This window comes from Trichogramma pretiosum, unplaced genomic scaffold, assembly GCF_000599845.2.
Source record: "Trichogramma pretiosum strain Unisexual culture from Peru unplaced genomic scaffold, Tpre_2.0 scaffold193, whole genome shotgun sequence".
NCBI classification, from domain to species: domain Eukaryota; kingdom Metazoa; phylum Arthropoda; class Insecta; order Hymenoptera; family Trichogrammatidae; genus Trichogramma; species Trichogramma pretiosum.
In genome coordinates, this window is record NW_019640874.1 from 1 (window position 1) to 70123 (window position 70123).

General features: G+C 37.6%; 8 protein-coding genes across 11 annotated transcripts; 6 read left to right on the forward strand and 2 right to left on the reverse strand.

Moving 5' to 3' along the window:
• Positions 1 to 4309: 4309 nt before the first annotated feature.
• LOC111693279 (tanabin-like) lies at positions 4310 to 5678 on the reverse strand. Its single transcript, XM_023457629.1, has 2 exons — positions 4637 to 5678; positions 4310 to 4455 (listed from the first exon to the last, which is right to left on the reverse strand). The coding sequence occupies exons 1-2, from the start codon at positions 5676 to 5678 to the stop codon at positions 4310 to 4312; spliced, it is 1188 nt and encodes a 395-aa protein (XP_023313397.1).
• A 1156-nt stretch (positions 5679 to 6834) lies between these two features.
• LOC111693280 (ankyrin-1-like) lies at positions 6835 to 8011 on the forward strand. The gene is made up of 4 exons (XM_023457630.1): positions 6835 to 6843; positions 6906 to 7334; positions 7405 to 7652; positions 7786 to 8011. The coding sequence occupies exons 1-4, from the start codon at positions 6835 to 6837 to the stop codon at positions 8009 to 8011; spliced, it is 912 nt and encodes a 303-aa protein (XP_023313398.1).
• A 2309-nt stretch (positions 8012 to 10320) lies between these two features.
• Positions 10321 to 11483, forward strand: LOC106655291 (UPF0389 protein CG9231). The gene is made up of 4 exons (XM_014375615.2): positions 10321 to 10511; positions 10710 to 10867; positions 10938 to 11028; positions 11105 to 11483. Exons 2-4 carry the CDS (start codon positions 10714 to 10716, stop codon positions 11316 to 11318), a joined length of 459 nt encoding a protein of 152 aa, XP_014231101.1. The 5' UTR covers positions 10321 to 10511; positions 10710 to 10713; the 3' UTR covers positions 11319 to 11483.
• On the reverse strand, positions 11438 to 12883 carry LOC106655290 (coiled-coil domain-containing protein 58). The gene is made up of 3 exons (XM_014375614.2): positions 12710 to 12883; positions 12419 to 12634; positions 11438 to 12129 (listed from the first exon to the last, which is right to left on the reverse strand). Exons 2-3 carry the CDS (start codon positions 12464 to 12466, stop codon positions 11746 to 11748), a joined length of 432 nt encoding a protein of 143 aa, XP_014231100.1. The 5' UTR covers positions 12467 to 12634; positions 12710 to 12883; the 3' UTR covers positions 11438 to 11745.
• Positions 12884 to 13544: 661 nt separating this feature from the next.
• On the forward strand, positions 13545 to 26780 carry LOC106655289 (ATP-binding cassette sub-family G member 4). Of its 4 annotated transcripts, XM_014375612.2 has the most exons (13): positions 13545 to 13880; positions 16709 to 16815; positions 19810 to 19940; positions 20893 to 21010; positions 22164 to 22353; positions 22764 to 22909; positions 23661 to 23899; positions 23967 to 24263; positions 24342 to 24502; positions 24578 to 24746; positions 24819 to 24919; positions 24990 to 25331; positions 25413 to 26780. In XM_014375612.2, exons 2-13 carry the CDS (start codon positions 16766 to 16768, stop codon positions 25569 to 25571), a joined length of 2103 nt encoding a protein of 700 aa, XP_014231098.1. In that variant the 5' UTR covers positions 13545 to 13880; positions 16709 to 16765; the 3' UTR covers positions 25572 to 26780. The 4 variants fall into 4 exon arrangements, with proteins under 4 accessions (XP_014231098.1, XP_023313399.1, XP_014231097.1 ...); XM_023457631.1 differs by lacking the exon at positions 13545 to 13880 and having other exon boundaries at positions 16797 to 16815; positions 19630 to 19940; XM_014375611.2 differs by lacking the exons at positions 13545 to 13880; positions 16709 to 16815 and adding an exon at positions 18620 to 19201 and having other exon boundaries at positions 19630 to 19940.
• A 4931-nt stretch (positions 26781 to 31711) lies between these two features.
• LOC106655295 (ATP-binding cassette sub-family G member 1-like) lies at positions 31712 to 48995 on the forward strand. The gene is made up of 12 exons (XM_014375621.2): positions 31712 to 32080; positions 33963 to 34301; positions 37412 to 37529; positions 43953 to 44142; positions 46210 to 46355; positions 46426 to 46664; positions 46743 to 46948; positions 47028 to 47196; positions 47280 to 47380; positions 47730 to 47885; positions 47967 to 48207; positions 48293 to 48995. The coding sequence occupies exons 2-12, from the start codon at positions 34124 to 34126 to the stop codon at positions 48460 to 48462; spliced, it is 1914 nt and encodes a 637-aa protein (XP_014231107.1). The 5' UTR covers positions 31712 to 32080; positions 33963 to 34123; the 3' UTR covers positions 48463 to 48995.
• A 1703-nt stretch (positions 48996 to 50698) lies between these two features.
• On the forward strand, positions 50699 to 53017 carry LOC106655275. Its single transcript, XM_014375592.2, has 10 exons — positions 50699 to 50703; positions 50793 to 50814; positions 50884 to 50941; positions 51014 to 51121; positions 51769 to 51872; positions 52019 to 52229; positions 52317 to 52370; positions 52447 to 52589; positions 52684 to 52835; positions 52895 to 53017. The coding sequence occupies exons 1-10, from the start codon at positions 50699 to 50701 to the stop codon at positions 52950 to 52952; spliced, it is 915 nt and encodes a 304-aa protein (XP_014231078.1). The 3' UTR covers positions 52953 to 53017.
• A 1250-nt stretch (positions 53018 to 54267) lies between these two features.
• LOC106655281 (bone morphogenetic protein 2-like) lies at positions 54268 to 62207 on the forward strand. Its single transcript, XM_014375601.2, has 8 exons — positions 54268 to 54383; positions 54972 to 55571; positions 55645 to 55813; positions 55874 to 56010; positions 56086 to 56190; positions 60632 to 61076; positions 61210 to 61631; positions 61696 to 62207. The coding sequence occupies exons 2-8, from the start codon at positions 55431 to 55433 to the stop codon at positions 61861 to 61863; spliced, it is 1587 nt and encodes a 528-aa protein (XP_014231087.1). The 5' UTR covers positions 54268 to 54383; positions 54972 to 55430; the 3' UTR covers positions 61864 to 62207.
• The last annotated feature ends 7916 nt before the right edge of the window (positions 62208 to 70123 follow it).

The window sequence follows — 70123 nt, forward strand, 5'->3', positions numbered from 1 at the left end:
CTCTGCATTCATCAAACTTTCTTCATTCAGAGTTATTTCTTCCTCTGCATCGACTAATCTTTCTCCATCTTCGGTTTCGCCGACGGGTAGAGTTGTCTGTACCTCTGCATTCATCAAACTTTCTTCATTCAGAGTTATTTCTTCCTCTATATCGATTAAACTTTCTTCATCGTCGGTTTCACCGATGGGCAGAGTTTTCTGTTCCTCTGCATTCATCAAATTTTCTTCATTCAGAGTTATTTTTTCCTCTGTATCGATTAAACCTCCTTCATCGGCGGTTTCACCAATGGGCAGAGATACGTCTTCCTCTGTATCGATGGACAGATTTGTTTCTTCTTCTGTATAGATTAAAATTTCTTCATCGTCAATTGCATCGATGGAGTGAGCTCTCTCTTCTTCCGTATCTATAAAACTTTCTCCATTGCTAATTTCATCGATAGACAGAGTTGTCTTTTCTTCCGTATCAATTAAACTTTCTCCATTGCTAATTTCATCGATGAACAGAGTTGTCTTTTCTTCCGTATCTATTAAACTTTCTTCATTGCTAATTTCATCGATGGACAGAGTTGTCTTTTCTTCTGTATCTATTAAACTTTCTTCGTCGAGGAGCATACGTATCTGTTCCTCTATCTTGTACATTCTCATTTCATCGATTTCATCGATGGACAGAGTTGTCTTTTCTTCTGTATCTATTAAACTTTCTTCATCAAGGAGCATACGTATCTGTTCCTCTATCTTGTATATTCTCATTTCATCGATTTCATCGATGATTTCATTGTCGAACTCTGATGCCAGTTCCTCGATATTGTCCAAACCTTTTTCATGGATGATTTCATTGTCGAACTCTGATGCCAGTTCCTCAATATTGTCCAAACTTATTTCATGGATGATTTCATTGTCGAACTCTGATGCTAGTTCCTCAATATTGTCCAAACTTATTTCATGTTGCCAGTTCCTCGATATTGTCCAAACTTATTTTATGGATGATTTCATTGTCGAACTCTGATGCCAGTTCCTCAATTTAAATTTTGATTTTAAGTATTTTTATTTGCTAGAAAATCGTGAAGAAACGCGCGTTTTTTTGTTGTTTTTACTTATTCGTTTGCAGAAAGTGCAAAGCGAAAAAATGAAAGATTATACCCACGTATAGATATATAATAAGCGCGAAGCGGCAGTATAACGTGTAGCACAGCAGAGCGTAAATAGCGAAGCGAGTCGTAGGTAGGAGTCGTAAGGCCGGGAACGGGGTAAGCGGAAGACGGAGGGTAAAGGGAAGGGGCGACGGAGTGAGCAGCCTGGGGTGGCGGTGGTACGGCACGCTGGGAGGGTATATATCGCGTGCGCGTCTCCCTCTATATCTACCCACGTAGTCGTGTACACTGACAGACCTTTCTAGCCCCGGTGCCGTGAAACGACACGGCGCGGATACCACACAAATTCACGAACGATCCCCCTCACTTTCACGTATTGGCTACGAGAATCGCTTAGGAACCGCTCCGTGAGTGACTCACGGAGTATATCCGTGAAAAATCATAGCTACGTTATGAGGTGCGTTCAGCGAGATTTTGTGTATAAAAGGCGAGCGGCCAATTAACAAAATTGTACGAGAAGAATAAATAACAGAATTTTTTGTAGGATTCTCATTACATAGTGCTACTGATAATGGAAATGTATCTTATTAGTTGTAAAAGTAATTGTTTAACCCTTTAACGTCTGAAATGACCATTTTTGGACAACATTTATAGCGATGAATTACACCAACTAAAAATTGTTTAAAAAACCTTTCAGATATAATAACTTACGTAAAATTTAATGTACTTTTCAAATCTGGGGTCAGAATTTTCAAAAATTTATTTAATAAAAAGTTATAAACAATTTTGTAAAAAAAAAAATATGAAATTTCGAGAAAAAAAATTTCGTTTAACTCAAATTTCAACACGAAAAGAAGGTTCGCTCGTGCGTCTCAAGCGTATAGATTTGGACAATGGCACGTATACTTTATTGTAAAATAGTTATAATTATGAGATTCAATATGGCGATCATAAATATAACTCCCGAAGACCTGTATGTCATGAAATGATTTCGACAATTTTTAACTCGATAACCATCAACTTTACGAGAAAAAGTTGTAGAATAAAAAGTGTTTAGAATTGATCAAAAAACATGCCTGATTTTTGTAATTCATCGCTAACTCGTAACAGGACATCTTAAACGAAAAATTGCAAAATGTACAAGTCTCAAAATTAGTCAAACAATACATTTGAATTTTTTCTGAATTTCTGAAACCTACTATCACTAATTTTCAAAGGTCTCTGTAATTCTTAAGAAAAAAGTAAAAACGCGTTAAATTTGAACCTTTGAAAATACACTGAAAGAAATTTGGGTGTGTTTAATTCCCACTCTAGTAGTATAGTGCCCCTGCCTTGTGTGGGGAGCATTAATCACTGTATTGGGACTAATATAGCTCAATTTTGGGTAGGATTTGCTCCCAAACATCTGGAGCGCAATAGACCCCAATTCAAATTAAACTGTGAATAGAAAAGATGTTATTAATGGGATAAAAATAATTATGAGTTTATACTTTTATTAAAAATAGTTACAAAAAGCTTATCATTATTATTATAAAACAAAGAAAAATTATTAATCTAAAAAAAGCATAAACATTGTCATCTATAATAATTTTTAGACCAAACGAACTTGATGCCATGTATTGACGAACGCCAAATATTGACGATTCTATCTTTTTCATAATTTCGATCGATTAAATATGCATGGTAATGATCGTCAAAGATTTCACGTTGAGTCTCGTAAAAAAACATGTAAAAACGCGACTTTTCAGCCCGCGCGGCTGCTGTTTCGGCGCGCAGTACCCCGCGCGGTGCCAAATCTCGCGTTTTTACTCGTTCGTCGCTGTATTTCACTGTGTAATAATCAATACCACTCTTTGAAAACTTGCATATCGATAGGAAACTTCCTCAGCTTTCGATAGAGACTAGTTTGAAATATCTTAAAAATGCCCTTTATGGCAGCTCCCACGTGCTTTTTAGCACGTGGGAGCGTTTAGCCTTCTTCAACTTTTTTTTGTCGATCTTTTCTTTTTTACCAACACTTCCATTCTCGATTAGTTTTTTATTTTTCTTTGGCACATCGAATTCGGCCCAATCACCACCGCTATTGCTCGCTGGGCAGTTAGGATCGTCCTTTTCCTTCAACAATTGTCTGGCAGTTTTCGTTTTGGTCGCCGCCGGCTCTTTGGATTTCTCCTTGACCTCCTCCAATTGGGCCTTCATCTCGTGCCATGGTGTAGCGTCTTCGGGCACGCGCTCGTTCGACGCTTTGGAACCTTTGGCTCGGGCGAAACGCATATTTTTTTTTCTTAAAACAAATAACAAAAGGATTTTTTAAAACTCGAATAACCTTCAAAACACGTTCACGTGCGGGCGGTCTAGCTACTGATTCAAGATACAACGAATGAAGTGACAGGCGAACTCATGCGCGGCGGACNTTATGTCTTGTTCTAACGAATCTTGTTGCAACAACAAATTTCAAAAGTTTCTTTCATTCCTGAACTTTTTAAGTATTAGTGGCTGAGTGGTTTACGCTAGGCAGTGTCGAGTGACTGCCAGCTCGCTTCTACACCTTTTTTACACCTTTTTCATAAAAAATACAGCGACCGAAATAAGTGTCAAAAAAACGTCCTCTTGGGACTTAATGGGTAAATGCATACGCACGTAATAAATTAACTAAATTTATCCTGTGTCAACAAAATGGGACTACCAGACATTTTTACGCTCCCCGTTTGAATCGGGTAACTCGAACTTGCTCGAATTTTTTCAAATTTTCTGGGTTAAGCAAAGATTTTCGATCGATTCAAAACATGAATTAGATTTCAGTTACATATTCAAGCCAGGAGGCCCAGATAACGTTTAGCTCGGTTTAAGGATTACAAGTGCGCGATACAATGCAAGAGTAACGAACGCTCCAAATGAAAAATTGCAACTATTTTTAGACTTTAGATATTCTTAATAATTAAACTTTTTATTTTCAAGTTTATTTATCCTTTTTTTTTTTTTTAATATAAATATAATCTTTTGAAAAGTGAGTTTTATAAATTTATATTAATCAGGAGAGGATATGCATTGATTAGATGGTAATATATGAAATGGATGGCTTGTTTATTTTAAAAATAGTTATATTTATTTATTATAAATTTCAATAATTTAATAGAAATTATTTTGAAAATTATACCACTTATCAAATATAGAATAATATACAATCAAAGGACAATATTTCAAAAAAACATAAAATATTATTCTTTCAACGACTCGTGGTCTTCTTCGTCGACGGGCAGAGTTGTCTGTTCTTCTGCATTCATCAAACTTTCTTCATTCAGAGTTATTTCTTCCTCTGTATCGATTAAACTTTCTCCATCTTCGGTTTCGCCGATGGGCAGAGTTGTCTGTTCCACGGCATTCATCAAACTTTCTTCATTCAGAGTTATTTCTTCCTCTGTATCGATTAAACTTTCTCNCTCATCAAATATACAATAATATACAATCAAAGGACAAAATTTCAAAAAAAAACATAAAATATCATTCTTTCAACGACTCATGGTCTTCGTCGTCGACGGGCAGAGTTGTCTGTTCCTCTGCATCCAGCAAACTTTCTTCATTCAGAGTTATTTCTTCCTCTGCATCGATTAAACTTTCTTCATCGTCGGTTTCACCGATGGGCAGAGTTGTCTGTTCCTCTGCATTCATCAAACTTTCTTCATTCAGAGTTATTTCTTCCTCTGCATCGATTAAACTTTCTTCATCGTCGGTTTCAACGATGGGCAGAGTTGTCTGTTCCTCTGCATTCATCAAACTTTTTTCATTCAGAGTTATTTCTTCCTCTGCATCGATTAAACTTTCTTCCTCGTCGGTTTCACCGCAGGGCAGAGTTTTCTGTTCCTCTGCATTCATCAAACTTTCTTCATTCAGAGTTATTTCTTCCTCTGTATCGGTGGACAGATTTGTTTCTTCTTCTGTATAGATTAAAATTTCTTTATCGTCAATTTCATCGATGTAGTGAGCTTTCTCTTCTTCCGTATCTATAAAACTTTCTCCATTGCTAATTTCATCGACGGACAGAGTTGTCTTTTCTTCCGTATCTATTAAACTTTCTTCATTGCTAATTTCATCGATGGACAGAGTTGTCTTTTCTTCTGTATCTTTTAAACTTTCTTCATCGAGGAGCATACGTAGCTGTTCCTCTATCTTGTATATTCTCATTTCATCGATTTCATCGATGGACAGAGTTGTCTTTTCTTCTGTATCTATTAAACTTTCTTCATCAAGGAGCATACGTATCTGTTCCTCTATCTTGTATATTCTCATTTCATCGATTTCATCGATGATTTCATTGTCGAACTCTGATGCCAGTTCCTCAATATAGTCCAAACTTTTTTCATTGATGATTTCATTGTCGAACTCTGATGCCAGTACCTCAATATTGTCCAAACTTTTTTCATTGATGATTTCATCGATGAACAGACGTGTCGATTCCTCCATCTTGATCAAACTTGGATGAGCACCGTTTTTAATCAGCATCCATATTAAGTACCTATTTCCCGAGTAGTAAGCTTGATGAAGAGCTTCAGTACAAGTTGTATAATGATCACTAGAGTAGTTATCCATCACTCTACGTAGTTGTATTTCGACACAGCTAACAGACACTGATAATTTCAGATAACTTTTATTAAAGATCGTAGGTGAGCGACGCAAGTTTATTCATTGGGTTTATCCTTCGATCCAACGATGGGGCCAGTATGTATTAGACGACCCTGCGGGCCCACCTCCAAATATCCATGACGTTTCTCGTTCCGAAGAAATCGAGTGTCAAAGATGATCCCAAAGTCGATGGTGATAGCAAGCCATCATCGCGTCGTACCACACCGGTGCATCATGTGGCCAAACAAAATCGTTACATAATGCCCGATATGATTCGTCTACTATTTGAGATCTACAATCGATACGACGTCAATTACACCGACGAATCTGGACTGTCGCATTTCCATGTGGCCTGTAGATATGGCTATGATGACGCCGTCGAAATATTCCTCGAGCTCGGTCAAGATCCTAATTGCCTCAGGCCAGAAACAAGAGATTCGCCACTACACTTGTATCTGATTGGTAATTCTTGCATGTGCTACACGGATNTTTTCTAAAAAGTATGAGTCTAACGTTGTCTATGCTTAGCCATCTGTACAGCATATTGTTAGACTTTCTAATCGTTTCCGAAAATTACTGCTACACTGCATAGCAACTATTTCAGTTCTTTGGAAAAATTATAGGTTATATACTAAGGTAGTAACGTATTTGCCCCTATTTTCAATCAGTTAGGCCCTAATTTCGATCAAATTTAAATCAATTTTTTATGTAGGATTGTAACTTGTTATCTGATTTTGAATAATGTATTTCTGTTAAAGATGTTCGATTCATTCAGCCAATTATGAAAAAGAATGTTCTTTCGTACAAATAAATTGTTAATATTAATTATTGATCGAATATAGAGACATGATTGAAAATAGGGGCATATACCTTATAGTCAGTACACTTTACTCATCAAGACGAAGTAGCATCAGTTGTAGGTAACTATTCTCTTTAAAAAAAAGTAATTTAAGTTATAAGTGATTGTGTTAGTGTTTGAGTTGAAACATGTTGAACCAGTCCAAAGAAATTTTTAATAATGGAAAACCATTAGAAATATTGAAGAGCTCGAAGAAAATATAAATTGGAAGATCGTAGGTGAGCGACGCAAGTTTATTCATTGGGTTTATCCTTCGATCCAACGATGGGGCCAGTATGTATTAGACGACCCTGCGGGCCCACCTCCAAATATCCATGACGTTTCTCGTTCCGAAGAAATCGTGTGTCAAAGATGATCCCAAAGTCGATGGTGATAGCAAGCCATCGTCGCGTCGCACCACACCGGTGCATCATGTGGCCAAACAAAATCGTTACATAATGCCCGATATGATTCGTCTACTATTTGAGATCTACAATCGATACGACGTCAATTACACCGACGAATCTGGACTGTCGCATTTCCATGTGGCCTGTAGATATGGCTATGATGACGCCGTCGAAATATTCCTCGAGCTCGGTCAAGATCCTAATTGCTTCAGGCCAGAAACAAGAGATTCGCCACTACACTTGTATATGATTGGTAATTCTTGCATGTGCTACTCGGATATAGGCGAACTGATGCTGAGGAAAAGTTCTGATCTTAATTTGGCCAACAAGGATGGATTGACATCTTTGCACTTGATAAGCAAGAAATACATTTCCGATGTGTCAAGGAATTCCTAACGTAGCGAAGTTGTTATTCGAGATCGCCGACGAAAAACAACAGACTCTGCAGGTTGATGCCCGTGACAAGTACGGTAACACACCATTGCACTTGGCTGTGCTTCACTGCAACAAGTACGTTACTGAATTGCTACTCAGAAGAGGCGCCGTACAGAACGCGGCCAACGACGAGGGATCCACACCTTTGCACGAATTTTACAAGAGAAACAATTTTGTTTATCATGAAAAGCGTACAATTGAGCTATTCTTCAAAATCTGCGACGAAGTGAATAAGTCGGTGCAGGTCGATACAAAGGACAAGTTGGGCCGGACACCCTTGCAGCTGGCTGTGTCGAATCTTTGGCCGGATTGCATTGATATTCTCTTTGAACATGGCGCAGATCTTCGCCGAGAGATATAAATCGCTTAAATTGGATATTTACTCCATTTACAGATTGAGACTAGCGTCCAGTTCTTTGGCCGTCGTCGAAAAAATTGAGAATAGAGGATATCAACTGAAGCGAAGTGACGCTTTGACGATCATGAAATTTTTCGCCGAGTACAAATTGTTCGAGAAGTCGTCAGATCTTGGAAAAAGTTGGTATGATGAAGAGAAGTTTATAAAAATAGGAAAAGAGATACGGATACGTCCGAGTCTGTCACTTGATGAAGTGGTTTGACTGCGACCTGAAGAGGTGGCAAAACTACTCACATATGAGGATTACTGGAAATTTGCTTGCTCGTTCCATGTGGATTGTCAGTTCTATAAGTATAAAAAACTAAGTCCGTTACATCTGAGCTGGGCCCTGGATCCTTTCTGGGAGCTGATACACAAACGACTGCCACTTGAACACAAACGCTTCCTAACTTTTGTTAAAAAATTGAAACGTCCTGATTTTGACAAAAAATACCAAAACTTCCTACTTTTTTTTTAAAATCCAAGTCTTCCTACCTTCTGTAAGACATTTGGATCTCCCTACTTTTTATAAGAGGCGTCGATATACAGTTAGATGACTTGATCGATTAATTGTAATTGATTCCATACGTATATCGATTCAATTTTAAAATTCTTGTGTACAAGAAATACATGCGATTGTAACGTCCCGGAAAGGGACTTTGATTTTTGTGAACAAAATGTTCACCTAGCCTTGGATATTTAGAGCTTTTCTCGAGCTCCGTCCATTGAGAGGACGAAGGCCGAGTGGTTGCGCTGAGACCGGCGACTCACGAATCGTTAAGTTGTGTAGGAACGAGGGTCACTTTCGTCCCGGCGAAACGATTGCTCGTTCACCGCCAGGGCAGCAGTGATGTCATTAGGAAAATGTATATTTATATTGCAATTATAATCAAGCAGTAGGTTTGAAGAGAAAAGAAGATCAGTTTTATACTTGAAGAGAGTCTTATTATTGACAAATCCGTTTACTTACATTGTTGAATATAAATCTGTACCGTGTCTGGGTGGAAACCTTGGCCAGGGCGGCTTGAAGAGAGGAAGAGAGAGCACTGGCACTAATCGGCAGCTGGAACACAAGTAGTTGGATGAGGCCTCGATGTCGCGATATTTATATCATTTTATTTATAGGCGCTTCAAGGCTTGTTAAAGGATCTGAGGTTTTTGAAATTTTCTTGCCTATATGAGGGCGACATTACACGATCCATTATAATGTTTATAGATCGAAAATTTAAATAAAATTAATACATAAAATAATAAAAATTCAAGTGAATTTATTTATTCAAATAATTAGATTTTAGTCTTCTAGTGTAATAAATCCGTTCATCATTCATGAACCAAATTACTGGTTAGTTTATCCGATTTACGAGTTTTTAATTGTTGTCCATTTTTATAATCATGCGTTGCTATAATAATCGCTTTTAAGTTTTCTAATAATATTTTTAATAATTTAAGTTTTTTCTCTGATGTACGACAAAATTAGAAAAATTTACAAGGTCTATCGTACGGGGAAAAAAGGCAGCTTTTTCTTTTTCAGTTTTTTTGTATTTTTTAGTATAAACAAGATAAATGGGAAACTTTCATGCTTATGGCAATAAAGGGTAACATTTCAGAGCAACTAGAAGTTGATAGTGTTATTTTTTGCAATGCAAAAAGTTAAGTCTTTCTCTTATAAAAATAACAACAAAAGATTTCGGTTCAACCTAAAATAACTTCTCATTATTATTATAATTGTTTGAAATTCTACATTTATAATTCTACATTCTTTAATTTGGTCTTTTTTACTTCGTTAATTCGAAAGTATAGCCTGTATTAAGTATTTCGAATTATTGAAGTTTTACTGTAAAGGTCAAGTTCAAAATTTTTTGAATAAACCTGTGGACGAGGTCCACGGATTTTCCTGAAATTTTGGTATGTTTAAGTGCATGGAAAAATAGTTCTGAAGACGGAATTTAGACTCTGGTATCGCTCGAAGTCTTCAGAATTCGCATGGATGTCTTTTTTCTATTTTTACCGATTCTCCAGATGTTTTTGACTAAAAAAATTTGAAAAAATTAACGAAGGTACATCTCATCAAAACAAACTAACTACTAATTTTTTCAGATTTTTCGAGGGCCTTCAGGGCCTCAAATGAAATAATTTTCAAAATTATTTACATTTTTTTTCTACATCTCTTTGTGAATTCAGACAGCTTCAAGTTTTTAATTTTAAGATGAAAGATGCCATAATCTATTATAATTTTACCAGAAAATGGCTGGGTAAAAACTGAGTGTTCATTCTTCTATAGGATATTCTGAGAGCTCGTTGGAAAATGAACTTTTTACCCAGCGAATCTTCATTTCAAATAAAAATTTACGTTTAATTTACAGCTGAATGAAAAAATTTAGGGCGTTATTCCCCTGCCAAGAGATGGATCCCCCAGATCTCGAATCGACGCGTTCGAAAAGTCTCTAGAGATTCAAGCGTGCTCTCGAATCTCCGCGCGTACTACACTCACGCACCATCTGTCAGACGAGGATCCGAACTAGTAGCTTTCTAGACTCGTATTATATTGCATCATGTGTTACATACAAATGTATAATGTCATGATGATGTGATGGTACTCACGTAGTCGGGGAGCGCAATTCAGTATTCGCCTAGCAGACGTCGGCAATGTGATTATCGCGCGTACGAATATTGTTTTAGAGTGAATCTTTGTACGCTACCTTGCAAGGTTGTGACATTGTCAAGTAAGTTATAACAATTCGTTTATCATTACCCAACTGTTACAATTAGAATTTTAATAATCCGTTCATATCCAACCCGAATGAAATAACTTTCATTTATGATTCTCTTCGTATATTAATTCTGCTTTATTACAAGCTCGATTTAATTATTAAGTATTAATAACGGTCGACACCTAATTTAACGTTGTGTTTCTCCATTAGCAAAATGTCATCGTCCCAAGTAATATCTCGAACTTTCGTGGCAGTCAGTCGTAGATTATTTCAATCATCTGCGCGATGCCTAGAGGCCAAAGCTCCCGAAACTGCTGCAAAAGCTACAGAACAAGCAGCAACACACAGACAGAATCCTTCGGTAGTTGGTAGGTGTATTAAATTAAACTTTTTTTCGTGCTGACGTTTCGCCACAACATCATATTTTATATTTTTCAGGACATCGCATGTATGCCCTATCGGATTTCGACAAATGGGTACTGGTTTGGATGAAGAAATTTCCAAAAGGAAAAGTTCCAGATAAAGTCCCGTAATGCATTTTTTTGACATTAAAACTAGGTCAAGAAATACTCTTTATTCATTTTATTTTTATTTTTACGATGCAGTGAACACGTGATTTACCAGACAAGAAGCAGAGCTCGCATAAAGGCAGCAAATTACTTGACTGGTATCTGTATCATAGGATGCTTTTTCGCTGTGTACACCGGAAGGAAGGCAGCAAAAAGTGGTGATTCCATTCAAAAGAGACGCGAGGAGTGGCACAAACAACTCAAAGAAGAACATGAGGCAGAAATGGCAGCAAAAAAAGCTAAACAATAATACTCATGTATCTATGTTGTTAAGTTTCAGTTGAACTCGATATTATTACAGTTTAAAGTAGTTTATATAATCAAGAGTAATAATGTAACTAATAATTGTGTAAATATTGTACCATGGACTTTCTTTTCAGTTATTTTTTAATAAATCAATTCTATTTACACACAATGATGCAATCAGCAGTTTTTTTTACATTCACTACAGTATTTGTTGTATTTACAATATATAATTCACTTATTAACCGTCAAGAAAAATAATAACAAGTACCATTAGGTGTCATGCACATAATTTCACGAAATAAGACTGACAATGCTAATCAAGCGATACCACTAATTCAATTGATGTCAATGATCTTGACTGAGTGAAATTTTGGTCATTTGATGGTCCTTTCAAATATTCATTATATCAAAAAGTATTTTACCACTGGAAACTAATTTTTTTCTGGTTTATAAAAGCCTCTGCATCTTTCACGATAAACTTCTACAGTCCTCTTCTTGATTACTTCTTCTGCATTCAGTTCTGATTGGAGTAAACGCAGAGTGCCTTGTTCATGACGAAGATTTTTCAATAAAACTGGATCATTCTCGCCACCGTTGTCTTTCTTCTCCTTCAAAGCTCTCACTCTTTCACTAACAGTGTTCAAACATTTTTTGATCGCTATGTCTCTTTGAGCATGGCCACTTTGTATTTCATGAAACAAATCCTTGCACCTGGTTTGTGGATCGACTTGGCCTTTGAATGATTCGGTTGGTATAGTGGTGTTCAATAGATAGATAATTTTGTCATCAAATTGTCTCATTTTACGCAACGAGTCCTGTAAAAAAAAATTGAATTAAAATGATTGTCAATCCTTTCAAATTAGTACAGATTTAAAGTAGGAGACAATTATTGCTCGACGCACGAATTAATGTCAAGTTTTCCCAATTAAAAATATCATAATACCGGTTTTTAAACCTTAGGTTATGTGATTTGCATTGTTGAGTGTAACTTTCGCGAAAACATTCGAAGCACTTCATTCGATGTGTATTAATAATCGTAAATAACATTCATCCGTCGAGATTAACAAACGATCGAATATTGAAAGAAGCTGTAGTTATGTTTACCTGAAACTCGAGAAAATCCACGCATTCCACGCTTGAGACAGTCGCCATTTTCGAACGCAGCAGAAAGACAATTGTACTCCGTAGACGATTACAAGCTAATATTATAACATTCACGAACGTTCCCTTCCACCATATAGAGTTCCAGATAGATATAGATACCGACCGTAACTCCACTTTCGAATGCTGCCTTGCTCGTTTATTCAAACACCTTTAAAACTGTTCGATGTTTATTTATTTATAGTGAATTATTATTATTATTATTATTATTTTATGGTGCATCTATCATTTTACCATGTGGACTCGTTGATCATAATTGATTTCTCACTTTTTACATCGAATAAAACTATATCAGATAAATTTTCGGTACAGTTGTCAATAAATAATTTTCAAAGCGTTGCACCATTATGCACGATTCCTTGCGCGCAAATCCTTATTACAAAATCAGCTGGAAAGCCAGCGCGCCTGTGAGTCGCTTGCAAACCGAGCTTCATATCAGTTATAGGCAGCAGTGCCAAGTTTGTTTTTGGCTCGAATAGCAGTAGAGCAGCGTGTAAGAGTGTAAACAGAAATCATACACTCAGGCGCTGCGCTGCTCCGCTGTGTACAGTGTACACACGCGCTCAAAAGTATACGCATGACACTACATACACACAGTGATGTGTCTTACTGCGTTACATATATTTTCTTACGCGCAAAATTATAATAAAAGTAGTCGCCGCCCGCAAAGTATATAAATCCGCGCGTGCCCTGCTTTGTCGACTCTCTCGTCTGCGGTGGTCACGCTTTCGGGTGGCAGCAGCAGCTGTGCCGTGTGCTCCGCGACATTCGCGCAGTATACGCAGAACTGTCAGTTCACAGCCGCAGTGGGGCCAGCAAAATAGTAATAGTAGTATAATAGTGTTCGCGCACACATACATAGAGGACAAAAAACATGTTTATTGTTCGGAAGATCATCGAGGCATAATAGCTATATAGCAGTTGTATATAGCGCCCCGCGCGTTTTTGTGAAAGCAATATTATTAGAGCTCTCCTGCGCGTGTGGAGCAGAGCAGAGACGAGAAACAATAATACATATATTAGCCGAGTTCCGATCGATTCGTCGCGCAGTGCGTGCCGAGGAGAGCCGCGAGAATCAACTGCGTGTGTATCATCATTATTATTATTGTAATATAAAACTACGTCTCGCGAACGTATATAGTGCGAAAATTACGAGTATATATAGGTAACGCGGGGACCTCGTGCTGCTGCTGCTGCTGCTGTCGCTGGTGATGATGATCCAGGCCATTTGACAGGTCCGCGAAATCGATTTATAACATCAACAACAGTTGCCTGTGCTCAGGCGGGCGGCCTACAATAAAATATCGTAGGTACATCTCGTAATAAACAACGCAGCAGCAGTACTGTGCAGTTGTCCTCGTCTCCGACGACTCCGAACTTCTCTGCAACTGTTGTGCTGCAGCAGGTGAGTGTCTGCTCCTTTCTTCTCTCTTCTCTTTTGGCCTTTCCTTTCTTGTCCGGCAAACGCAAAGTAGCATTAGTTGATATAATACGGCGCATTTAAGACTATCCGCCAATTGGCCCAGTAGTCGTCGCGTCGCGAGGTGAATGCACTACATTCGTGTTGTGCGTGTAATGCTGATGCTGTCGCTGCTGCTGCCGCTGCTGTTGACGTGCAGTTGCGAGTTCGCATTGTTTCGCTGGCTCTCTCGTACTCGTCGATTATTTTATATTTATAATACGTCAGTGAGCGAGTCGTGAGGTTATCGCTCGTGTTGCTCTTTCAACTGCAGTAAAAGCAGCAAGCAGCAGCAGCGATCGGTCAACAGCAGCAGCAGCAGCAGCAGCAGCACAAAGAGAGTGAGATCCGCTGTTGCTACTGCTGCTCGTTATATATCTTTGACATGATGCATCGATGCATCATTTATTTTATCTGCAAAGAAAAATTCAACGTAGTCGAGTACGGACGATATGTGTCATTACTATATACCAGGAAAAAAATCTGCGATACTCTTTTCCATGGATAGAGACCAACAGCAGCTCGTATAATTTTCAGAATTTGCAATGCTCTTTTTTTCTTCTCGTTCTCGCTCTAAGCATAATATAATCTCTGTATATATACTTATCTCGAAAGAGATTCTTTTTTTAATCCGAACATTCGTGATCATTCTCTCTATACTCCGAGCACAGAGTCGCAGTCGGTTTTTGCAGCAAACTCGACTGCATTGCAGCAGCATCGAGTGAAAACGAGTTATATACATTAAAACGGATCGCTCGGTTGACGCGAGGCAGCAGCAGTAGCAGCAAAATTTTCCATAATATAGTACTTCCATATAGGCACCGTAGTGAATATAGTGGCAGTGCAAACGAAAATTTATCAGGCGTATCCTTACGACTCGCATCTACATCGTCGTGTGTATAATAAGTTTGTTTTATTGCAAAAATAATAACAATAACAACGACAACTATAATAAATAAAAAAGGCAGCCGAAACACGTTTGCTGCCGCTGCTGCTGCTGTTGTCATTCTTGTCCAGTGTGTCGAGCGCATATTAAGGATGCGACCTTGAAATTTCGTGTGCGTGTGTGCGTGTCAGCTCTATTGCGCTTATTTATGAAAGGGATCCGTGAATTTTAATTAAAAGTCTCATGCAGTACGCTCGTTTGTTTACTAGTAGTTGCAATACAAAAAATCAAATTATCCTCAATAACATCCGAGCCTTGTTGACAATTCGCAGGAGACGTATGATAGACGTTACGAGCAAAAAATATTATAATCAGTAAGGAAGAGCCTCTTGGTATATAGCCTCGCGAGAGGCTTATAGTATCCAACTTTTAACTTTCGACACTGCCCGACCGCGTGTGCTGTAGTGTGTAGTGTAGTGCGTGCTTTGGTCAAGTTGAGCGAGCAGTGCCGCCGCCGCTCGTCCATACCGATCGCGCTGAATATTGCATGGCTCGGCAGCGAAGCTCTCTCTTTTTTCGCGCTACGAGCAGCAGCAGCAGCAGTCAGATCTTGCGTGTGGTTTCATACGTACACTTACATTACGCTCGAATTTGCGCAATGCGGCCTTTAATAATAATAAACTCCATCCGCGCGCGAACGAGCAATTATACTACTACGTTCTGCAATGCGATCGCGGCACGCGCGCGAAAAAAAAAGTCCCAGAGACTACTGGCTACTATTATATAGAGCCTAGCTAAAGGCCTATCTTTATCGGAAATTCGTTCACGGGACTTTTTCATATTATTTTTAATATTCAGCATTATCGTTATTATACGAGATGTCGCGCGCAAGATGACTGTGCGCGTAGCGAGTCGATGCAGCAGCGGCGGCGGCAGCGCTCGTTTTTGTTATTATATCGCTAATTTCGTATTCATTTGGCATATAATGGGCTGCCGGAGAAGAGGGAGGGAGGAAGGTGTATATGACACGCTGCTTGCAAGCGACGCGCGCGCGCGCTATGAGAGAGGATTTTTTGCTTTAATCGACGCGCCGATCGCCATCGCCAAGATGTGTTTTTCAATCGTCTCTTCTCTCACTCTCTCATCTTTTAACTCTGGTAATAAAAAAAAAAACTCGTTGCCGAGCGAGCCGATCGGTGCACATCTAGGCACGTGCGCAACACGCATTATTCATCCTTAATGCAGCCGCTTATACGAATTTCAAATCGTCTAATTCATTTAACCGTTTTCGGTCTCTGTTACTAAATTGTTTTTAATTTTTGGATAATTTTGGAAAGCATTACAGTCAAGTTCAAGTGTCGTAATTGCGTTTGCTCTCCGATGCGTAAAATAATGATTAAAAGAAAGACTTGAGAAGAAACAAAAGAGTCTTTTTCCTCGTTCAACATGTTGCAACGTTGAAGGATAATCGAAATTATTCTTGCAAACCTTAAGATCTTTAATAATACTTGATATATTCTCTGAATTTAAATGACCCTCGCTATTTTTACGTGAGTTGGTTGGCAAGTCCTGTAAATCGTTTGGAAATCGAGACTGCTATTCTCGAAACAAAACTTAAACTTTATTTACCTTAACTCTAATTAACGTAAATTTAACTTCTTTACTCAATTTATTATTATCATAATTTTCTCTCTTACACTTTGTAAAATTGAGGCAAACTCGCAAATGAATAATAATATTGCGAGAAGTTTCAAAAAAATATAAACACTCACGATGAGACCAAATTAATTCTATAAATATTTATCAATTTTTTTCTTCATAATATACAAGATTGATACTCGAATGAAAAGCTTTTGTCATCCACACTTTGATGTGAAATATATTTCAGGCGAGCCTTGAAGGTGATAAATAAGAACTTGATGCAGATCTGACAAAACGATTCAAGATGGTCCAAGAAAATGTGACCAATGGTCAAGTGGCTTTGATTGGGAATGGGTAAGTTTCAAACAGTAATTAATTTAAGGTTAATATTTATTTACTGGTTGCAATTTACTGCCTTATCGACAATACCTATTTTTCGTTTCTTTGAATCGTTTGATAGTTCAGAGGATTTAAACCAAATTTATCGAAGCCCTATGCACCCTGTCAAACGTTTTAAAAGATATGTAAGTTGCAGTCAGTATAAAGGATCCTTGAATACATAAAAAAAAGTTGAATCGATGCTTCACGTGTGTATCAGATTCATACATATTATGATTTTTCTTACACTTCAAGCTGCATTATGTACACAATGCAGTGCGCATACTATTTAATTTCCAAATCTCTCGCGTTATTTTATATCATAAAAAAATCATAATATTGTTTGAAAACAATATATTTTGGGCATGCAAGTATCTCTTATCACAAAGTCGATAAAATCGATAAAGATCGATGAGAAATTTCTTTCGATCGCTTAGTCATTTTTATGAATAATGAAAAACGTCAAATACATAAGATATAGTTAATTTAATACAGATTTTTCTTGCAAATAAATACAATTTTTAACGCGTTTATTCTATATACATTATCAAATTAATTAATTTACAACGTAATCCGATTAGCCGAGGCGTCTTCGAATCGCGTCAATACTTCATACGTAAGTTTATGAAAAAGGTACAAAGCGAGCATATTCGCGTTAAATTTTAATCACGACGTCCGCTCGGGTCAGCTGCTCGGTTGAATGTACTTTTGTGCGCCATTCTCGACGCGAAAAATTTCCTACGAAACCTTCCGTCGAGAACTGGTTTTTCATCGCCCACCTTCGAAGGTACTCGAAACTGAACGGCTCTCTCGTTCGCACGCTTATGGGCTTTTTTCCAAATAGATTTATTTCGAGATCGTTCCATTGTTGAAATATTTTTTCAAAATTCATATTTGTGTCTTTGTAAACAACTAATATATAAGAGTAAACTCGCACAATAAGATAATCATCTTTCAATTGAGGTAAACGTGTGAAGATTACCGGTGCAGTAAACAAGCAATTTATCAATTTGTACCGAGACATATTTGTTCATTAAATCCGAGGTGCAAATGAAAGTTCAGTAGTTTAGTAGAGTATAATTTTTTTTTCTTTCATTTCTTTCGAGGAATATATATTTTAACGAGCAAATACACATCTATAACGATAAAAAATAATATCGATTAAGATGTCCGAATTAACGATAAGTAGAGAAATATCAAAGAAATCAGTGTTAACCAATATTCTTGCTTAATAAGATTAGATAATTAAAAAAAAAGAAATAGCATCTGATAACGGAAGTAAATGCTTTACATTTTCTCTCTTTTACAAAGCACAGTTGTTAAAAAAAGAAAGGAAAGAAAGAAAGAAAAAAAATTAATCAAACGAATAAACAACGATGACTGTCAATAACGCGCAGATATATCGTTAGAAAATTTGTATCTCGCGCGAAACAAAGAAAGTCGGATAAAATTGCATCACTCTTGACCTCGATAAAAATCCCAAATAATGTAATCTAGTTTGGCCGTTTGGTCTCATTCGATAAAAAAAAAAAAGAAAAAAAAGGGAAGATGCGACTTTTCCGTGATTCAGTAGCAGCTAGCACGACGACGCGATTCAAACAGAAAGCGGCGGCTGGCAAAGAATGGAAAATTGCTATTAGCCCGCGCGATGCTCATCGCGAAAGATGATGATAAAAGCGTGCGCGCGCGCGTACTCAAGACAATGGCCGCGTTTCCCGATTCCCTCTGCCACACGCACACACAGACACATTATACACACATGTGGGGGCCTATCGCGGATAAATAATTACACTTGAGTCTCTTTGGTTTTGATGTATTACGTACGTATATGTGTGTATGCGACGACGACGACGACGACGACGGTCACTCGCGCAGGCACTTGGCACACATAAATTTTATCGGGGCGAACTTTATTGTACGCTAACGCTGCTGGCCGAATCGTCGACATTTCGACTTCGAACTTGTGCTGTCTCGTATACTCGCGTCGCGTTACGACTTTCGGGAGATCCGAGGCAGACACACACACGCATTTGACATCGCATAGTAGAAGCCGCGTTAGTAGTAACATCAGCAGCACTAGTAGCAGTAGTAGTAGTAGTAGTAGTAGTAGTTTGTCAGTAGTAGCGACGATCGACCGACGATCATCGCTTCCTAGTCCATCAGTATCAGAGTGACTATGCGAGCGCGAGACACGGCTAATTTAATACGGTGACGGTGGCAACTTCTCCTATAATCCGGGACACAGTATTTGACACGAAAAATAAGAAAAAAAAACAATAAAAAAAGGAGACACTCGATCCGTGGCAGCAGCGAAATTATGTGAGCTTCCTCGGCGCGCAGTTGTCACACAAATCTATGAAATGTAACGTGGTTGTAATTTGGTGCAAGTGATAAGAATAGTCAAAGCGAAGTGAAAAATTCGATTAAATAAAATTTTGTGCTCTTCCGAGAGGCTCGATGTTTTTCACTTTCCAAGTATTTTTTTTTCAACACAGTGAAAATACTTCCACGCTCTATCGTCGTCAGTGAATAATTTACTCGAATCGATAAGACATGCAATTGTTTTGAGTCATGAAAAAACATATTGGACAAGTGACCAAACTTTAGCCAGTAAATTTTCTTTAAAGCTCCGAATATTTCTTACCGTTATTTTTTGAGAGCTTTTCGAAGCTGTCACATTTGCTTCGCTTTGAAAATAACTTGTCCGAATTTCTTTTTAACCATTTGCAATTCATGGATCAAAGTGTCACCGTCTTTACAAACCCAATTTCTAAATAAAAATCTTTTCAGGAACTTAGATTTTCGTTAGGAACAAAAAAGCTCGGCTATCTAAATAAATAAAAGCGCCTACGAAATATAATTGTGATAAGAGAGAACACTTGCATACTCAAAGGGAAAGGAAAAAATGAGGCTCGATAGACCCAGTCTTTGTGTAGACGACGATAACAATGCGATCATCTCGGACTCCAGAAAGAGTTCGGTGGTCCGATTACAGATCGTTCCAGCCAAGCCGAAGACCATCACGCATCTGCCCAAGCGACCACCTGTTGATCTGGCGTTCACAGACCTGACCTACACGGTGCGCGAGGGAAGAAAGAGCAGTGAGTATAATTTTTCGCTCTTTGAAATAATATAATTGTTTATTAATTCCGAAGAAACAAAAAAAAAAAAAAAAGAAAATAACATCGATAACGAGTGTGCGCGGTAACGAGACACGTGCAAAAATCGTTCTAGCAGTTCTGTTTTCCGATTCTTCGATCGCAACAGGAGTATACGCGTTCGATAGCTCTCATCGCTTCTCTCGCGAATAACAAAATTTTTCCATGAAAAAGAAGTTTTAAACATTCTATATATATTACTGATATACGCAAGTAGCCGCCGTCGACACTTCGCACTTATCTGCGTCAATTAGTTTTTTTTTCTTCGTTACACATTTAAGAAATTGTCGCGTTTTGTATTAATAAATAATTGCTACGTCACGGCATTCGTAGAATCACATAAGAGCATGTGCTTGTGTAGCCAAATTGATACTCTCTCGCGCTTGATTTTCGAGTTTCTTCGAGCGGCAGCGCAAGTCGTCGTCGTCTAGTTTTGTATTTTGCGGTGTGTTTTTTTTCCAGCGATTTTGCATTACGTGAAATCGCTTTGATTTTTTTACACGCGCGCGTAAAAATTGCGCGCGTGTCTGTGTGTGTGTGGCATAAGAGCCTGTTGATCGGAAGTTTACTTTACATCGGGATTCGCGATCATTATCTTCTATTTGTATGCAAATTTGACGAAATTTTCATTAGAAGCCCTCGATCATTTCAAGCTTATTTTCAATGGGATATGTTTCATGTTTTTTTTTCAATTGCTCACGAGTACAATTGCATAAAATAATTAATCTTTATTGTTCCAACACTATTGTTAAAATTGAATGATACTTAATTCTTTAATCATCTCGAGGGAAAGAATCGTTTGTATTATAACAAACAACGAAGAGATATCAGTAATTGTGACGCAGATTTGAAATTTTTTAAAAAAATATTTACAAGATCTATCGATACTTTTCAGACGTCAAAACCATATTAAAATGTGTCAGCGGCAGATTGAGATCTGGCGAGCTAACCGCCATCATGGGCCCATCAGGAGCTGGAAAATCAACACTTCTGAATATCCTTACCGGATACAAGTGAGTTACATTTCGGTATACTATTTTATTCGGTTCTTGACGATGGTCGCGATTTCATTAAAAAAATAAGTTCGTGACGCGAATCACCCTTGAAAACTTGAGGTTGAATTATGAAATTTCCGAGCACGTCTCTGATGTGCACGTATATTTGTAATGTTAGGTTTGTTCATATGTACAATACAAGTCACACTAAGCGATGTTCGCGGACTTATGATATCCACAATCATTTATATGCTCAAGGATATGACTGTCGTAATGAGATCGTCTGCTGATTGTCAGCTCGAAGTTTTCAAAAGAAGATCTGTCATAAAAAACGACTCGATGATGAACTTTGACGACGCTTGATTATTTTATTTCGTATAAACAGTAATTTTTAACTCGTTATCGCTGTACGATTTTTTAAATTAATTATGTCACGATTACTAAATAATTGTTAGATTACTTCAAATGATATTCAGGAGATGAGTTTTTGCGAGAATCAAGTTTTAGGCTTTCAGGAAAATGCTATTGCCTCGGTTTAACTAATTGATGTATTACTAGCCATTGAATCGTCAATAATTTAATTTCACATTTTTTTGAGCTACTCATATTTTTCGTGTGCCATCATCCGTGTACACAGCGCAACTCACGCGTCGAAAATTTTAATGCAATCGATTACTCTTCAAGTAGCCGAAAGATTTTAAATTAAAAATTAATGCAGTCGATATTGTATAAGATCATTCGCTTAGGAGCGATAATGCATTTTATAGATGCAACGCCAAGAAATAACATCAAAGATTCTCTTAAAATGTAAGATAGTGGATTAGTTTTTTTATTTTTTTTTTATTTAGTCTATTAAACATCGAGGTAAAAATCAAATTAATTGTAAATTATACGGTTGACTTTTTGAGGCGAACATTGTAAGTTTATTAATATTTACTAACATTTAGAAAATTTGATCTTGAACTCTGTTGATTAAAATAGAATGTAGAACGTTATCTAATTTTTTTTATCATATTTTGTTAAAAGTTGTGCTGTCTATAAAATTATTAATGATATAATCATTGTTACATAAATATTCAATTCCTATACTATTTGGAAAGCTAACGTTTAACTAGACTTTTTTATATACATTTGACTAAAATTAAAGAATAATTAATCAATTTTTTTTTAGGACTACCGGTATGGAAGGCAGCATAACCATGAACGGCCACGAAAGGAATTTGAGTGCCTTCAGAAAATTATCGGCCTACATAATGCAGGACAATCAGCTTCATGGTAATCTCACCGTACAAGAAGCGATGAAAGTCGCGGCCAGCCTCAAACTCAGTCGTCACGTCGATGAACAAGAAAAAGAGGAAGTGGTAAGAAGTCGTCGTCGTCGTGCAATTGACACATTATGAAATTTTCCTAAATTTTATCCTCGACCGACGGAGGAGAGACACATTACATAGCGCGTTTAAAAATGAGTAAATTGAGATCTCATTTTGAATAAGTAATTGTTACGAATACTCTTTTTGCCATTAAAGTTTATAAAAAAGCTTTCGCCTCTAATGACTCAAGTTGGGATCGAGGAATTTTTAAACAACATTTATCACGCTGCGATCCAATGCCTATTACGATCTTTATTTAGAACTTTTTGTTATTCGCGTGCGCGCTGCTGCATTGTAAAATCTCAAGGCGGTCTCTCTCTCTCTCTCTCTCTCTCTCTCTATCGAAAGGTGGATATAAAAACGATTAACAGTTTTTTTTTCCTTTTCATCATCCATTTTAGATTCAAGAAATTCTCGACACACTCGGCTTGGCTGATCACCGTAAAACCATGACTTTTAACCTCAGCGGAGGTCAGAAGAAGCGACTATCTATTGCCTTGGAATTAGTCAATAATCCACCCATTATGTTTTTCGACGAACCAACCAGGTAAATTGCAACGTACGAATTTCCCAACTGTAATGATGAATTGCCGCGTGCACAGCTCGTGCGCATCATATCCTATGGCATTGGCTTTATCGTTTACAAATGACCACCGAACGGAGATTAAACGATTCTCGAACGAAAGTTTTTCTAGCTGGAAAATTTGCTCTGGACAAAGGCATTGTAATCCAGATGATACGAAAATTAAATGGAAAAAATAATTCGTATCTGTCACGATTAAAAGGAAACCAAATTCGATCGAGAAACGACTAAAAAACCGACGGTCCCCGTGCGAGCTCTCTGCGCATAATCGCGCGTGTATGCATGCGGTATGACGTCAGTGTTTTTAGCGCTGGTTCTCAACCTCTAGCCGATCTCTCGCGCGCGTGAAGAGAGCATTTATATAGGAGGCGAATTTCCTATACCGTTTGTAATTTTTATTGAAGAATCGACTGAAGAATCGCAACTGAAATTCCGGAAATGCGCGCGCTTACTCTTTGCGCGTTTAAATGATGCATAAAACCAGTATGTCAACTTGTGCGTTTTAATTCCAAAGATTATTATTTCCTATTGATCAGAGATGAAATGTAAACAAAAGTATAGTCGGTTTTTTAATACTTTTTTTACCGTTTAATTATTGTCAATGATGTGTTAGATGAATTTGCAAATGAAACAAAATCAATTGCTCCAAAGAAAAATGAAAAATTTTGATTTTTGTGCTGAATAATTTACATTTCTCTATTGTCTCTTTTTATAGCGGTCTGGACTCGTCATCCTGCTTCCAATGTATCTCCTTGCTAAAAACTTTGGCGCGCGGAGGTCGCACAATAATCTGCACCATTCATCAGCCGAGTGCTCGTCTGTTTGAAATGTTTGATGCTCTCTACACTCTTGCCGAAGGTCAATGCGTCTATCAGGGCTCCACCTCGCAATTAGTTCCTTTCCTGTCTTCTCTCGGCTTGAACTGCCCCAGCTATCATAATCCGGCTTCGTTCAGTGAGTAAACTTTTTTCTTCGATCGTCTATGATCCGTCGACTTATTAAAAATCCAAATCCTTTGCAGTAATCGAAGTCTCGTGCGGCGAATACGGGGACAACATCAAAAACTTGGTGAACGCCATTCGCAATGGTAAATCCGATGTTCGCGAGGGCTACCCCTTCCCGGAAAAGGAACAGCTGAATAATGCGGACATCAAAGAGCTCGAAAATGGAACCATAGAAGGTACCAATGTCAATGCAGTCAAAGACAAGAATGACGCCAGTTGCATCGAGGAGAAGTTTTGCGATGTCAAATCGAATGAAAAGAACAATGGAACCATCATGAACGCCTTTGCTACCAATGACATCGTTAAACAAAGTAGTAAGTCACGGAAGATATTTAAAAATTTTCATATTTAATTATCCTCGTGTATAAAAATATTACTTATCACTTAAACAGATGATGTAGCCATCACTTTGGAAGCCGATAGCAAAGATTTCGTAACTGACTCTCTGTTAGAAGACAGTCTTGAGGGTGTTCCAGAACGTTATCCCACCTCGGAATTGGCTCAGTTTTGGATAGTATTAAAAAGAACTCTTCTTTTTAGCAGACGTGATTGGGTACGCTAATCATTGTCGATATCAGCCGGTAAAGATCGATTTTCGTTTAAAATTACAATTTCTTTTTTTTTCTAGACGTTGATGTATCTTCGATTGTTCGCTCACTTATTGGTGGGATTTTTAATTAGTGCATTATATTACGACATTGGCAACGATGCTAGTAAAGTCCTCAGTAATCTTGGATTTTTGTTCTTCAACATGTTGTTCCTCATGTACACATCTATGACAATAACAATTCTATCATGTAAGATTCATTAATAAGAAAAATGGTGAAGTTTGGCTGCTAATGATTAAACAATATATATTTTTATTTCAGTCCCGTTGGAGATGCCAGTTCTACTGAAAGAAAACTTTAACAGATGGTACTCTTTAAAATCGTATTATCTGGCTATAACAGTCTCGGATATTCCATTTCAGGTATCTAATTTTTATCATCGTTTTTAAGTTCATTTGTTTTCATTATACTAATTGCAATCTTTCTTTCCAGGCAATATTTTGCATCATGTACGTGTCAATTGTATACTTTTTAACTAGCCAGCCAGCGGAACTGTGCCGCTTCAGTATGTTCTTGGGCACTTGCCTGCTGATTTCGTTCGTTGCTCAATCCGTCGGGCTGGTAGTCGGTGCCGCCATGAACGTACAGAACGGCGTGTTTTTGGCCCCTGTTATGTCAGTGCCATTCTTACTGTTCTCTGGCTTCTTTGTTAGCTTCGATGCAATTCCCGTATATTTGAGATGGATCACGTATCTGAGTTATATTCGTTATGGATTCGAGGGCACAGCTCTGGCTACCTATTCGTTTAATCGTACTAAACTTCTCTGCACATCGGTAACTACAATTTTTTAATTTTTTTAAAATCATTTTTAGTTCATATTGGTTCACGCATTTACCATTTAATTATAATTTTAGGAATATTGTCATCTCAAACGTCCTGAGACAGTCTTAGAGGAATTGGACATGACGAAAGCAGATTTCACACTCGATGTTCTTGCCCTTCTACTGATTTTCGTCGTACTTCGAATAACCGCTTACCTGTTCCTCAGATGGAAACTCAAATCATCGCGGTAAATCATCAAGTTCGTTTAGATATTCAATGAAAGGAGTGAAAATTCATTAAAAATGTAGGCCTTGAAGGATAATTGTCACCGTTCGGTGGATTTTTACTGTTTTTTTTTTCGAAATACATAAAGCTCTCTGTTCTTTTTACTCAAAATATATGCTATCAATGAGAGCAAACGAATATTTTTCCATATAAAAACTTATACATACTATATTTATTCATTAGTATTTTCATGGGTAATCGAAGGGTATGACTCTATGTTTTAGTGGTAAAGATAACGGAAATGTATCTAATGGAATCAATTTTCTTTTTTTTTTATATAAAAAAATTATTATACTTTTTTAGAATAATTTACATTTTCTCTGGATATGTCTTATACCATATATTAATGATTCAGGGTACTACTTTGTTCATGATTTTTATTATAATCCACGTGATATTTTATTCAAATGACAAATTTTTTCATGAAAATTTGCAAAAGAACAACGAAATAGCATATACATTCTTTATTGTGTAGTACAACTAATGGTTATTTATTATGAATATTATATTATTGTTTGCAATTGAAAAAACAAGATTTTTATATGATTTTTACATGCACGAATTCGTTCGTAGAAAACGAAATTGAACAATATGAATTTCTGTCCTCAAATGGCTGTGAGAACGTGAAAACAAAACTTCGAAATTGTTGTACATTTTCAATGATTAATCTACTAACGGCTGGTATGAAAAAATGATGCAACTTATTTTGAACTGAGTCTTTTCTTTTTAAAACGTTAAAAAGAAAATTAGAAAATGTGCCAGCCTGGCTGCCTGTCGATAAACAATAAATTAGTTATGCTCATTGCCACTGCGCGATTTCTTGCCTGGCCAATTATTGAAAACGTAAAACCAAATATTAAAAAAAAATACGATATAGGCGAGCAAAACTCATAATACAAATTTGAATGTTACAGCGTGTATTTTTCAAACGTTATTTGTATGTAGATATGTAAGTGTAAAAAAATTTTAATGTATAAATCCTAAGTGCGCATCAGAATGCGAGAACAGAAATTTAATAAAAAAAAACTTCATGAACATCGGCGCTAAAATGACCTCTGCTCATTACTAACTCTATTTTATACAGATTTTTCATATTGATAACAGCGCAAGGCGTTTTGTAGAAATTTTGTAAAAACTATATATTTATTATACAAATAAAAAAGTTTTAAAAAATATGCTCCATTTTTATTAATCAGAAGGATACATTACTAATTACAAGATTAATTTTTTTAACTTGATTCAATAAAATTATTCGTATTTATTGTGAATATCTAATTATTTTCTCTTTCTCAAATAAATTACTGATACAGATGATGAGTTATTTTTAATAAAATCAACGTATTTTTTTAGTCACCTTACGAATCACAAGAGAATAAGAATGAGGAAAGTAAAGAAAAAAAAATTACACATTATTGTAGTTATGGTATTGAACTACATAATTTAATGATTCTTATCGAGGATTATCTTACTCAAATTTTAATTTCAATTTTATCAATCAGTCTGCTTCATTCACTCAAGTTGTACTTCGGAGACGTTCTAAAAACCCAGTTACGAGCAGAAAAAAAACCAATTTAAATAATCGTGAATGAATTAATAAGTAAAATAAAAAGCGCAAGTCGAGTCAATCTCTCGACGATTGCAGATTCCAATGAAAAAGCACAAGGCCGAGCTGGAGAAAAGTCGAAACGCGAAGTTAATAATTAATAATTTCTGCGGACATCTGCGTCATAATTGTGGTAGAGTTAACCTCGGACCTATTTTGATTGTATGCTTCGATTGAAATTTGACGAATGTAGTTTATTTTTTGTATGACATCTCAACTTTGAGCAATTACAATAACTTTTTGCCCGTTTGTTGACACACACACACACACACACACACACACACGTGTACACAAGGACGAGAATTTGATAAACTACTGAAAGAGAGATATAGGAGCGTCGAACAATTTTGCAGTCTACCCGTTTATGACTCGTTATTTTGCTGTAATGTAAATTACGTGTGTACTTCGTAAAATAATCTGAGACGAAATGAAATCTGGAGACTTGAGTAATTGATAAAAAGAGCTGAATTTTACATTAGAAATAATGATAAAACATTGGATCAATTTTTTTTTCGACACATCAGAATAGTCCCTCAATTTTCTCGAGAATTTTTCAGCTTTCGTATACTTGTTTTTCAAATGTTTGTAATTCACGTATTTTACAGAAACTATAACGATTTTATAGCTGAACCATCAGAGCCTTTGATTCGACTAAAGATCTATTAATGTAATTTTATAAATTTTTGAAGGTATTATGTCACACAATATAATACATGTGGAATTTTTAATCTATAGACAATAAGAAAAATAAAAAAAGAGTAATTAAAAAATCATTGACCATGAAAGCGATTCTTCCGATACGATCTTCGCAAGTCGCGGCGTAGCGCGCGTGGCATCGGTAATAACATCCTTATCCTAACGCGTGGATCTTTACATTCTCTAAAAAATCTAAAAATACCATATTCAACAAAGAGTGAAAGCTTTCCTTCGTCGATACACATAGTATACTTTCGCTGCTGCAGATCGTCGATGTCTTTTTTTTTTCGTCCGTTTATAATCAGCACCGCGTCGTGTCGAGGCTGTGCTGCTGTACGTTTATATACGATGGCGTACGTTTACTTACGCACCGCGTACACGAGCTTATCACCGCGACGATTCTCCCAGGCACTATATATAATAGCCGGCGCAAAGAACGAGACTCGCTCGTCCGATGTAGGGCGCGCGGAGCTCTTTCTCTCTCTCGCGCTGACTATCTCTATCTTTTCTTTCTCTCGGCGCGCCGAGAGACTCTAGTAGTAGTAGTAGTAGTAGCAGTTATAATAAAATACAGAAAGCTGCGTGTATCGCGCCCACACGCCACCGCTGACAGATCGCAGCTTTTGTAGCTCGAGTCTTGATTTTGAGCAAGGTGCGCGCGTGCGATCGGTTGAAAATTGGCAATGAAGAGAAGAAGCTCTACTATCGACGTGATAAGATCGTGACGTTTTACCAATGGTCAACTGGTTGTGAGCTTTGAAGAACAATTTTTTTTTTTACGGATCGCGCGGATCCGCCGAGGTATGCGGTAAGTTTGTAAATCTTTCAATCGCTCATTTCTCACTTACGCTGTATTTACATCGAAATAAATATGCCATAATGCCATTAAACATTGAGAAAAAAACTTCGGTTCAGATGTAATTTGAAATTCAATGGAATCGATTTAGTATCGATTACACGCGATATCGCTCGAAAATATAGGATAGGCACATCTGTGAATTCGACCGATACTCAAAAAAAAACGTATCACGCGTGCAGTACATCTCTCATTAAGACACATCTCGATGTACAAAAACATCTCTCTAGAGATGTTCTTTTTTTTCGTTGGTTATCCAAGAAATTAAAATTTCAACTACTACGTGCTTTTTGCGCCGATGCTTTGTATGCACGTGTGCAGTGTTTTTGAGCAATTTTGCGATACATCATTTATACAAGTTTTTTGAAAAGCTTTTAATTGAGTCAGATCTTTGTAAGCGACATCGAGTGTCTGTAAATGTGCTGCGGAGTTCACGTAAAAATTAATATAATGAGATGTTTGCACGACTTCGAAATGAGATCCACAGATAAAAGATAGTATGTTGTACTAATCAACCCGATAAATATTTAGATACTATAAATATTTTTTTCAGAGAAGCTCATAAAAGAATATTCTTAAAACGAGCTGTTTTTGATAAACCCACAGGCGTAGTTGCCCCACTTTTTTTATTATAGTCGCTCAAACATTTGTTCATTTCTTAGATAAAATCATCATCATCACATACGCGAATTTCAAAGCGTCTAATCTCGATTTCGTTGATTTCAAATATAATTGATTAATACATAGTTTCTGAAATATCATATCGACGTCTCGAGTCATAATCTCTGATCCTGATTCTAATTTTCTTTTTGCTGCGGAAATTAACTAGATTATACGAGTCGGTGCGCGCGCGACCGCGTACATACGTCGCGATGCAGGTGACCCTCCCCGACATGGCAGTTAACATTGACACAGAAAAACTATATCAATGTTTCGGATTAATGGCATATGTGTGTCTCGCGAGAGAGACGACTCGACGAAAACAAGTTTATTTATCTCTGCTCCTCTTTCAGTCCCCGCGATCCCGAGAAAATTAAATACAATCCTAGAATTAGATCTCAAGGATGTGCTTAGTTGTGTCGAAAATTTTTGATTCTCGTAAAGAAATCGTACTGATTTTTTCACAAATACTCAATTTTTGACTATTGACTTGGGACACATGCTTACAATTTCATGGCTAAACTTTGAGCAAATATTGTCAAACGCACTTTCAATAGTTATTTTCAATTTGCTACACTTAACATGTACAGAGTGGATAATATGCGACGACTTAACTCTTAGTTATAACCATCTCCAATGTATACATTTATTTTGACTTTTCTACTTGCAGATTTACAGAAATAAAGGTACTCGCCACCCAGTGGCGGATGCTTAAAGCAGTTGAAAACTGGTCTACATTTTTTTAAACAATTCTAAATTATTTACAATACACTGAACGTAATCGATATAGAAAAATTGCAAAAGAAACAGGCTGATTAATATAATGTATTTTAAAACATTTTAAATCATCATTTTTTGGTCATTAAACAATTAATAATGTCGAGCTTTCCTATCAGGGTCATTATAGAGCACAAGACAAAACTATGAAACTACAAATTTTCACAAAAAAATTATAAACCTACGAAATTAATTTTGACTCGATTATTGACGATTCTTATCGATTACTATCATTATTATTATTATCATTCGATGAACTTTGGAGTTCAAGGATAATTACTGTCATATATAATTCCCGAACGCGACCGTAAAGATTTTCCTACGTACATTGCCTGTGAGATTTTTCAGAAATTAACCTGTTTTCCTTGAGTGGAAGTCAATAACGTCGGTCAAAGTCTTTCTCTCTCTCTCACTTATATGCGCGCGCGCGCGCGTACACATATATGACCAATCACTGTCCGTTGTTGTCCAATTCTTCCGCTACACAACTGCACACACCAGCGAGAAATGTAATATCCGATTCATCGGTGGTGTGTGGTGTGCTGTATACAGTCCGGTATCAGGAAAATCCGATTTTTCGCGGAATTTTTCGGGCCAGCGGGGACGGCTTGTACCGCGAATCGCCACGACGAGGCACAAATCTCTCTCTGTCTCTGCTCCGGTATAAAACACCAGCAATTATTCGTGTCCTTCGTGTGACAACGACGACGAAAAAAAAACAAATCACGCGAGGTGGATTAGAATACGCGATTTAAAAACTGGCCTATTACTTGTTTACGAGAATTGATATGTACAAGCAGCCATGAAAGAAGCTTATTTTTGTTCGAACGATGAAATCGATCGAGCTTTCGTCGATATCTATGCTTTTTTCTCGTTTCCAAGTTTTATCCGCGAAATTCGAAACTCGAAAAATCTCAGCCGACGAACGATCCGCGATAAATAATTAATTATCCAGACGGAACTCTCGTAGTTTCGAGTATGCAAAAAACAATACGTTTTCCGATGATATCGCTCGTTTGAAAATAGGAAGTTCTAACGCAAGCGCGCGAGAGGCGCACAGTAGTAGATATATACATGCACATACATATAGAGGCGCAGAAAGAGTCTTTGCCCACCGCCACCCGGGGTTAGCGACTTCTCTCTACGCCTCGTCATTTATTGCGTAGTACCTACGTGCAGGCGCTTCGCGTGTGTGCACATGTGTGTGTAGGTGGTCAGCCTCAACACACACAAATATACACACACACAGAATCTAAGTGCAGCTGTGCATGTATATAGGGCTTCTCTTGTGACGCACACGCATAGCAGCAGCAGCAGCAGCGATGTACGTACACTAATGCAGCACAGCGCAGCTGCAGCAGCAAAGAGAAAGAAAGAGAGAGAGAAGCAAACAAGGCGAAGCAGCAGCAGCTATTCTAAGGTCCGCGAGTACGAACGAACGAGCGAACGAACGAACGAACGAACGAAGGCACACGAGGCGAGCATAAGCGCGCAACTCGCGCGTTGTACCACACGGCTATATACTTGCCGAGGCGAGCGAGCCCCGAGTCTTAGTAATCCAGCGGTGTTCGCCGCAGTTACATCGCGTTGTACATACATACACATGTATATAGATATATAAGATTCTATGAAGCTGCAACACTGACATGCACGATAGTCTACGTCGCGCCGTCTAAACGTTGACGTCGTAGTCGTCTCTCATTTAATAATAATAAAAAAAACAGTTGGCATCGGTTGATCATGCTGTATAAAGAGTGCGTGGGTGAACTTTGAACGTTTGTAACGATCGGGCACAACATCAGCAGCGAGAGCGTCGTTGATCGTCGACCGATTAGACACCACCACTTATACATGACGCTCTTTAATTCGCTTCGTACTGCCCTGTGAGTACTTTTTTAATATGACATTTAAACTTACGAGTATGAACGTTTGGCGCATATTACCACCCTTATCGCTGTATAATTGTATATATATCGGCGCGTCGAACCCCGAGATCCGATTTCATCTCGCAACAGTAACGACCGATTACACTCTCGCGCTCTGTGCACATTATATAGTATGACTCAAGAGCCGGCTTTATCATCTCTGCTCTCTCTGTTCTCTCTTGCAGTAGTGCACAATCTCGCTCCAAAAACTTTTGCGCGACGCGCAAATAAAATATATTCGAATCGAACTATATAGCGATAGCGATATAGTTTTATCGTTGTAAACGCTTTGGACGAGACGCTAAAAATCGCACAGTATGACATGCGCCGAGTGAACTTAATCGTGTCATGCTCTTTCTCTCTCTTTCTCGTATACGTTTAATATACAACGATACGTATCGCGAACGATGAGATGTCAATTTTTTCCGCGCGCATATAACTCACTTTCAATTGTCTTTAAAAAAAAAAAAAAGAAAACATAAATATACTATACGCCTAGTTTTGTTCTCGTTGTTGTCCAACAACAATGCCACTTTGTTAATGTAGTCAAACACCATTATGGGAGGAGGAGGTGATTACCGTCGGACGGAACGCGACCGACGAAATAAATAATAATATACCTTTATACTCGCTCCACGGACACGCGCGCGCAACACAACAAAAGTTAAAAATCGTAATTTTTTCATCCGCGTCTCCGTATTATATTCTGCCGCAATACCACTGACTCATTCTTCGTGCCTATGTTCTATATAAAAGTCGATGTTGTTGTTGCTAGTCTAGTTGTTGTTGTTAGTTTGCAGGATCGAATCGTTACGCAGACAGCTGATGTGTGTTATAATTTTATGACAGCACAAAGGGAGCTTTTTTCTGGTCGTTTTGTCGCGGCGGCTGTGTATTATACATCGATGCTCTCCTTCGATCGGTCGGTGTAATATTCCAACGTGTGTGCAGCAGCAGCTATACTTTTTGCGTCGACTGCTACACATGCCTTATGTATTATTACGTTATATATATGTCTGCCTACAGGTTGGCCTACACACAACATTCTCGTATCTGTGTCACGCAAGCACAGCTGTCTATGCTGCATCAAAGCTCGACAAATATACGGACGACTTTCGTTTCATGCTGCAATATTCAAAAATTCTTCTAATTTATTTCGACTCGTCTTCTTGTACGATAAATCGCGCGAATCGATAATTAACTTTTCCAAAGGTTAACTCGAGTCTTCCCCTCGCGGTCATTCATCCATCGCGCTCGTAAATAAAGTTTTGCCTTCGTATACGAGGAAGTTAAAGAGTGGCTATTATTAAAGTGAATGTTGCATTCCGTTTCCTCGTTCGCGGACTAACTATACGGATAGTTTCTCTTGCCGCCTCCTTCCGAATGCGGGAGATTCGTCATTTATCATCTCGCGCTCACAACTTTGTTGTTTTTTCATCATCGAGATTGATGAATTTCTTCTACGAGCCAGGAAAATCGTGACGAGCTGATTTTTGAAAAGGATCTTTCCGTATATCGCAATGTTGTGACAACATAGAAAAAACGAAAAGAAAGAAACTGCGCGAGAATTATATCATCGAAAAAAAAGGATTGTTTTTTTTGTTTTTTGTAAATTGAATTAGACGAAAAAAATTACGCAACGATCCGATAGAGTCATCTTTTACATAAGGTCCGGTTTTAAAGATGTGTGTTATAGCTTCCTTTTTTTCTCTATTATGATTGTTTAATATTTACCTGTCTCTAAAGATTTTATCCTCAAACTATTAATAGAATCTAGTAATTTTTAATCAAACTAGCAATTTATCTTGTCTCATATTAACGAGTGTCGCATTTCCGTCAGATTTTCAGAAATCAAAAGTACCGCTCGTTAAAGAGACGGCAGCAGCCACTCGAGAGATATGCGAGATCGGCAGAGCTGATACGCAGGCCGGTTGGATTTTCGGTCTATTTCGTCTCGAAATTGGGACCGACTCCTGAGCAATATAAATAATTGCGACGAAAATGGAGCGACAGCAGCAGATCGATCTCAAGGAGCAGCAGCAGAGCTGCGTCGTGGCTCCTCCGGGTGCGAACGGCAACGGCGAGGCGACCTTTACCACGCTGGCCCACCTCACCAAGATGACGCCGGTCAACATCGACTTCAACGACGTCACGTACAGTGTGCCGACCGGCAGAAAAGGTAAGACTGTATTGTGTGTATTTTTTTTGTCGTTGAGATTTTCGCGCATCGATAATTGAATCGTAAATGTGTGATTGTTCATTTATGAGTCTTGGTATTAAATCTTTGGGGGGAAATCTATTCAATTCCATTTCCGCTCAATTATCTCGAACGTCAAAATAGATTTCTTTTTTTTTATAACGATTTTTTTTTTCGTCGTCGCGGACACACACACAAACTGAGCCTCTATATACGCACATCAAAGACACTTTGTCGGGTGACGTTCAGTCGGAATTTGAATAATTACCGAGCGGTAGTAGAGTCGCGGCTGTCATCGCGAGCGAGTTAAGTCAACCGAAAAACTTATTCAAACAATTACACACACAAAGTCTTGTTACTCGGTTGTAAGCTTACAAGATAAAATATACATCTGAATGATCACACTAATTTTTCCCCATTCCGCATTTGCGAAGCTGATCTCTTTGAATTTTGAAACTCCCAAAATTTTAGCACCTAAATGAATTATTCACTTCGCGATCGATCGGCTTTTCATCGTCGTCTCCTCTTTGCCGTCATTTCGCTCGGCGGCGCGTATAACGTTCAAACTTTTATGTACACATACAACAGCGTATGGCGTGCGTTTATAATTAAAGCCGTGATTCATGTAAGCAATGGAAAAGTACGGAAATCATAATTGTCCGCGTGCCGGCAGCAGCATGAGCAGCAGCAGCAACGCCGCACATCTCTTTTTCAGCAGTACACGCACATATTATATACAAATTCGCGATCGTTATAGGCCTTTTGTCGAGTGAAATTTTTTTTTTCTCATTTCTCTATACATCCTAATACTCGTATAGTGTATTAGAGACATACTTTTTTGACAACCGTCTCTATCTCGTAATTACCGCGATAATCATCGGTAATTCAACATTCGTTATTAATTTGCATACAATTATTACTCAATTATATAGCGAGCGCAAACGCTATACTTACCTTGAACTTGGCTGGATTCTGCTTGGTAATGATTTTTTTTTCATCTGTACGCGAAATATATATCCTCGAAGGTGATTCTCGAGGATATATTTCGTGTATGTATATACTTTTATTTTTACATCGCTCGGACTCGACTGCGAATCAATCCGAGCTCAGTGTTTGAATTTTATAAAATTAGCCGCCCGAAAAAGCTCATTGCGTATTAATGAGCTTACAACAGGATGTGTGTGTATAGTCTGCTATCGAACAAAAAATATAATCTCAATCGTATCGAAATTGAAAATCTTTATACACACACAGAATACCAAATTGTATGTACACGTGCTGCTAATCTTAGATTTTTTATACTCTTTGTCAAAATAATTGCCTTACAAATTTGACGCTATCTCGTACACGGTGGTATGTGTAGTTGCAATTTTTTAATCATCGAACGAGTCGCGGAGGTTAATTTATTACTAAATAATTGAATAGTTTTGCGAGTTCCTCTCGTCAAGGCCACCGAGCGAAAGAAAAACGATTCGAGTTAAAGCCGCGTTACTCTACGTCACGTACGTATAATAGTGTATATAATACTCTCGAGCCGATGTTTGAAAAAGGCCACGTGGTCGCTTTAAAATCATATCGTGGGCGATAATAAAAAAACTCGATGATAGAAGTAAATAGTAAATGTATACGCGGAGATTATAGCTCGATGAACTATATGATCGCGACCACACGGGCACACGCATTTAATTAATATTATTCATCGCGCTTAGATATTCAAAGCTGTTCATTTACAAGCTCGTTGCGACGATAACCCGCTCTTTTGCTCGATACTAAAAATTCATAAGTAATAATGGCACTTATCAATCAAATACTTGAAATTACGTTAGTTTTACCCAAATCATTCGAGTGAACGTTTTTTGCATTCGAATTGCAGCCTGCTGCATTTCGTCTAGCTGAAAACTCACGCGAATGATGAATCATGTCTTTTGAAGTTTGGATCGTTCTTTTTTTTTTCTTTCGTATATACGTCGATATTTGCCTCAAAATACAAGCGACTTTAATAAGACGCTGTACTCGAATTAATCGTTCGTTAGCGTGACACACATACGCACACGCGAACACTATTACATCTGAAAAAAACGTCACGTAGTAGTTTTTGAGATTCGTTATAAGCCGAGTTGCCGCGCGATACATCGTAAAAATCGATGTAAAATCATGGAAAAAAGAGGAGAAACAATAATCATCGCGATGTTCGGTCGGGAAGAAATCTTTCCAAATAACAAAATTGTGCGAGCGTCATCGCGATACGAGTATTTAAAAAAAAAAAGAAAAAAATTGACTCTCTCGCGGCTAGCACGCTAGCATCACCGATTTCTCACATGCACTATAACGCCGCCGCAGACGCTGCCAGACGTTTCTATGTAATGCAAAAATGATCAGCGTGACATAACCGGCGCGATTTGACCTTAATGGCGAAAAATTCGCTTACCAAGGCAATGGAACAACCCGCGCGCCGACTGATGTTTGACGCGACGCTTCTGCGGTGTATTATACTTTCTTCTTCTTTGACGTAGACATCTCGACGTAATAGAGGCTCGTTTCTAGATGCATCTTGATGTTACAAAAGCGGCTAATTATGAAAATACCATTGTTTCTATGCCGCACTTGTTTTTTTGGGTTTTACAGATACGAGAAGACTTGGGCTAAGAAAAAAAGTTGTGAAAGTGGTAAATGAAACAAAAATTGTTCTCTGCTTGGCTCTCGTGTTTATTTCCGAAGGTTTAATTTGTAACTTAAGAAGGAGCGATAAACAGGACTCGAGTCAAGCGTAAATTTTCCTATATACCTTGAAACAAGTTATATTTTCACATTTTTCGGACCGAGTTGATCAATAACTTTTTTGAATTGCATTTCTGATGCATCTACAGTTTTGTTATCACCAGATTGGTTACGCGAAGAAAGTAAAAACTTATAACAATAAATTTTAGATGAAGGAAATGAATAAATCGAGTAAATTATAATTAGCTACAGTATCTGAAAATCGTAAAAAAAAAAAAAAAAATAAATAAATCATGAAACATAAAGCTGAATGTTTCTATCTTGCATAATAAAAGAACAATAGATAAAATATAAAGCAATGATTCTCGTTATAGGTTCGAAACTGATACTGCGCGGTGTCAGTGGACGATTTAGATCCGGCCAGTTGACGGCGATTCTCGGCCCATCAGGAGCTGGTAAATCGACTCTTCTCAACGTCCTTGCTGGATACAAGTAGGCATAATTTTCCATTGTTATTATTTACATTAGTCGAATAAATTATGAGATAATTTCGATTCCGAACGGTTCAATGTCGCATCAAAGTGTACATGAATCACAGACGGTCATTTCATTATCTGCATCTCAAATTTTCCCCGAGTATTGATAAAAACTAACGAATGATTGATTTTACATTCGTTCGAATGTTTCCCCCTGTTTCATAATGTTGGAGCCGCGCATGGTCACGTGGATAGCAATTAATTATTGAAATAAATAATAATAATTTTTTATTGCTCGTTGACAAAGGTTTCACGTTTCCAAGCATTGATCGAACTCCGTTGAAAGATGTCGAAATGAATGTTGCTAGTCGAAATGAATAGTTAAAGAGCTTCCTGCTAAAAAATGAGATAATTCCTATTTTTTTTTATAAATGTTAATAAATTTAGACATTGTTCTCGTTCACATAGTAAAAATTTGACCGTTCTGTCAGTACCCACTTACATCATTCAAATCTGTACATAAGTGCCGCGTTCAAAATATACTCAACTGCAAAATAATATCAATCGTCGATCGACATGTTCAAGAATTGTATTTCATTACCTTACAATTAAGAATGTACTGTATTTTCTTTCAAAAGTGATTCTTATTTTTATTAATTTTAAACGCTGTTTTTACACAACGAGATAACACTTGAGAGAATTCGTGTAGTCTTCCGAACGCGTGCATTAAATTTCATACGATTATTAAATTTTAATGCCTCAATGATGCACCGAATCAACGTGGATTTTGAGATTTCTTTTCTGTGTAAATTTCTTCCCACATATGAGGCAAATTTCCTGAAGTGTCCTAGCGCTCTGCCGGACGGCATTTTTTGGACAAATCACTCAATTTCTAACTCGCTGTAAAAGTATCAAAACACACCTCAAAAAAATAACTAACTAATGATTTCGATAGGAAATTTCCTCAGCTTTCCGATGGTGAGGTCCAATTTCCTGGAATTTTCCATTTTCACCCGGAAAATTGTCATCAAACATTCAGAGCTCAATATCTCGAAAAACGCCACTTTTTTTGCTTTTTTTATTGTTTCAATCGAAAGATGAGGTCATTTTACATCGGGTATGGTAGTTTTCAGAGTGTATTTTTGATGAAAACTAAGGAAAATACCGGAGGTTTTAGTTAGCGCTCGGCCGCTCGGCGCGATTTCCAGCCTTGCGCGGCTCGCTGTAACTTGTAACTCGCTCGTATGACATTGTGATTTGGCTAGAAAAATTATTAAACATACGGTTTCGATAGGAAATTTTCTCAGCTTTCTTATGGTGCAGTCGGATTTTCCGATAATTTACATTTTCACCAGAAAAAGTAGAAAATAGACCTTTAAGTCCATTTTTTTTAGTGAAAATGTAAATTATCGGAAAATCCGACTGCACCATAAGAAAGCTGAGAAAATTTCCTATCGAAACCGTATGTTTAATAATTTTTCTAGCCAAATCACAATGTCATACGAGCGAGTTACAAGTTACAGCGAGCCGCGCAAGGCTGGAAATCGCGCCGAGCGGCCGAGCGCTAACTAAAACCTCCGGTATTTTCCTTAGTTTTCATCAAAAATACACTCTGAAAACTACCATACCCGATGTAAAATGACCTCATCTTTCGATTGAAACAATAAAAAAAGCAAAAAAAGTGGCGTTTTTCGAGATATTGAGCTCTGAATGTTTGATGACAATTTTCCGGGTGAAAATGGAAAATTCCAGGAAATTGGACCTCACCATCGGAAAGCTGAGGAAATTTCCTATCGAAACCATTAGTTAGTTATTTTTTTGAGGGGCGTTTTGATACTTTTACAGCAAGTTAGAAATTGAGTGATTTGGCCAAAAAATGCCGTGCGGCAGAGCGCTAGGACACTTCAGGAAATTTGCCCCATATACCACATGTATGAGTGATGCTGTTATGTACCGAACCAATATGAATTTTCATAGCACCCTTCGTTGAAAATTTCTTTCCACATATATTACATGCATTGGTGATGCCATTATGGGTCGTATCAATGTGTATTTTGAGATACTGTTTTGATGTGAATTTCTTTTCACATTTATCACATGAGTATTTAATGCCCTGATGCGATGATTGAACATGCCTATTCAAATCATTAATTTGTTTAAACGTCTTCCCGCATAATTTACATGTATGTGTGATACCATAATGTGCTGCATCGATGTGAATTTTGAGACCACTCTTCTGTACAAACGTCTTTTCGCATATATCACATGAATGTAGGACTCCATTATGCACTGAATCCATGTGGATTTTGAGATAATTCTTGCGTTTAAATTTCTTTCCGCGTATATCACATGAATATAGAACTCCACTATGCACTGAATCGATGTAAAGTTTGACATTACCTTTTTGAGTAAATGTTTTGCCGCATATGTCACATCTATAGAATTTCTTTCCACATTTATGCTTCGTATCGAGGTGTGTTTCGAGTCTACGTTTGTTGTTGAATTTTTTGCTAACACTACTTTGAAATTTTTTCTCGTGAAATTCACATTCGAAATTCGAAGTCGATTCTACTGCAACGTCGCTAATGTCTTCTTGTTTCACTTCACTCGCGTTCTCTATTTTGATTACGTTCCGAGTTTCATAACCATCAGTATCTTTTTTATTCAACAAGTGATTTTGAGAAATATCATCAACTTTTAATAAATTAAAGGGGGGCTTGACATCTTCACATTCAACGACTATTTCCACTTCGTCAACGAGATCAATTTTGCAATTTACGTCAGATTTCTGAACGGTATGGGTCTGCAAAAAAATTAAGTACGAGTGACGTATAATTACAATACGAGTTGGATATATAATTATCAACACTTACTGAATTTTCTGCCGGAAATGGTGAGAGCTGGAAATTTTCAAGATCGGGTTTTTCGTCATTCGTCCCACAATCATTTTCACTGAGGAACACATCACTAGGCTCCTCTTTTACTCTGAAATAACCTCAATAAGATCAAGTATTTTGTTATGATGTTCTTACGATTTCATTCATAACATGAAAATTACCTGGCGAAGCAGTTATATAAACCAATGGATTCCATTTTATTCACTAGAAATGTCGTTGACAATAACCACTGATCCAGTTGATCAAGCAAACTACACGGTAACACGAATTTATGCTGATAAATGTCAAAAATCTGAGAAAGAATGTACACGACGCTATCGTATCAAAGTCGCACGAGCGTCAAAAATTGTAACAGTAAGCAATCAAGTGCGTCTGTGCACCACGTGGAAAGCGAACGAACGGACTCTCGGCACTGAAGCGTCCTGGTCAATGTCACAGCTAAGCGTGCCAACTGACAAAGATGCTTACCCGCTGTCTCGTTCGCTTGTTTTTCACGAACTCCTAGCCTGCGCAACGAAATTATCCCATAAGAAGTTTCCACATAAAAAAGAATAACTTTTCTCTCGTGGTCAATTCAAACTGCCATGCATACTCGAGTGTCGTGTTCGGCTTATTATACAGAATTCGGTCGTAAATTAATATCGAGTATCGGTCAACGGGTTGCTGAGCCGAAGCGACGCATTGACGATTATGAATACGTTTGCTAAGCATGGATGGTTCCAGAAGTCGGCAAAACTCGAAGCAGGTTGGTACGATGAGTTCGCCAATGAATTTAAACAGTCGATTATAAAGCCGAATTTGTCCGTCTACGACTTGATGCTGATGCGACCACAAGAGGCCACAAAACTGCTCACATATACGGACTACCAGACGAATCCGCTCTTTTACTACTTTCCTCCATATCTCCCCTACATGTACATGTATGAAGCTTGTGCTTTGCATCTGTTCGAGATAATGTATCGAGGATTTCTCCGACGCTGGGCTCTGGATTCACTCTTGGAGCTGACGAGCTATAAACTGCCAATTCGTTGTCTTGAAGTAATCATAGATTCATTTATGAACCAAGATTTGTATCATATATGCTTGGCGGCTGCAGACCAAAGCTCGTCGTACCTAATACGAGATTTTCGCTGCCTCTCCATTCTGTAACAAATGATTTTTAAAGGTACAAAACACTGCAGAAGATTACGTTTTAGATAAATGGAAAAAATTAATATTCATATTCTGTAAGATACTTATGTTTGGAATGATAATATATTGTATTAAAATAAATAAAATAAAAACTAAAAAAAACGAGCTCGTATCTATGTTATTTCTCAATGCCTGTATGCACTACTGCAAATTTTGAACATTATTAAATTAAATAAATAAGTATTTCAATTCAACTCAAACTCAGAAAAAAGACTGTGGAACAAAAATATGTAAAACGTTAAGAACATATCAAATTCTATTTTCAAGATTTAACATACAAGAACTACCTATTTAACGATATAAACTTTTACGCAGCCCTGAGAACGATATTGTTTTTTGAACATTATCACTCGGTATTGAATTTCCAGTCACGAATTTTACAGCCACAACGTATACGAGCTCGAGATTCGGTCGGCCGGCAAATAGTCACGTTACGACTGTACACACATTTGTGCACCACACGCGGAATATTAAAAGTCCAAACGTCCTTTTACATGCGGACGAAATCGGCTCGCGTTTCGCATTTCAAGCGAGCTATATATACAGGCGGAGAACTCGGTACACCGATGGTATATTTTGAATCGGAGTCGTTGCTCACGATTCACCCACGCACCCTTGGCCCCGATGCGTCAAAAATCAAATTCGACTCGTATAATGATTAACGATCATTTACTCTAGCATCGTTGCTCTCTGGCAGTCACAACACTGCGGACTATTTACTAATATTGGAAAATACATATTGTTAATAGTTTTTATTTTATTTTTTTTTCAAGGATTTTTTCTTGTAAGCGACGCGATTGCGCAATCGTTTCGCGAGATTCGCGCATTAGACATGTATATCTCAGCTTCCGTAAACGTCGCTAAGTGAGATAAACAATTTGCTTTTGAAAATAGACAATAAAACGTCTAATTATTCTCTCCGCGCAACATCGGGCAAATAATAGTTCTCGTTATTACACCGGCGAGCTGAGCAAATTTGTAGAAAGAATCGGCTCAATTTGCACGCGGAGTGTCTGTCTACCGTCTCGAACTCTTTTGTGTGTGCATTGCATTAAACTTACAATATGACGATGGCAAATATTTGTCGTTCAAACAAGTTTCCATGCGCTACTCGGGATGCTATAAAACTCGTGAAGATTTTTCATAAAACAGTAGCAACGAACCGACCTTGACCAGGAGCTGCGGAGCTCTATTAATATTAATATTTGACTACGTCGGTGCACGTCGGGCATTTATAAATACGTGCTTGATTTATAACTTCTTTAATTCAATTACGTCTCTTTTTTGTAACTTCGCAAAAAAGAAGATGTTGGAAAATTTTTCAGGTCCGAAAAAGGTCATTGACATCCGTTGAACATTTTTTCTTTTTATAAAAATAGCTTAAGTATGATGCGTTTTTTGAACTTTCCATTATCAGCGTCTTCTCTCTCTTTTTTTCTTTTTTTGTTCGAATCGACGATCGGTTCATTTCCCTACGTCGCGAGAGCGCTCGAAATTGCTTTCGCACAGTATAGAGAAAATACAATCGGATCGGCGCGGGAGATCACTGACCGTTCGACCTACGACACAGGAAGCGCCGAGCCGGGGCGGGGAGGAGAGCTCGACGAGACGCGCCGCACGACGTCTAATAAAAATTGACGATGCCATTTGTGCCACCGAATGATTTTTGCTGCATGGCACTCTACGCTTTATCGGAAATAAAGATTAGTACATTTTTTTTCTCGACGGTACGGTGAATTATTCAGCGGAGGACTATGTGACGATTTTGCATGAAACCGAGATAAACAACTGCTGCTCTTTTCCAATTGATAATAGGATTATGACTCGGTGACTCAGTGATTGAATAATTGATGTAATCGTATAAGTTTTAACGCCATTCGAATATCAAGATTGAATGGCTGTCGTAAAAATTGTTTATTATTGATCGTTAATGTCAATATTATTAACATTATATAAATTAGACGCTACTTTATTAAAAGAGCCTGACATTAATTACTGAACAAGTAATGTTAATTAATATTCATTGCATACATTAATTGTATTAAAGATAGATTCTAATTGAATACTAATTATATTTATTATAGACTTTACGAGAACAAAAACTATGATATACTACTTTTTTAAGATAATCTCGAGGCAAGAATGAAAAAAAATTTAATCTAGTTTTTTTAAAACTCAGAAGGTTTCCTCCTTTATTCTAACGCTCGTAAAAACAATTTAGTCAATATAAACTCGAAACAATTGTATCTATTCGATGACAGAAATGCCGATTATGTTTTGTATGCAATTTTCAGACAAAATGTTTGATCGTTATTTACGTAAATTATAATTGAAATAATTTTTATTTCTAGATGCGAAGGTGCAGCAGGAATCATAAACATCAATGGCCATCCACGAGATCTCAAAGATTTCAGACGTACCTCGTGTTACATTATGCAAGAGGACCTGGTTCAGCCGAAGCTCACAGTTCGGGAGGCAATGTATTTTGCCGCCGATCTCAAACTCGGAAGTAAAGTGTCGAAGAGCGATAGGAAAGCTGTGGTAAGTTTAAGCGACGTCGCTGGCAGAATGCTCAACATTGATAATGGCCTAAAGATCAAAAAATAAACATTTGCAATATTTTTGAATATACTATTATTATCATTATTTTGGATTAGTTGGCTTATTTTTGGCAATTTTTTTATTACAATTACGTTACAATTATTAAGTGCATTTTAAATAACCGGAAAATGACAATTTAATCGTTTCGAATCGTTGAGGTCAGTTTCCAATCACGTTGTATATCACAATAGAACTTTAAACGCCCACCATTAGATGGCGAATATCTGAATTCCGTAAATCTGCAAGTGGTAAATTCAAAATAATTGTATATAAGTTGCTAAGCATGTGAAATAATTCAAGTCTGTCGATCGTCTTTCTTTGAAAAAAGCAAAAATTACGTTTGACTGGATCGGTGCCTTAAAAGTAGATAATTTAAAATAACCATTGAAAATATAGTTGAATGGCAATATGCTTGAATTTCATACAGTCAGAAAATAATCATTAAAAACCGCGGAACATCATATGACTTTTGATACGTGGGTTAAATGAGAGATATTCGAGACAGGCGACCCACGTAACACTATATAAACTGTTGAAAAAAATCTGACCCTTTTGATTGGTACATACTACATACCTAGTTCTAATGGCCCATGCCCAAAACAATATTTCATTGGCCAAAAAGTAAATAGTAATTTTAAATTTAAATGTTTTAAATTCACGTATAATTCATGAAGAATCGACGTTATTTGAAAAAAGGTAATTATTAATAAAAAAAAAAGAATCATGAACTTTTTTCATGAAATACATTTTTCGAATTGTTAATTTTTTCGTTTATCATCCTAGTTAATTTTTTTTCGTAATATCATTCGCTGCATTATGCCTACCTGAGAAACTGCTTAATTATTATTCCATCTCGAGCGTTTTTGTATGGCTGCGACACTTTTATGTCATGGTTACTATTCTCGACCAATATTGGAAAAAAAATTCATAAATTAAGCGCCGATAAATCTACCTCGATGTGTTTATGTGTCGATCTCTGATCCGACGATTATTTGGTAAATTTTACTCGCGACGATTGTTGATATTATTTTTCACCGACACGAACGTTTCAACATCGGCTCTCTAATAAGTATACAAAACTATATTAATCGGTTTGCAATGTATATAATACGTGGCAATCATAAAATAATTTGTTTGTCGCTTGAGATGTATCTGCGCCGGGAGAAATAGTTGCGCAATGTTTCGTCGATTCAACCGTAATTACGGCGACGCGAGGATGAATAAACTAGGGATAATTTGTTAATCATTAATTATTATAAAATTGATAAACAAACTGGTTACACATTCCGACACAAAAACACATGTAAGATTGAAATAATGGTCAATGTGTCGTAAAACTCGATTCGCGCCATCTGCGGTTTTTACCTTGCGCGTACGTACAGAAATGCTCGTGAAAATGTTTTTTTTTCGTGTGCAAAGTACACACAATCGAGTGTGTGGAACCGCAGAAGCCGCAAGAGCACAACTGCTCGCCGGGAAACGTGTGTACCGCGCGACGCGTAGACCTATTAAATGTGCCAAGGGATATTGCGCATTCTCTCGTTCTTGCATTTTGGATCTCTCTCACTCTCTCAAATTTCGTCACTATGTGCGAGAGCAACAATCCTCATATTTAGGCAAATGTAATGTCGGAGATGCAACATCTCTCTCGTTCTCGAGTCACGCGCAAATAATAATAGGCTTTATCAAGACACGATTAACCCAATGTTTTGCCACTTTGGCGCATTTTTTTTGACTTTTTGCCTCGATGAAAAATTACCTACTTAATCTGCAGTTTTTCCGGAGCACACACACACACGACACTCATAAAGATGTATAATGGCCGGGCAAGGCCATTATGTAAAATAATGCGTACACGCGCCTATTTGCTTTTTTACGATACATAGATGATTGAAAAAAAAAAGTTATATCGACGAAGAGTTATATTCGATAGTGTCACGCGTGTCATAAATATATATCTATTTTCGTGAATTTTATGACTTTTTAAATATGTAGTAAAATACGCAGGTGGATGATATCCTGGTGACATTGAGACTGCACGCGGCCAGGAACACGGTGACCGAGAGGCTGAGCGGCGGCGAGCGCAAGCGGCTCTCCATAGCCCTGGAGCTCGTCAACAATCCGCCCGTCATCTTTCTCGACGAACCAACGACGTGAGTTCAAAAAATAAAAATAAATAATTTTCAAAATTAACCGAAGTAATGAAAAATCAATCATGTATAGGGGTCTCGACGAGCTGTCCTCGGTACAGTGCATCGACCTGCTGCAGCGAGTCGCCCTGAGCGGCCGCACCGTCATCTGCTCGATCCACACGCCCAGCGCCAACATACTTGCCAAATTCCATCACGTCTACTGCGTGGCAGCGGGCCAGTGCTCGTATCGCGGCCCCGTCTCCGACATCGTGCCCTTCATGAGCCGCATCGGCCTCGAGTGTCCCAAGCATTACAATCCGGCGGATTTTCGTGAGTATTAATTAATTGAATATAATGTCGATGATGATTATTGTACAGCAATTTGATAAATTTTTTTTTTGTATACAGTGATCGAAGTGTCATCGGGCGAATACGGTTACGATTGGATCGACCGGATGGTGGTGAAGATCGACAAGAGACGGCCGGTGGTGCTGCAGGCCAAGCTAGACACGCCCGCCTACAAATTCGACAAAAAAGAGAGATTCCAAATCTCTTGGTGGGAGCAGTTCACGATATTATTCCGTAGGAAAATGCTGCAGAGCCTTCGGGACAAGGTATAACAATAATATTAATCATTAAATTTTTTTCTTTTAATATTAAAATAGAAATGAAATTTTATTTATTTCTTTGCAGAATTACCTGTACCTGAAGATCGTGCTGCACATATTTTTAGGCTTCATAATCGGCGGTCTCTTCCTGGACATTGGCAACGACGGTTCCAAGACCCTCTTCAATTTCGGCTTCTGCTTCACCTGCATCATCGTTTTCTTATACATACCGATGCTGCCGGTCCTCTTGCACTGTGAGTGTCGATTTAAATTTTTTGATTCATCATTAAACGATCAAAAATAACCTTTAACTTGATTATTTTTTTATCATTTCCAGTCCCGCAAGAGGTGCAGCTGATAAAGCGCGAACACTTCAATCGCTGGTACGACCTGGGACCCTACTTCTCGGCGCTCACCGTCTCCAACATACCGGCTCAGGTTGGTACCCATATACTTATATACTAAACTTCCGCATTTATAGTTTGTAATAATAAAATCTATTCTTAATTTATGAGAAACTGAATTTGTGCATTTTATGACAAGTGTATCCTTTACCGTTATACATATTGGCTCTCAAAAATAATACTCTTGAGTACATGTGCTTCGCGTGAGTTATACCTGTAACGGCACATATTTTTACCTATAAATACGAGGGGGGACTGCGCATTAGCTGCTTGCCTCTAAATCAACCTTCGCCGCGCACAAACACCTGTCAAACTTATAATAATTACATACACTCTGCGCCTGCAAAATTATCAAATATATCAATCAAAAATGTGAATTTCAGCTGATTCTGTGCGTCCTCTACCTGTCGATGGTCTATCCGATTACTAGTCAACCGATCGAAGCTCCCCGCTTCATCATGTTCATCGCCACGTGCATGGTGTGCGCCCTCATAGCCGAGAGCATGGCCATGGCCATTGGCAGCACGCTCAGCATCGTGGTGAGTATTTTTCTCGAAAAAAAAAATTTAATCAACAGTCAAAATCGTGAAATTTCATTGCGATTTTTGTGTTTTTACCAGAACGGTATGTTCGTGGGGCCGGCCTTGACGGTGCCGCTGATGCTGTTCGCCGTGCAGGGGATCGGCGACGAGGCGCCCCTACCGATCTACCGCAAGATCATCATGTACTGCAGCTACATAAGGTACGGGTTGGAGGGCCTGATCGTCGCCACCTACGGCAACAATCGGGCCAAATTGCCTTGCCCCGAGGAGGAGATCTATTGTCATTACGCCGTGCCTCGTCAACTCTTGCGAGCCATGGGTGTGTACATTTTTATTTAGTTTTTTTTTTTTCATTGGCATTAATTTCAATTTATTTATCGTTTTCAATTCATTTTTTTGCACAGGCATGGAGAATCTCGTATACTGGGTCGATCTCGTGGCGCTGTTTGTTATCCTATTTTTACTGAGGGCATTGACGTACTACCTGCTGAGACAACGCCTGAGACCGAACAAGACGTTCAGGGCGCTCCACGTCATCGGCCGACTCGTCAAGAGCCACTTGAGCATGGATTAGACGACGAATAATTAGTGTATAGTAGTGCTTTTACGATTTAAGAGTGTGTCGATTAAATATAGCGCATCATGACAGGCCATATGATTCCGAAGGATAAAGAATAAAAAAATCGATATCTCGAGATATCTTGTATCGTAAAACCGCGCAAAGTGCCACAATTACCATTATCCATATGCAGCAGCACTAGTGTGTGTGTCTGTGCATCATTCATAAGTTAGAAAGATTTTATAATGCTGTTAAAAATAAAAGTGGAAAAATAATTTATCTTAGCATTATTATACGATTATTTAGTAGTTTTTATTCTGTAAAACGAAAAGTGATATGTAAATAACACTGTGGACATTTAAGTTTATGTAATCTCGTCGATTTATTATTGTTATTAAAGTTACGAATTGTTAGCGAGTAAAGTATATATATTTTATACGGAAAAAGTAAATATGTTATGATATTTTGTGGTTGATAATCATATTTTGTGAATTAAAACGAAATTAAATGGACGATTGTCCTTTCGAGGATCTTCGTCGAAAACAATACTTGTTGGTGCAATGAATGGTTCACCTGGAGACTGAAGACGAAAGATTTAATTGAAATCCTAAGGGGTGTCGTGGGAATTTTTAAATAAAAATTGATTATGACACTTAATGAGAAAAAATTATCTAAAAAATTAGTATAAAACTGCTGGCATTGATAAGTTTCAATTTGATATAAAATTTAATTCAAAGGACTTTTTGTTTCCTTATCAATAAAGCTCTGTTATAGATCCGAAATTTACTTTCTAGTGTGTCGTAAATTCTGAAATTTTAAACTATAGATCGAATTTGTGACTCTCGTCGGTACGAACGGTAAAATTGCTTGGTCCATTTTATTCGTACCAATCTTATTTTTTTCCGGGTATTTATTTAGTTTTACTTGGATCACTTGAACATTCCAAAAATTTTGTACGACCAAGGTGTTGAAGATTCGGAAGCGAAATACAAGGGCCCAACGTTCAGAAAGTGTTTGGTCAACTCAACCGAAAATTAAACTTATTATTAAAAACGTGCTCATTATATCCCCTCATTGTAACTTTTTCACTTGAAGATTAGCAAATGAAGTTACTCTCCATCTAGCGGTAGAGGCTGACTTTAATTATGATTGAATTTTTGCTGCTTTTTACTTTTTACTGCTTTAAGAAAATACAAAAAGGTAAATCAGTATTAAAACATTCATTTTCAATCAAAATATTTTCAATTTCAATAGAATCGAATCTTTTTCGTTCATTTTTGCTTTAAAAATAATTTATGTGTTCGGTTTTTCACGCCGTTTTTGCACCATTAATGCCACTAGTGATATGAGGCGCGCTCGCGCGAGCCAACTAATCATGTGAAATTAAAATAACCAATGACTTACGAATATAAATATTTAAACAAACGCCACATTTAAGTTTTCCCACTAATAAATTATATGAACGACCGACGCGAGATTGCGACCAATCATGAAGCGAGGCGCAGTAACATATCGACGGATAAAACGACTTTACATGATTTTTTAATGGAAAGATTTATATGAAAAAAAATCATACATTATTTTTGAATAAAAAATCCAGTATGGATTTCTTTAATTGCAACTCCTGATTTTTACGTTAAGTCTGTCTTAAATTTGAGATTTATAACAGTACAGACGCGACGCTTGCAAATATCTAGGCTAAAAATAAATATTCGATAAACCATCTTATAATGTATAAACTCTGATGATTGTAATAATGATATATTAATCGCTTTGATTTCTAGTTACGATCACAGCAGTGTCAAATTTATTGCACATCATTACGCTCTCAATTGATCGATGAATCGATCCATTACTTCTATTATAAATTTACAAACGATATTGTACAGTTACAATACAGATTGTCACAGATTTCCCCAACGCCCACTACACTATCGTACGCGGCAGGGATGTCCCGAACTGCGCTTATATTCCTCGTTACAGCGAGCGATGAATGGGAGAAGATTGACACACAAGCGTGATTTAGTATAGAGAACAGGAGCTGGTGGTGTGGCGTGGGCTATTGTCAATGAAAGCCGCTTCGATTCAGGCGCGCAAACAATGGTCAAAGCTCGGCTGCCATCGCTGCTGCTGCTGCTGCATTGGGTCGCTCCAAGTTTGCGCTCGGTCTATGATATAACTTTCGTAAACTGTGTGCGGTGAAAATTCGCGCGGAAATAAGACACGAGTGATTCGATTATAACATTTGACGATGCGGTCGATTTTTTTCACGACCAATTCGAACCGCACCGATAAACAAGGCGAGAAGAGCATAAAAGTGCCGATTTAATTAGAAAAATGTGAAGGATAAATGATTTTTTTACGAAGGTTTGAATATTCAGATTTTTTTAAAACTGTTATCTTGGTCATAAAGTCGAGCGTAAAATGGTGTTCCAGAACTGGTATCAAATTTTCTTTTTCATTGTTTTGATAGAATGCGAAAATCTATTTCAAGGTAAAACGCGAAATGTTTCGATGACAATTTATTTCTAATTATATAAATAAAAGATCTTTTTCATTAACCAAGTTAACGGGGACAGTAAAGCAGAAAAGAAAGATTCGACCGCTTCGGTATCGGAAACAAATAAAGTTATTTGCTGTGCTAGACATGAGAAACTTGTCAGCGTTGGTGTCGGTAAGTTCTTATTTTTTTTTTAATTTTAATTGCCCTGGTAAAAAAATGCTTGACATTTTGTAGCTAAATTTCTTGGTCATAAAAGGGCTTACAAAACTTGAGATGTAAGAACTAAAGGTGTAACGTTTGTTTACTATTCAATGGCTTTTCTTAACCATAAAAAATTCGCAGTCGATTTCAAACCTATACAATTGAAAACTGTGCTTTGGCTTATACTACTATGTTTACTTATAACTACTTGCAGATTTACAGATAATGGTATTCGCCATCTACCGGTGAAGGATTGAAGTGGGATTATCGCATTTAAAGTTGTTGAAAACTGGTCTAAATTTTATGATATGATTTAATTATGTTTTTCAGATTATTTAAAACGTTTGAATTTTAAACATAATTGTAAAAAAATTGCAAAAACAAGCCAATGCATAGTAATGTGTATTTTTGAACATTTTAAATGGTCATTTTTGATCATCCATCCATTAGTAATGTTGAAAATTTTTACCAGGGTAAAAGCTTTAAAAATTTTTATTAATATGCAATTCAATCGGACAGTATCTGTAATCATTATGTTGCTTTATTTTGACACTTGTTTGGCTATCATTAGTGTGAAATACCCCATTTTAAGTGATTCACTTTTCTTTATCATTCAGGAATTTCGGGAGAAACAATTAAAGTTGATGCTGGATATTGTAAAAATTACTGCCCTCGACAATTTTACGACGATCCAGGAGATCCTAGCAGACCAGCGGTGACGGTAAATAACGAACTTGGAAAAATATTGCACTGGCGTTTCCATTTCTTCAATAAATATAAACTGCCGACCTTTCAGGCAACTCGTTTAATCGAGTAGTTTTCGTTTTAATATTTAAATTTTTAATAAGTATACTTGACATATTTTAGAAATGCAAACCAAATACGAATTGCCGTCCGAGAACTTCCCGCATAGACAGAGTGTCGACGATCAAAGGATTTCAGTCGGTCGAAGTAGTCGAAACTTGCGACTGCCTGCCAGTTCACACGTGTCGTCGAGATCCTTATTCTCAAATTCTACATGTTGGAACTCCGTATCAAGTAGAAATCGATGTTGGTGTTTGTGTGGGTTGGTGCAAAAGTGAGTAAAAGTTTTATTTTAAATTGTATTTACATACGATTTTCAATTGATAATATCAAGCAAAATAATTGTGTGTGGCATACATAGCGAATAGCTGTAGGGCATCAAGGAATGCTTCAATAAGTGTTCGAGGGCCTAATGGTAGGTAAACAATTTCGAGGAGTGTTTTTGATGTTTTAGTTTATTTTTGTATGTAACAGTTCAATTTTTATATTAGGAGAAGAAGTATATCAAATAATAGATAGATGCAGTTGTGCCAGTAGTTGTTACAGAATGGATCACATAGAAACAATTTTGGATTTCAGCAGGATAGAAATAAAAGATAACATGAAGATAGCAGACGTTAGACCGAATGTCAAGGTTTTTTGTTTTACTCATTCGATTATATACAAGATCAAATTGTTTTTTTAAAATCATTGAAATAGTGATTTATCATCAATTTCACTTTCTCTAGGAAATCAATGTTGGTAAATGCATTGGGAAATGCAGTAACAGTACAACAGAATCGTGCCTTCTACGAGACAAGCGAAATCCACTCAAATGTTTGGCAGGTCTTTACAAGGAAAATAATTGCATTCCGGTCAAATTTCGAGTTCACGAGTATCGGTAAAGCATCAATGCACATTTGATAAAAAATCTGAAACGTAACGTCATAATATTTTTAGAACTCGACGAGGATTGAAGCGGGAGATCATACAAATTGCTCAATGTGCTTGCGTATGATTTCGCTGAAGGGCATCGAATTCTGAAGAAAAAATGGAAATTATTTTCAGGACTTATAACAGTAGAAAGAAAAAAAATTATTTTTAATAAACGTAAAACTATAATTTTTATACATGTACAATAATTTTTTCAATTGAAAATCTTTTGATAAACACGAATCTTATGCTTTGAATTCTATTTTTATTCAATACCTCGCTGGCAAGTAAATAAGGCTGTGGCAATTTTGTGAGGGTTCATTTACGAACAATTGTCCCTGTAGCGATGATCTCGTTATCTAGCAAATTGTCCAATCGCTCTACTTTCTCATAATTGAAATGTGTATCACGAGCGGCAATTTTATGAAACTGCGCAAGCTCGAGTATTTTTACTGAATCCGTCTTTTAGATAATTTATAAAATTTTATTTCAAATACAAAAATTAAACCTCAATGAAATTCGTAAACCAAAATAAAATTTGAAAATTGTAATAATTCTCGTGCTTGTTTTGTCCTAGTAAATTATCGAAAATAAAATTTCGAGCTGATTTTTCTAAAAATACATCGAGTGCCTAAACACCGGCTTAAGGTTCGGTAAATATTTGACAAGCTCGAATACATACGCACGCGTGCATCGCGAGATCGCTCGGGTATTTCACGAATGTCATAATGTAATCTAAAGGCAAATATTTATCCTCAACTACTGACATATTCGCACACCCACTTTACTTCCTCGAAATAAAATCGATCGGTCATTCGACCAACACATCCTATTATCTCATTTTTTTCAAAAGGCATTTCATTACTTAAGTAGCAAAGGAATGGCTATCTCGGCGGTAATCAGGTGAGAGAGAAATTGCGCAGTAAAACGTAAAAAATATAATAATTCCATTCGGTGACGCGCTCACGGAATGAGTATGCTATAGAAAAAAAGCTCCTTCGATTTTAAATAATTCAACGATGAATCGATTTTCGAGATAAAAATAGAGCAAAGATTTTGGTTCAAGATTAGGGAGTTAAACCGAAGCACAATCCCTCGCTCGGCAATTTTTCCTAGATCCGCGAAACGAGTGCATAATTTTTATTGATGATGTCTCATCGATACATATTATTATACAAAGTCACGCATCGCGCCGATGCGCAGAATCGTTGTTGAACGGCCGTCGCTCGCGACTGATTGCATTGCATCACGTCAAATAATATAATGCGATATGCCGATCTGGAATGTGCCCCGAAGTCAACGACACTATATGTACTAATAGGAGAGCAGCTGCCTATCCACATCATCTTCTCGTGTCGCGGCACGTATGTATGCTTTTTATCGCGCACACGATACCCGAGAGTAAGCAGTTGTACTTTCGGACACACGATAGTCGGTCACATACACACATACTGCGCGAGAGGCTTTGCGGTATTTATCCGAAGGAAGATTAGGGGTTGCTTACGTATATGGAAAGGTAATGATTGTTTACGATGTGTTGCATAATTTTTATGCTGACTATTGTACTCTTGATTTGATAACGGTATATAAGTTTAAAGAAGCAACTTTCAAAAATTGAAAAGTTAAACCTATTTTTCGTAGATTGATTGGACTGAGGTTTATTTTAAATATTATTCAAATATAATACCTTTGAAAAGTTTGCATTCATTTTAAGGAGACACTGCGAAGCCAGCGTTAATAATAAAAAAGTTAAAAAGGATTCTTGAAGTTACAGTCAAATATTTTCCTAAATGGTTCTCTTTTGGGTCTGGCTTTCCTATCTAAACCATATTCTAATACCGTAAAATAACAAATATTAACTCAATGTAACTTTCTTGTACTTTTTGGTAGATCTACGTAAATCAACCCTCAGTATAATAATTGAACTATTCTTCAAAAAATTGTTCTTTTACATTTTATTTCGTGGAATGATTAAACACAAAAATGTACTGATTAAATTATCTCTAGTCTGTACAAAGTTTTACAAATTATCGAATCATTACCCGATAAAACAATCATTAATTAATGAATGAATTAATTGCCGACACGCGGAAATTTGCTGCAGCTTTCTCCGATAAACTGACACACAATTCAGGCATGTGAATAAGTACGTCAAAAATCCAAGATAACCAAGTACACAATACACGAAGTGGGGGCTTTTTTTAAATCCGTCCTACTGCAGTAGTCTGTCGATGTCGTCGTTGTTGCAAGGGGCTGTATACGATAGTACATAGGCAACTGCACACGGTGGGCAGAAGAAGAAAAAGAAGAAGAAGGTGTGCACGCACACACGCATAGACACATACGTAGGCACACATCGCGAACTGCGAACGAAGGCCGCGTAGTCGATAAAGGTGACTCGACCGAGCGCGAGAAGCTCCATACGCAGCTTGCGGATCGCGTGACACGCAGCAGTGTTCCGCGCGTGTACCTCCTCGTCAGTTACAAGTTTAAATGTCTCGGAAAAATTGAGAAAATTGAATAAACGACCGGAAAATTAATGAAGGTGTAAAAATTACTAAAAATGGAGCCACGACTGATCTCATCGGTGATTGTGTTTTCATTAATTTTAACGCTAGTTAGGATAATTCATTCGGAAGATTTAGGTAAGGATTATGCGGTCAACGATTTGTACAGACAAGAAGCTTTCGAGAAGATAGAAAAGGTAAGATCTCGATACTTAATTATAAAGCAGTGCAAGAGTCATTTATGTTATTCTTTTGTCATTATTGTTTAAGATTCTGGGCATTCGCGGGAAGATCGATGAAGACAAACTAATAGAGAGTCCCCCGCAGTTCATGGCGGAGCTTTACGATGCAGTGACTGACAAGGACGGGGCAGTGATAGCGAGTAATCCTTATAACGCGAGAATCGTGCGGAGCATTCGAGAAATCGGCGCCCAACTCGGTACGTCGAAATGACAGCTGAATTTTATTAGTTTTCCTTTAAATACTTGTTTCACTTTAGACAGTTCAACGCCGCCTCATTTTTACTATTTCAACGTGTCGCATTTGAATCCGAACGAGTACATTATCGAAGCAGAGCTGCACTTGTACCTCAAAAATTCTAGATCGTCTCTTGGACATTTGTGGCCCTTTTACGACGTAAGTCGCAAATCGGATATTATTTTAAGCAATTTTTCAAATAAATAAAATTACCTGTATATGTCGATGTTGCAGATCAGAGTTTATCAAGTTTTGCCGGACGGTAGCTTGAACGAGCCCGAGGCGCATAAATTGTTGAGTATTCATCACGCCGATGCTCGAGCTTCGTCGGGCTGGCACGTGAGTCGCAATACAATATATTATAATCGTGAAAATAAGTCTATAACGATAGAAAAATAGAGGATATTGCTGAAAAGTTACATTCTTGATACGCTAATATTCCATGCGAATTCCGTTATTTATTGATGTACCGATGGCAGTACGCAATACAACGATGCTTTGAAAGATCGTGCGCAGTTCGTCGCATAGCATCATAATAGCCAGCAGAAGATAATTCGCATTTTTAAAAAGTAAAAACTTCTTTAGGCAAGCTGTGATTGGCCGGTTGTAGGTGCTCTGTATAGTTTCCCGAGAATCCGCTCGCTTGATTCTGCTGCGGCGACTGCCCATAGTATAGGTCTTTGTAAGGTTGTAACGTTCATGCAACGACGCGGGTACTTACACGTGTATAGTTCGTTTGCCTCGCCGTTCGTGTTCGTGCAGGTCGTATACGTACAACGGCAGTCGACCACTTATATAGGTGTAGCAGCTCGGGCGCATTTTTATTTACGTATACAGTATAAGTTACGACGCCGCAGGGTTAACAAAGAGAAAGTGATAAACTGCGACAAGTGTAAAAAAACAAATATTCAAATTATAAGTATCAAGTGACTGTGTATTTGTGCGAGTGTGTAGAACAATGGCACAAGATAACCAAAACTTCTTGAACTACTTGAAGTTAAAGAGGTCAAACGAGGAGGTGGTCTATCGGAAGATCGACGAGAAGAATCATGAATTTCTTCGTAAACTTTATTCTTTAATGATGGATTACGAGGGCCAACTGCCGAATCTTCGAGACATTTTTCGGCCCGAAGCCATCGATTGGCTTCTCAAGGAGTCCGTAGATCGGCTCGACAGATCCATAATCGACTTTGTAATCGCGACCGGCTACAAGGACGAGCCCAAATACAACAAAAACGGCGAGCCACAATCGCGTCGCACCACACCGGTGCATCATGCAGCAGGATGTATACAAGTCCCGCTTAGGGGATGCGCCCACAGGGACGACGCGATCGATGGTCTTTTTAAAATATTCAACAGATTCGACGTGAACTACACCGACGAGGATGGATTGACCCACTTTCACGTGGCCTGCATGTCCGGCTGCGACGACGTCGTCGAGAAATTTCTCGAACACGGACAGCATCCCGATCTGCTGGTGACAAAAACAGGCGATTCGCCGCTCCACTGCGCTCTGAATCACAAGCACAAGAACGTCGCCGAATTGCTGCTGAACAAAGGCGCCGATACGAATTTGACGGACAGGTACGGATACACACCTCTGCACGCTGTTATGGGTATGCAGCGACGCGACGCTTTCGACTTGGCGCGATTGTTGTTCGAGACCAGCGACGAGAGGCGTCGACCGTTGCGGGTCGACGTCCACGACGGGTTCGGTAATACACCGTTGCTCAGCGCGATAGAAAACGGATACGAGAACTTGACGGAGATGCTGCTGAGACGAGGCGCCGATCCCAATTTGCCGGACAAGGACGGATCGACGCCTCTGCACGAGATTTGCAACAGACGCGAAGACGGCGACGACTTGGCGAGGGTATTCTTCGAGACCTGCGACGATCTGAAGCTGAAGGTGCGGATCGACGCCAAGGACGATTCGGGTCGGACACCGCTGCGATTGGCCGTGGCGAGATTGTTGCCGCGCGCGGTCGATGTACTCCTGAATCGTGGTGCTGATCTGTCCGGCTTCGTTTTCCCTCCTGCGAGTGAATTCGGCGAGAGAATACATCTACGCGAGGATCTCGAAACGCCGCTCGAGTTGAGATTCAGACACGCGTCCGCCGCTTTGGCCGTTGCCGAACGCCTCGAGAAAAAAGGCTACCGATTGACCCGCGGCGACGCCCTGACGATGATGAAATTTTTCAAGGAGCGACAATTGTTCAAAATGGCACCGAACGTCGCCAGTTTGCTTCGCGCAGAGCGTTGGTACGACGAGGAGGAGTTCGCGAGAGAAGCGAAAAAAATCAAGGTAAAGTCGAGCCTGTCGCTCCACACTGACAGACCTTTCTAGCCCCGGTGCCGTGAAACGACACGGCGCGGATACTACACGAATTCAGGCACTGGCTACTGCAGTAACACACCTATGCACCGTGAGTCAAGCGCGCAGACCGTTGATCTCACAGACGGGCTGCCTGACTGTACTCTTGTAGCCTCGCAGTGAATACTCACGGACTATACCCGTGAAATTAAAAGGCCATCGCTACTGCTGCCGCGCTAAGACATTGTATACAAACACGCGATACGCTAAACGTAGACCGTTACATGTCTTCATAGCACATAGCCCACAGTGGTGATCGTAATTTGAGTTGAGTTGAATTGTTGAAATAATATAGATTTTTGATTAATGTATCAGGTGATAATATGGAAAGTTTTTTTCCAACAAGGAGACCACATAAGATGCGGGTCACCAAATGTCCTGAAAATTTTTTTCTGGTCTCCTGGTATCTAATAATGAAGCCCCCTATGCTTAGTTTGATTCAATGGGCCTTAGGGCCCATTTTAAAAATCATTTTCTAGTTTATTGAAAAACCTTTGTGATTTTCTAAGTAGTAATAGGACATATTAAACGGAAAATTGCACAATGTACAAATCTTAGAATTATTCAAAGAATACATTTGAATTTTTTCAGAATTTTCGAGACCTATCACCTATTTTCAAAGGTCCAAATTTATCGCGTTTTTACTTTTTTCTTGAGAATTACAGAGATCTTTGAAAATAAGTGATAGTAGGTTTCAGAAATTCTGAAAAAATTCAAATGTGTTGTTTGACTAATTTTGAGACTTGTACATTTTGCACTTTTTCGTTTAAGATGTCCTGTTACGAGTTAGCGATGAATTACAAAAATCAGGCATGTTTTTTTATCAATTCTAAACACTTTTTATTCTACAACTTTTTCTCGTAAAGTTGATGGTTATGGAGTTAAAAATTGTCGAAATCATTTCATGACATACAGGTCTTCGGGAGTCATATTTATGATCGCCATATTGAATCTCATAATTATAACTATTTTACAATAAAGTATACATGCCATTGTCCAAATCTATACGCTTGAGACGCACGAGCGAACCTTCTTTTCGTGTTGAAATTTGAGTTAAACGAAATTTTTTTCTCGAAATTTCATATTTTTTTTTTACAAAATTGTTTATAACTTTTTATTAAATAAATTTTTGAAAATTCTGACCCCAGATTTGAAAAGTACATTAAATTTTACGTAAGTAATTATATCTGAAAGGTTTTTACACAATTTTTAGTTGGTGTAATTCATCGCTATAAATGTTGTCCAAAAATGGTCATTTCAGACGTTAAAGGGTTAAACAATTACTTTTACAACTAATAAGATACATTCCCATTATCAGTAGCACTATGTAATGAGAATCCTACAAAAAATTCTGTTATTTATTCTTCTCGTACAATTTTGTTGATTGGCCGCTCGCCTTTTATACACAAAATCTCGCTGAACGCACCTCATAACGTAGCTATGATTTTTCACGGATATACTCCGTGAGTCACTCACGGAGCGGTTCCTAAGCGCTTCTCATAGCCAATACGTGAAAGTGAGGGGGATCGTTCGTGAATGTGTGTGGTATCCGCGCCGTGTCGTTTCACGGCACCGGGGCTAGAAAGGTCTGTCAGTGCACAGATTGGTTCGATTACGACCCGAACAAGCCGAAAAACGACTGACTCGCTCGGAGTACTTCGAGTTCGCGAGCTCGAAAAAATTGCGCAAGATCGTCGATTGGCGTACTCGCGAGGCTTGCGCTGCGCATCTGATCGAGATGCTGTCGAGAGGATTTTGCCGGCGTTGGGCACTGGATTCTCTTTTGAAGCTGACTAGAGATCGGCTGCCGATTCACTGCTGCGATATGGTTATCGAGCAACTATCGAACGAAGATTTGTGTAACATTTGCTTGGCGGTCCCGAATCTTCATAGCAGTAAACAGAATTTAATAAATAGTATTAACAAAAGACCTGTGAGAGCTAAGAAAGCTCCGGAAAGGCTGCAGTATGTGCGGTGAATATTGTGCGTGTTCTTTTTGTAGTCTTGTTATTAAATTTATAAAATTAAATTTATATTTAAGGGTTTGCTTGATGCTTCAGTAATTTTTTTTCATGTTCGTTGTGTTTTGCAGATTTTCCATAGTATTAAAATGAATAAATGCTTGGATATCAATTTCTTCATATTGCAATTTTATTTCAATTACCTTTATAAATAGTCATAAAGGAGTTTCACATAGAGCAACTATTTTTTTTTTTCATTTGCTTATTGATTTTTCAATCAAATACTGAGATTCGCTGTACATTCTCTTACACACACACATGTAAAATAGCTCAACCATTATTCGTCTCCTTTTTAAATAGTTTTCAGCAATAACCTTATTTTTTTTCTATTGACGACACTAAAATGTCAAATTCCCTCCGATCGATAAGTTATCTTTATTTTTAGATACTGAAAGTGAAACGAGCAGTTTTATCGTGGCTGCGCAAAAACGAGCCGAATCTCGGTCTCTTACTCACGGCGCAGAGCATCGACGGTCATCCGATAAAGCTCGACTCTGCTCGACACGGCAGCGAAGTCGCGAACGACAAGCAGCCACTCATGGTGCTTTTTAACGACGACGAGCATCGAAATCGAGTACAAATTCCACCATCGGATAGCGTAGTAAGGCATAAAAGACATCAGCAGCTGGAGCACACTTCCTCGATTCGACGTCGAGCCGCCTACGCTCGACGACGCGAGGGTCAACCGGAGATGGTAGACGATTCGATGACGGCTTGGCATCGCGATAAACCGATATTCTTCAGCAGGCAGAAGAAACCGCGTAAGATGCGTCAAAGAAACAGAGACGGCGGGTACAGCGACGATCTCGCTGCTTATCACGATTCTCACGGTCAGTTGGCTAATCTCTTCTTTTAAATTAACGCGCCTAACGTCAATTCGCTTTGTTTTTAAAAATTATCGGCGAGTTTCGGCACGCGACACTTTCCTTTTTTACGATTACATTCGAATGCAATGTACGGTAGATTTCGTATCCCGACGGAAAAGCGTGGACCAGTCGCTTACATCAATGAGCATCTACCAGCGAGCCATGACGCGCGAAAAAATGCGGACCAACGGTAATAAAAAATCGTCCACCGCCGACGAGATCGGTAGTAGAGGAACGAGATCGAGAAGGTCGTCGACGATGATTAGGCCGGCGAGACGCGATACGACGAGCGCGAGAGAAGAGGAAGAGTCATCGTCGTCGTCGTCTTCGCTGGATTGCGGCAGTGGATCGTCATCGAACGACGAGCCGTGCGCCAAGCGAGATCTCTGGGTGGACTTTTACGGGATCGGTTTGACGTCGATCATAGCCCCGTTGGGATACGAGGCTCGACGCTGCGCGGGACACTGCCGATCGCCGCTCAGCCAGGACCAGAAGCCCACCAATCACGCCACTATACAGGTAAATGTATAGAAGACGAAAATTTTTGCGAAAAATTACCCCTTATAATTGTTTTCGTTCGTAGAGCGTCGTGCACAAGATGAATCTCATACCGGAGCAGAGAGTCGATCTGCCCAGCTGCGTACCGGTCCATCTGGCGGGCATCTCGATTCTCTATCAGGACGACGAGACCGGCCAGGTGACGCTGAAAAATTACGACGACATGATCGTCGTGAGCTGCGGGTGTCGTTGACTCGCGACCTGATTCGTTGATATGCATGTAGTCAATTTGTTACGCGCGTATACATTAATTTCATTTGCGATCGATTTTCAATCAAAGTTGTAAAATAACGATATCGAAATTGAGTAAGACGACATTTCTTGTCGATCTTATATCATAATAACTTTCCGATATGTACGGTGTGTTTACATAATTTGTGACGTGCGACTCGTATCGGCCATGTGGTATACTATTATACGACCGTTGTCATCTTGAAGCAGATCGATCCCTCGTCGTTTACGCATCGATTTAAAAGACTGAAATGTGCGATGAAAAAGTGGCATGAGAAAAGTAGAAGTAGTGTCAATCTTGATTTTTAAAATGACGAAATGTACGGTGGACATACGCCACCTCGCCTATATCTATTGAATTTTCAATCTTGTGTAAAAATTGATTTTGTTTCATTGATACTATATATTATCAAAAAATAAATTCATTGGCAAAACTAAAAATTAATTATTTAAATAAAAAATTAAGAGAAAATTTAACTTGTTACTATGTAAAATCGCCAGTAGTTTGTTTCATCGTGTGTCTTTCTCGGTGGTAGATAAGAAAAAGAGCCGACTTGCGCAAACTTTCATTCAGTACTCATATAATTTGAAGAGTTTTAATATACAACTTTTGATCGCTAAAAGGGCTTAGAAAAAAAAAAGAAAAAATTATATGAGTCCTTTTATTTATTATATTTAAAGAAATGTAGAAAACAAATTATATTGTTAAATAGTTTTCCACTCCACACAGTACCCATACATAAATTTATCTAAATGTTTCATTAATTTGATTAAGCCAAGGTCTCGATATTATTGCCCGAGGTTTATCAAAAATTCAGTTTCGAACAAGACGTGGAAAAAACTCTCGGCTGATCATTACTTGAACAGCTACAGGTAATCAAATATCCAAAAACACTCCATCATCATGACAATGAACAAAGGGGAATAATGATTGAACGTCTAAGGTCAACATTTTTATTGAATTTAAAAAAAAATCTATAGGATTCTATGCTTTATGTACATTATACATATAAGCAATTGTCAATCATCATTTCTTCCCGCTATCTTGGCCCGAATAATCTTTCGCGACCCCATGTACTGTTCTTAGATGTTTGAGCAAATGCGGTTTTTGTCCGAATTTCTTCTCGCACTTGTCGCATGCGAAATCTTTGCGACCTTCATGGACTATTTTTTGGTGTTTGAGCCAATGCCATTTATGTCCAAATTTCTTTTCGCATCTGTTACATGCGTAACCTTTTAGACCTTCATGGACTGTTTTTTGGTGTTGAAGTAAATGCGATTTTTGTCCAAATTTCTTGTCGCAATTGTCGCATGCAAAATCTTTTCGACCTTCGTGTACAGTCCTTTCGTGGGCGAACAAATACGTTTTAAGTGCGAATTTTTTCTGGCACTTGTTGCATTCGTAATCTTTTCGACCCTCGTGTACTGTTCTTTGGTGGTAGAACCAATTACATTTATGTCCGAATTTCTTCTCACATTTGTCACATACGTAATTTTTGTGACCTTCATGCACTATCCTTTGGTGGATGAGCAAATACGATTTTGTTCTAAATAGCTTTTCGCACTTATCGCATTCAAATTTTTTACAACCTTCGTGTACAGTTCTGTGGTGGAAAAGTAAATGACATTTTTGTGTATATTTCTTCTCGCACTTATCGCATTCGAAATTTATAGAACCTTCGTCTACTGCCTTTTGGTGCAAAAGCAGATTCTGCTCGTGGCCAAATTTCTTCTCGATTCTGTTACATGTATAATCTTTTCGACCTTCGTGTACTGTCATCTGGTGTTTTCTCAAATTGCTTTTATACCCAAATTTCTTTTCGCATTGGTCGCATGTGTAATCATTTTGACTTTCGTGCATTATCTTTCGGTGTTTTTTCAAATTGCTATGACCCCCAAATTTCTTTTCGCATTGGTCACATGCGTAATCTTCGCGACGTTCATGGATTGCTTTTTGGTGGGAGAGCAAATTCACTTTTTGTGTAAATTTCTTTGCAAACTTACCACATGAGTAATCTCTGCGAGCTTCGTGTATTTCTCTTTGGTGTCTGAGCAAATTCGATTTTTTTCCAAATTTCTTCCCGCATTCGTCACATAAGTAATATTTACAGCCATTGTGAACTATTTTTTGGTGTTGGATCTCTTTTGATTTTATTTTAAATCTCACCTCACGCTCATCGCGTGCAAAATCTTTCTGACCCTCGTGTATTGTCTTTACGTGAGCGAGCAGACTCTGTTTTTTTCCAAATCTCTTGGCGCACTTTTCACATAAATAATCTTTGAAAACTTCGTGGAATATTTTGTTGTGATTAAGTAAAGTGGATTTATTTTCAAATTTTTTTTCACACTTGTTGCAAGTAAAATTTTCGCGATCTTTGTGAACTAATTTTTGGTGCGTTGACAAACTCGTTTTTTTCACAAATTTCTTTTCGCATCTATCACATGCAAAATCTTCGCGGCTTTTATGTTCTGATGTTTGGTGTCTACTCAAATGACTTCGGAACTCAAATTTTTTTTCGCACTTGTCACATGAGTAATCTTTTTTTTCGTTGTGAATTGTGTTTCGATGGGTTATCATGGTCGATTCTAGTGTAAATGCCTCTTGACAAATGTCATAAAAATGATTTGAATTATCTTTCGAGACAACCTCCTCGGATTTGATCTCACTTTTATCCATTTTGGTGTTTAAAATGAAGGTTGGATCCTTCTACTTTGGGCCACGAAAATTGAATGAGTAAAATGTATCTTTGTTATTGCTCAATTTCCAAACTGATTTGATTTTACTATAAACATGATCAAAGTTCGAGGGACTATAATAAAGTCGTTCATAATAATATTGTTTACAATTATGGTACCGATTTATCTGTTTGTACATTATTCTTGCAGTATACGAATCAGTTTCAAATTCTAACTTGGCGATGATTTCTCTGGAGAAATTTTTTTGGCCTTTTAAAATTAGATACTGAAAACTCCTTGTCTCATTAAGCAATATTATAGAAAAATTTTAATATTACCGACCTTTCGATCTTTTGAACAAATTACGTAAGTTATAAATTTATCTTTTTCTCGTGATTGAGATTAAAATAGTCATTGAACGAGGACAATTAATTTTTTTTTTCTTGAATTAAACGCACGAAAGGTAAAGTCGAGCCTGTCTCTCTACAAAATACTCACGTACACGGACTATTACAACTTTTCACGCTCTGCCGAATTGTTCAATAAGCTCACCGGAAGAGATGTCGAGGTTTGTGCTGGGCATCAAGCAGGATAGTATCGAGAGGATTTGTCCGACGTTGGGCACTGGATCCTATTTTAGAGCTGACTCGCAATCGGCTGACGATTCTCTGCTGTGATATTGTCATCGAGCAACTATCCAACGAAGATTTATGCAATATTTGCTTGGCGACTAATAGCCAAAATTACGATAACTGTAGGAAAAATGCAAAGAAAATTGTCGGAAATTGTACTAACAACAGACCCATGAGAGCTGAGAAAACTCCAGGAAGGTTACAATGTGTATGGTGAATATCATACACATGTACGTGTACATGTACATGTTCTTTTTTAGTTTTGTTATAAAATTAATAAAAAAATTCAATTTATAACGCCGATGTTTATAGTGCAAAAAACATGTCCAGTATGATAAATCATGTTTGAAATTAGTATCACCTTAAAGATTAAGTTTTTATCTTTTAAATGACGGGTCTAAAATCGATTTAACGTTGTTATTTCAAAAGTTATAGGTATTTGAAAATGGCCAAAAATGTGCATTTTTTCCTCTTTGAATCTCAATATCTCGGTAAATAATCATTTTACGAAAATTTTACAAGAGACACTTTTTGCTTAAAATTGCTCAAAGAACACAAATATGTGTTTAAAATTTAGAAAAATTTAAATTTTCTTCATTTTGCAATATATTTGTTTATAACAAATTTTTGGGCAGTCTGAGCGACTTTTAACTATGATATTCGGATTCAGCGGGAAAAAATACATAAAAATAACATGTTTTCATCCATCTTCTTCACGTGGCCGATCCGACCCCTCTTTGGCTCCAGGACTATCAAGTCTAGAAACAGTATACTATTATTTTAATGAGAATTGAGCGCTTACCTCATCGGCGACTCAAACGCAATTTGGTTACGTCCACGAGGTTCCTGCTGAACTCCTCAGCGACGATCCGTGGTCGAGACGGCGGAGCAGCACCTCCCGCAGGGGCTTCCTCTCGGTGACCTGGAGCATGCCCTTTCCCAGGGGGCCCTTCAGAGAGGTTCTGAAGCGTCGGCCGTCGCCAGGTTGACGGCTAATTGCTGGTCAGAAGGGGTTGCTTCATACCCGCGTGCAAGGGTAGAGAGAGAGGTAGGCAAATAAAGGAAGCGAGGTTAAAATAACTGAGCTGATCTTTATTTGCAGAGATGCGTTCAAGTTGGCGGTTGAACAGAGCGTGAGTGAGCACGGCGCAGCGTGCGGCGAGAAGGCTCGCGTCGGTGAAGAAGGCAGCGCACAGGCTGCGCGCGGCGCTGGTGATGCTTGCGAGAGAGTGGCGTCGCCACAGTTCCGACCGTGGCGCCGGATGCTCCGTGCGGCTGTATTTGTAGCAGGCCATCACGTGTTCCACGTCCTGGAGCGATAAGCCTGCCTGTTGCAGCAACTGAACATCTTCGTTCCTCAGCAGCTTGGTCAACCTAGTTTGAAGTTTGAAGCTGACCAATCCAGTATAATTTCATCTGTACAAGCGAATGTATTGGAGAAAATTGATTTATGTGATTACTATCATGTTTCATCGTCAAAGACATTGGAACAGAATCACAACTTAGCAGCAGAACCAATTGACCTAGAGTTTACCTGTAAGATAAACTTCAATAAACATATTAGTTTAGTTCAATTTAAATATGTATGTTCAAGAGCAGCAAAATCAGATAATAACTTTCTTGATTGACAAAGAATTTATCTGCTCGACTAATGTAGAATTGAAAAAGAAGTATAATGTCGATATTCCATTTAAAACATTATCAGCTTTTTTGGAATTCGATAAGGCTCTAGTGTCTAACAGATTAACCCTTTAACACCTGAAATGACCATTTTTGGACAACATTTATAGCGATGAATTACACCGACCAAAAATTGTTTAAAAATCTTTTCAAACATCTTTTCTCACGTAAAATTTAACGTACTTTTTGAATCCGGGGTCAGAATTAAAGAAAAATTATTCAATAAAAAGTTATAAACAATTTTGTAAAAAAAAAAACATGAAATTCGGAGAAAAAAATCTCCTTTAACTCAAATTTCAACACGGAAAAGAGGTTCGCTCGTGCGTCTCACGCATATAAATTTGGTCAATGGCTTGTATACTTTATTGTAAAACAGTTATAATTACGAAATTCAAAATGGCGATCATAAATTTGACTCCCAAAGACCTGTGTGTCATAAAATGATTTCGACAATTTTTAACTCGATAACCATCAACTTTACAAGAAAAAGTTGTAGAATAAAAAGTGTTTAGAATTGATCAAAGAACATGCCTGAATTTTTTCCTGAATTTTCGGAGCGATTTTCGGATTTCTGAATAACACCATTTTTTCAAAAATCCAAAAATCGTTCCAAAAAATTCTGAAAAAAATCAGGCGTGTTCTTTGATTAAATCTAAACCCTTTTTGTTCTATAAATTTTTCTCGTAAAGTTGATGGTTATCAAGTTAAAAATTCTTGAACGATAGATTTCATTTTTGATTTTTGATTTTGGCTGAGAACGTTCAAGAATTTTAATAACTTTTTATTGAATAATTTTTTTTTAATTCTGACCCCGGATTCGAAAAGTACGTTAAACTTTACATGAGAAATGATGTCTGAAAAGTTTTTTAAACAATTTTTAGTCGGTGTAATTCATCGCTATAAATGTTGTCCAAAAGTGGTCATTTCAGGCGTTAAAGGGTTAATGATGGGTGAATGTATGTATGATTCAGCATTTTGAAATTTTGAGTTTTTTATATTTTCTCACTTATTTTCTTATTTTTTTTCAGTGCATGATTTTAAAAAGTAAAGTCGACAAGGAGTTTTGAAACTACTCCAAAAGAACTGAAGAGTAAGTTGGGGGATGTAATCAACAATATTGTACAATGGAAAGAAGAATATATCTTAAAAAACTTTTTTTCATGTTAACTCTATGTTATTATGTTTTATGTTTAACTATAACTATGTTTAATCACTTTATCACTTTACGGGGGGGGATAGGGTCTTGACTAAATTTCAAAAAAAATTTTTTTTTGTGCCACCCCAACCTGAAGTAACATTTTACTCCCGCTGGGCAAAACCAAAATGTTACTTTAGGCTGGGGGATTCACAAAAAATTGTATTTGCACCTATGTAGCGAAAAATGTAAGTCTCAGAGCACGTGATTATCAACCTCGGTTTCGCCTCGGATGATAAATTACACGTGCTCTAAGACTTTCCAGTTTTTCACCCCGTAGGTGCAAAATATACTATTTTTTTTTTTTGAACATTTAGTAAATCGAATTGATCTATAAATCATACACATAATTAATAGTTATTTAAAGAATATTCAGTTAAATTTCAGCCCAAAATACTGAAAAATAAGCTGGCTACAGCAAATTTTCACATGCAACGTAAAAAAAATCCGGTGGACACCAGCACGCAAAATCTACTCGACCGATCAACTTCATATTTTATACACTATTTAAGTAGATGTTATATGAGTTAATGACATCGAGATATTGTAACTTTTTGCATTTTTAAATGCTTCTTACGAACAAGTACGATGAATTTTTGCCTACATTTTGTCAAAAAAGTCATTTTTTTTACTTCAAAATGATGCCAAAAACTCAAAAATCATTTTAAACGAAATATCTGGACGTCATTACCTCATAATTTATGTAGATAAATAGTGAGAAAAATTTGGAAAGAAACGGTCGAGTATATTTTCAGTTACACTATCCACCGCAATCGATCTTTTTTTTCAGTTTTGCGAGAAAATTTGCTGTAGTTAGCTTATTATTCACTATTTTCAGCTGAAAATTTAACTGAATGTTCTTCAAATAACCATTTATAATGTATGTAATGTATAGGGGTCAGATTCAGAATTTTTCAAATAAACCTGCGGGCGAGGTTCACGGATTTTCCTGAAATTTTGGTATGTTATAGTACATGATAAAAAAGTGACAAAACCAACATTTTGGACCCCCTCCCCCCTCCTACCCCCCTCCTCCCCTATAGACGTCCATTTTCTATCTATATTTTTTCTGAAGGCCTGAAACAATTAAAAAATCTGAAGAAATTCATGAAGGTACTTTTCAACAATCCGAACAACCTTGAATTTTTTCAGATTTTTCGAGTGCTTCAGGCCTTCAGAAAAAATCATTGAAAATTTAAATTATTTTATTTTTAGTGAAATGGTTCGATGTACCAGACCTGAGTATTTTTTTTGAATTCTGACGTTAAAAACGATTCCTTGAATTTTTGCAGAATTTTTCATTCATGTCCCTTCAGCCTAGAGCTGAAAAACCGCTTTTTTTCACGAAAATAATTTTTTTTAAGGCACTACGGAGCATCAAAAAATCTGAAAATTTTTTTTTCTTATTTTGTTCATCAAAATACATAATCTCAAATTTTTTCAGATTTTTTAATTGAAGGTTATAGCATCTAGAGCCGAAAAACGTTATTTTTAACAAAAAACGTTCCTGGAACCCGATGGTTCTGGTAAAAAAATTTGAAAATTTTTTTTTGAATTCCTTATCAAATTTTAATGAATTTTGACCGTTTAAAAAGTTTGATTGAAGCTTCCCAGCTCATTCTAGAGCATAACAAAGATTAATGCGAAATTCTGAAGACATTCATCATATTTACATTTTTTTCAGATGTCTTCTGTTTGTCTTTTGAGATCATAAAAGACAAACAGACACCAACTTAGCTTTATATATATAGATTGTTTCCAATAAAGGTACCGATTTATCTGTTTATACATTATTCTTACAATACTTGAACTAGTTTTTAATTCAAACTTGGCGACGATTTCTCCACAGAATTTTTTTCGGTCTTCTAAAATTCTGTACTCAAAAAAAGCTTCTTATCTCACTAAACAATATAATAAAATACTTTTAAAATACAAAACTTGGGCCTCTGAAAAAGGGTGATAGACGGTCCCAAAAATTCTAATAAAATTTGGGGACATTCCTGACATCGGAAACAACAACTTTTTCATATTTGCAGAAA

What these genes read in the sequence shown, in the direction of transcription:
- LOC111693279 (XM_023457629.1), bottom strand. Translation starts at nt 5,678, where the DNA reads ATGGATAACTACTCTAGTGATCATTATACAACTTGTACTGAAGCTCTT. An exon ending in GGATGCAGAGGAACAGACAA is followed by an intron (nt 4,456 to 4,636) that starts CTCTGCCCGTCG and finishes TGGAACAGACAA; the next exon opens with CTCTGCCCATCGGCGAAACC.
- LOC111693280 (XM_023457630.1), top strand. An exon ending in GCAAGAAATACATTTCCGAT is followed by an intron (nt 7,335 to 7,404) that starts GTGTCAAGGAAT and finishes CAGACTCTGCAG; the next exon opens with GTTGATGCCCGTGACAAGTA. An exon ending in CAGGTCGATACAAAGGACAA is followed by an intron (nt 7,653 to 7,785) that starts GTTGGGCCGGAC and finishes CTCCATTTACAG; the next exon opens with ATTGAGACTAGCGTCCAGTT.
- LOC106655291 (XM_014375615.2), top strand. Translation starts at nt 10,714, where the DNA reads ATGTCATCGTCCCAAGTAATATCTCGAACTTTCGTGGCAGTCAGTCGT. An exon ending in ACAGAATCCTTCGGTAGTTG is followed by an intron (nt 10,868 to 10,937) that starts GTAGGTGTATTA and finishes TATATTTTTCAG; the next exon opens with GACATCGCATGTATGCCCTA. An exon ending in AAAGTTCCAGATAAAGTCCC is followed by an intron (nt 11,029 to 11,104) that starts GTAATGCATTTT and finishes TTTACGATGCAG; the next exon opens with TGAACACGTGATTTACCAGA.
- LOC106655290 (XM_014375614.2), bottom strand. Translation starts at nt 12,466, where the DNA reads ATGGCGACTGTCTCAAGCGTGGAATGCGTGGATTTTCTCGAGTTTCAG. An exon ending in TGGATTTTCTCGAGTTTCAG is followed by an intron (nt 12,130 to 12,418) that starts GTAAACATAACT and finishes TTTTTTTTACAG; the next exon opens with GACTCGTTGCGTAAAATGAG.
- LOC106655289 (XM_023457631.1), top strand. Translation starts at nt 19,745, where the DNA reads ATGAGGCTCGATAGACCCAGTCTTTGTGTAGACGACGATAACAATGCG. An exon ending in TTTTTAGCAGACGTGATTGG is followed by an intron (nt 24,503 to 24,577) that starts GTACGCTAATCA and finishes TTTTTTTTCTAG; the next exon opens with ACGTTGATGTATCTTCGATT. An exon ending in CTAAACTTCTCTGCACATCG is followed by an intron (nt 25,332 to 25,412) that starts GTAACTACAATT and finishes TTATAATTTTAG; the next exon opens with GAATATTGTCATCTCAAACG.
- LOC106655295 (XM_014375621.2), top strand. Translation starts at nt 34,124, where the DNA reads ATGGAGCGACAGCAGCAGATCGATCTCAAGGAGCAGCAGCAGAGCTGC. An exon ending in GCTGCCGGTCCTCTTGCACT is followed by an intron (nt 47,197 to 47,279) that starts GTGAGTGTCGAT and finishes TATCATTTCCAG; the next exon opens with TCCCGCAAGAGGTGCAGCTG. An exon ending in TCTCCAACATACCGGCTCAG is followed by an intron (nt 47,381 to 47,729) that starts GTTGGTACCCAT and finishes TGTGAATTTCAG; the next exon opens with CTGATTCTGTGCGTCCTCTA.
- LOC106655275 (XM_014375592.2), top strand. An exon ending in TAAATGATTTTTTTACGAAG is followed by an intron (nt 50,815 to 50,883) that starts GTTTGAATATTC and finishes ATGGTGTTCCAG; the next exon opens with AACTGGTATCAAATTTTCTT. An exon ending in AAGTGTTCGAGGGCCTAATG is followed by an intron (nt 52,371 to 52,446) that starts GTAGGTAAACAA and finishes TTTTTATATTAG; the next exon opens with GAGAAGAAGTATATCAAATA.
- LOC106655281 (XM_014375601.2), top strand. Translation starts at nt 55,431, where the DNA reads ATGGAGCCACGACTGATCTCATCGGTGATTGTGTTTTCATTAATTTTA. An exon ending in ATTTGTGGCCCTTTTACGAC is followed by an intron (nt 56,011 to 56,085) that starts GTAAGTCGCAAA and finishes TCGATGTTGCAG; the next exon opens with ATCAGAGTTTATCAAGTTTT. An exon ending in CCAATCACGCCACTATACAG is followed by an intron (nt 61,632 to 61,695) that starts GTAAATGTATAG and finishes TTTCGTTCGTAG; the next exon opens with AGCGTCGTGCACAAGATGAA.